The 71,900-nt window shown below is 47.2% G+C and overlaps 1 protein-coding gene across 3 annotated transcripts; it reads left to right on the top strand.

The window, feature by feature from the left end:
- Positions 1-26,199: 26,199 nt before the first annotated feature.
- Positions 26,200-70,145, top strand: LOC134341141 (zinc finger and BTB domain-containing protein 16-like). 3 transcript variants are annotated; one of them, XM_063038922.1, is made up of 7 exons: positions 40,634-41,757; positions 43,822-43,864; positions 47,133-49,906; positions 50,790-50,884; positions 53,238-53,408; positions 58,044-58,211; positions 66,544-70,145. In XM_063038922.1, exons 3-7 carry the CDS (start codon positions 49,329-49,331, stop codon positions 66,771-66,773), a joined length of 1,242 nt encoding a protein of 413 aa, XP_062894992.1. In that variant the 5' UTR covers positions 40,634-41,757; positions 43,822-43,864; positions 47,133-49,328; the 3' UTR covers positions 66,774-70,145. The 3 variants fall into 3 exon arrangements, with proteins under 3 accessions (XP_062894994.1, XP_062894992.1, XP_062894993.1); XM_063038924.1 differs by lacking the exons at positions 40,634-41,757; positions 43,822-43,864 and adding an exon at positions 26,200-26,311 and having other exon boundaries at positions 49,322-49,906; XM_063038923.1 differs by lacking the exons at positions 40,634-41,757; positions 43,822-43,864 and having other exon boundaries at positions 47,061-49,906.
- The last annotated feature ends 1,755 nt before the right edge of the window (positions 70,146-71,900 follow it).

Below are 71,900 nucleotides of genomic sequence, written 5' to 3'. Positions count from 1 at the left end.
ATTTTCAATCTCTCATTGCTACAGTCGGAAGTTCCTACCTGTCTCAAAAGGACAATTATAGCAGTACCCAAGAAGAGCAGGGTGAGTGGCCTTAATGCCTATTGTCTAATAGCACTCAATCTGTGCTTTGAGAGGTTGGTTATGGGTAGAATCAGCTCTTGCCTCAGCAAGGACCTGGACCCACTACAATTTCTACTGCAGTGTCTATTGCCACAATAGTCTACAGTGGACACGATCTCATTGGCTCTCCATGCAGTCTTGGCTCAGCTGGACGACACAAATACCTGTATCAGGATGCTGTTTATTGACTACAGCTCAGCATTTAACATTGTCATTCCTACAGTTCTGATCGACAAGCTACAAAACCTGGGTCTTTGTACCTCTTTCTGCAACTGGATCCTTGACTTCCTAACTGAAAGACCACAATCTGTGTGGATCGGAAATAACATCTCTACCTCACTGACAATCAACACTGTCTACGCTCATGACTGTATAGCTAGGCACAGCTCAAATGTCATCCATAAATTTGCTGACAATACAATCATAGCTGGCAGAATCTCAGATGGTGACAAGAGGGTGTACAGGAGCAAGATATACCAACTAGTTGAGTGGTGTCACAGCAACAACATTGCACTTAAAATTGGTAAGACCAAAGAACTGATTGTGGACTTCAGGAAGGGCAAAATGGAGGAAGACACTCCAAGCCTCTTAGAGGGATCAGAAGTGGAGAGAGTGAACAATTTGAAGTTCTTCGGTGTCAATATCTCTGAGGACCTAACCTGAACCCAACATATCGATGCAGCCATTAATAAGGCAAGACATTTCATTAGGAGTTTGAGAAGATTTAGTATGCCACCAAAAACACTTGCAAACTTCTATGGAAGTACCGTAGAGAGCAATCTAATTGGCTGCATCTCTGTCCAGTATGGTTGGGGGTGGGGTGTGTGGAGTGCTACTGCACAGGATCGGAGTAAGCTGCAGAGAGTTGTAAAATTAGTCAGCTCCATCATGAGCGCTAGCCTCCATATTTTCCAAAAAATCTTCAAGGAGAGGTGCCTCAAAAAGGAAGTGTCCATCATTAAAGACCCCGTGACCCCATCACCCAGGGGATGCCCTCCTCTCATTCTAACCATCAGGAAGAAGGTACATAAGCCTGAAGGCACACACAGCGATTCAGGAACAGCTTCTATTCCTCCACCTCACTACGTATTTAATTTAACTATATCTATATATTTTTGCTGCAATTCAGTTTTATTTCTCTCTATTATGTATTGCATTGTACTGCTGCCACAAAGTTAACAAATTTCACAACATATGCCAGTGATATTATGCCTGATTCTGATTCATTTTCTTGCAGGCTTACTCAATAAACCTATAGCAGAATAACAATCATCGTAGAATCAATGAAAGACAGCATCAGCTTGGATATTCAACCAAAATGCAAAAGACGACAAACTGCAAATACAAAAAGAAAGAAACCTCTAAGGAAGTAGAGGTGCTACAGTGCTTTCTTCATAATTGCACTTGCATGCTAGGCTCAGGACACATCCTCTGAAATGATAACACTGAGGAATTTAAAGTTGCTGATCCTCTCCACCTCTGATCCCCCAATGAGGACTGGCTCGTAGATCGCAGGTTTCCTCCTCCTGAATTCAAAAATCTTTGTCTTGCTGACATTGAATGAGAGGCTGTTGTTGTGGCACCAATCAGCCAGATATTCAATTTCCCTCCTATATGCTAATTAGTCACCATCTTTGATTTGACAGTCAGCAAATTTGAATATGGCACAGGAGATGTACCTAACCACACAATCATAAATATAAAGCAAGTAGAGCAGGGGACTAAGCACACAGCCTTATGATGCACTGGAGATTGTGGAGGAGATGTTGTTGCCAATATGAACTGACAAGTGAGGAAATTGAGGATCCAGTTGCACAAGGAGGTATTGAGACCAAGGTCTTGAAGCTTATTGATTAGTTTTGAGGGGGTGATGGTATTGAATATCGAGCTGTAGTCAATTATATGTATACTGATGTGTACATCGATGGTGTCCACATTTTCAGGGTTGAGTGAAGAGCCGTTGAAGCGGCATCTGCTGTGACCTGTTGTGCTGGTAGGCAAATAGGAGTGGATCCAAGTCGCTTCTGAGAGAGGAGTTGAGATTTTTCATAGAACATAGAAATTTACAGCACATTACAGGCCCTTTGGCCTACACTGTTGTGCCGACCATGCAACCTACTCTAGAAACTTCCTAGAATTCCCTTACTGCATAGCCCTCTGTTTTTCTAAGCTCCATGTACCTATCTAAGAGTCTCTTAAAAGACCCTATTGTATCATCTGTGAACTTTGCAAAAAAAGGCCATCAATTCAGTCGTCCAAGTCATTGACATATAACATAAAAAGAAGCCATCTCAACACAACTAGTCACTGGCACCCAATCAGAAAAGGCTCCCTTTATTCCCACTCTTTGCCTCCTGAATTCAGCCACTGCTTTATCCATGCTAGAATCTTTCCTGTATTTCTATGAGCTTGTTGCTTGTTAGGCAGCCTCATCTATGGCACCTTGTCAAAGGCCTTCTGAAAATCCAAGTACATAACATCAACTGACTCTCTTTTATCTATTCTGTTTGCTATTTCTTCAAAGAATTCCAACAGATTTGTCAGACAAGATTTTCCCTTGAGGAAATCATGCTGACTACAGCTTATTTTATCAAGTGCCTCCATGTACCCCAGAATCACATCCTTAATAATCAACTCCAACATCTTCCCAACCACTGAGGCCAGACTAGCTGGCCTATAGTTTCCTTCCTTCCGCCTCTCTCCCTTCTTGAAAAGTGCAGTGATATTTGCAATTTTCCAGACTTCTGGAACTATTCCAGAATCTAGTGATTCTTGAAAGATCATTACTAATACTTCCATAGTCTCCCTAACCACTCCTTTCAGAATCCTGGGAAGTAAACCATCTGGTCCAGGTGACTTGTCTACCTTCAGATCTTTCAGTTTCCCAAGAATCTTCTCCCTAGTAATGGCAACTTCACACATGTCTGACTCCTCTCTGGAACTTCCAGCACACTGCTAGTGTCTTCCACAGTGAAGACTGTTGCAAAATACATATTTAGCTCACCTGTCATTTCCTTGTCCCCCATTAGCACCTCCCCAGCATCATTTCCAGCAGTCTAATATCCACTCTTGCCTCTCTATTACATTTCAAGTATCCTCTTTAATATTATTGGTTAGCTTACTTTCATATTGCATCTTTACCTTCTTAACGACTCTTTCAATTGCCTTCTGTTGGTTTTTAAAAGCTTCTCAATCCTCTAACTTCCCACTAATTTTTGCTCTATTATACAGCGGCATTAGAAGGTCCGTGATCCCTGAAGAATCCTTCTTAACCCTGCACAAACAGGACCCAAAATGTGATCATATCAGCACACAAATCCCAAAACTAGACAATGAGAACCCAATCACACAAACAACACCAAAAACACCATACTTGCTCAACCATTCTCTGAGAAAAATGATCCAATACCACATGTATTTGTTGGAAAAAGCATGCGAACCTCTGCTTTCAGTAACTGGTGTGACACCCTCCCCCCCTTGTACAGCAAGATCTTCAACCAATTGTTTCCAGTAACTGTTGATCAGTCCTGCACATCGGTTTGCAGGAATTTTAGGTCATTCTTCCTTCCAAAACTGCTTCATCTCTGGGATGTTGGTGGGCTTCCTTGCATGAACTGCTTCCTTCAGGTCCTTCCACAACATTTCTATAGGATTAAGGTCAGGACTTTGACTCGGCCATGCCAAAACACAAATATTCATCATCATCTTTTCAAAGCAGTTCATCACAGCTACTGGACGATAATTATTGAGGCAGGTTACCATGTTCTTAAGCGCCAGTATAATTGAAGCAGGTGGATACCTCAGACTGCTGAAGCGAGAGGTTAAAGATATCGGTGAACATTGCAGTCAGTTGATCAGCGCAGATTATGGAAATTTTGAGCAGCGCAATCAAAATGCTGGAAGAACTCAGCAGGTTAGGCAGTATCTGTAGGAAGAAATAGTTGACATTTTGGGCCAAGACCCTATTGTTGACTGTTTACTTCCCTCCATTGATGTTGCCTGACTTGCTGAGTTCTACCGATATTTTGCGTGTGTTGCTCTGAATTTCCACTATCTGCAGAATCAATACTTTAAGTGTGGTTTAACAAGAGTTTTATAGGCTGCAACATTATCTCATGGCTCTTAAACTTAATTTCCTGACTAATGAAGTCCAAAGCACTATGCACCTTCTTAGCAACTTTAAGGGATCTATAGAAGTGGACCCCAAGATCTCAATCTTCCTTCACACTGCTAAGAATCCTGCCATCAACCCTGTATTCTGCCATCAAATTTGACCTTATGAAAGTGAATTACTCTCTCGAGTTGAACTCTATAAGCACAGGTGCAATGAAAAACTTACTTGCAGTAGTATCACAGGCACATAGCATCAGGTAAGTAGCATTCAGAAGAAAAGCATAAATTATACACAATTACTTTTTAAAAGTCTATTGTAATGCAGATTAGTTCTAGTGTTACTATACTGAGGTAGTGATTAGAATTGTGCTGGTTCATTCAAGAAATGAATGGTTGAAGAGAAGTAGCTGTTCCTGAACCCAGTAGTGGGGGACTTCAGGCTTCTGTACCTTATGCCTGATGGGAGCTACGAGTAGATGGCATAGCCTTGATAGTGGGAATCTTTGACAGTGTATGTCGCCTTCTTGGGGCAGCACCTCCTGTAGATACTACCAATGGTGAGGAGGGACTATAATATATTGGCTGAATCTACTACCCTCTGCCTCTTCCTACATTCCTGTGCGTTCGAATTGGCATACCAGACCATGATGCAACTAGTCTGGACATCTGTAGAAGTTTGTTAGTATTAAAGGGATATGTGGGAGGAAACGGTTAGATTGATCTTGGAGTAGGTTAAAATGTCAGCACAATATCATGGACTGAAAGGTCTGTACTGTTTCAAACTTCCTAAGAAATTAAAGCTAGGTGCACATTATCGGTGTTTGGGTTTTGCATTCTTCTAATGACGATGCCTGAGGTGACAAGTGCATGTAGGGCTGATGCTTATTTAAATGGATTTTATTTCATTTGCATAATCTGGCTGCAGTGAAATTAATGCAAACATTTAGCAAACTGAAATCAAAATAGAAAATAACAGGAATTCTGCAGATGCTGGAAATTCAAGCAACACACATCAAAGTTGCTGGTGAAAGCAGTAGGCCAGGCAGCATCTCTAGGAAGAGGTACAGTCGACGTTTCAGGCCGAGACCCTTTGTCAGGAGGTCCTAACGAAGGGTCTCGGCCTGAAACATCGACTGTACCTCTTCCTAGAGATGCTGCCTGGCCTGCTGCGTTCACCAGCAACTTTGATGTGTGTTGCTCAAAATAGTAAATGCTGGAAACACTCAACAAGTTAGGCACCATCTATGGAGAGAGAGGAACAGTCAATGTTCCAAGCTTTCATTCATCCCTAATGAGAAAGAGATGTGCATTTTAGTTTTTAGTAGGAAGGAGGGTGTGGGTGCAACACGTAGAAAAAATGTCTGCAATGGGGTAATTTGAAATTGGTTCATGGGCAAAGTGACCAGTACATTAAGATTGTGTAAAATCTTTGTCATGTGTAAATGGGACCTGCCTAGCATCACCATCTAGGATATCCAGGTAACTGGGATCAGAAAAACTGAACCAATATGTTATAAAATGTGGGAAAATGTCACAAAATCTCAGCAGGTTGGGCAGCATCTGTGGAGGGAAATGGATAGTCGAAGTCTTGGGTTGGGACCCTTTCCCAGACAGAAGAAGGATTAAGATGAAGGATTGTGACCTAAAATGTTGTCTGTCCCGTCTGGTCGATATATGCTGCCCTACATTCACAGGGAATCTTGTAAATGCCAGCTGTCCTGAATGCCAGGTTATCTTTGACCCACATAAGCTGTGATTTGAGCATCACCGACTTTATCCGCTCAGGGGATCTCCCATCCACTGCTACCAACTTTATAGTTCACACACCTCGCACTTCCTGTTTCTACCTCCTACCCAAGATCCACAAATCTGCCTGTCCTGGCCGACCTATTGTCTCAGCTTACTCCTGCCCCACCAAACTCGTTTCTACATACCTCGACACGGTTTTATCCCCCCTTGTTCAATCCCTTCCTACCTATGTTCATGACACTTCTCACGCTCTTAAACTTTTCGATGATTTTAAGTTCCCTGGCCCCCACTGCTTTATTTTCACCATGGATGTCCAGTCCCTATATACTTCCATCCCCCATCAGGAAGGTCTCAAAGCTCTATGCTTCTTTTTGGATTCCAGACCTAATCAGTTCCCCTCTACCACCACTCTGCTCCGTCTAGCGGAATTAGTCCTTACTCTTAATAATTTCTCCTTTGGCTCCTCCCACTTCCTCCAAACTAAAGGTGTAGCTATGGGCACCTGTATGGGTCCTAGCTCTGCCTGCCTTTTTGTTGGCTTTGTGGAACAATCTATGTTCCGTGCCTATTCTGGTATCTGTCCCCCACTTTTCCTTCGCTACATCGACGACTGCATTGACACTGCCACTGATGTCTACTATAAGCCTACTGACTCTCACAGCTATCTGGACTATTCCTCTTCTCACCCTGTCTCTTGCAAAAACGCCATCCCCTTCTCGCAATTCCTCCATCTCCGCCGCATCTGCTCTCAGGATGAGGCTTTTCATTCTAGGACGAGGGAGATGTCTTCCTTTTTTAAAGAAGGGAGCTTCCCTTCCTCCACTATCAACTCTGCTCTTAAACACATCTCCCCCATTTCACGTACATCTGCTCTCACTCCATCATCCCACCACCCCACTAGGAATAGGGTTCCCCTGGTCCTTACCTACCACCCCACCAGCCTTCGGGTCCAACATACTATTCTCCGTAACTTCCGCCACCTCCAACGGGATCCCACCACTAAGCACATCTTTCCCTCCCCCCCCCTGCATTCCGCAGGGATCACTCCCTATGCGACTCCCTTGTCCATTCGTCCCCCCCTATCCCTCCCCACTGATCTCCCTCCTGGCACTTATCCGTGTAAGCGGAACAAGTGCTACACATGCCCTTACACTTCCTCCCTTACCACCATTCAGGGCCCCAAACAGTCCTTCCAGGTGAGGCAACACTTCACCTGTGAGTCGGCTGGGGTGATATACTGCGTCTGGTGCTCCCGATGTGGCCTTTTATATATTGGCAAGACCCGACGCAGACTGGGAGACCGCTTTGCTGAACACCTACGCTCTGTCCGCCAGAGAAAGCAGGATCTCCCAGTGGCCACACATTTTAATTCCACATCCCATTTCCATTCTGACATGTCTATCCACAGCCTCCTCTACTGTAAAGATGAAGCCACACTCAGGTTGGAGGAACAACACCTTATATTCCGTCTGGGTAGCCTCCAACCTGATGGCATGAACATCGACTTCTCTAACTTCCGCTAATGCACCACCTCCCCCTCGTACCCCATCTGTTACTTATTTTTATACACACATTCTTTCTCTCACTCTCCTTTTTCTCCCTCTGTCCCTGTGAATATACCCCTTGCCCATCCTCTGGGTCCCCCCCCCCACCTTGTCTTTCTTCCCAGACCTCCTGTCCCATGATCCTCTCATATCCCTTTTGCCTCTCACCTGTCCAGCTTTTGGCTCCATCCCTCCCCCTCCTGTCTTCTCCTATCATTTTGCATCTCCCCCTCCCCCTCCAACTTTCAAATCCCTTACTCACTCTTCCTTCAGTTAGTCCTGACGAAGGGTCTCGGCCTGAAACGTCGACTGCACCTCTTCCTACAGATGCTGCCTGGCCTGCTGCGTTCACCAGCAACATTTATGTGTGTTATTTGAGCTTCCTTATGGGTTTCTACTTAGATTAACCGTGCGTAAATATTTTGGACCTGGAGAATCTCCATGAGGAAATAAGACGATTTTGCATGCCATTCCTACAGAATGACTACAAGGTGAAGGGAATCAATCAGGGCCATAAAAGGGCTGACAGAAAAACCGGGAAATCTAACAATGAGGAGGAACGTATCACTACAGCCAGTCTTCCCTATATTTCCAAGGTTTCTGGAAGGATCACTAAGATCCTGTAGAAATGCTGGATTAATACCATACACAAATCCATAAGAAAGCTCAAATCACAGTTTATGTAGGTCCAAGATGACCTGGAACTCAGGACGGCTGGCGTTTACAGGATTCACTGTGAATGTGGAGTAGCGTATATCGACCAGACAGGATGCACAGTGGAAACCTGCATCTAGGAACACAGGAGGTGTATCCATTGGGTTACCTGGAGAAATCGGAGGTAGCAGAACATTGCATTCGCAATGGCTATAGGTTTGACTTTGCACAAAAGTACTGTGCTGCATCAATGGCTTTTGGGACAGCTTGGCCATTGAAATAAAACTAGAAGAACAGAATTTTAATAAAGGCCTCATTCCAAGAACTGGATTTTGATTGTAAACAAGGTGGGGCAGCGGAAACTTGATTGGATGAGGTCTAACCAATCAGGAGGAACAGATGACGGGGATATAAATACCACTGGATTCATCATCCTTGATGAAGATGACAGAGTTTGTCATTGAAACGTCAGTTAAAATTGATACCTGTACCCAGCTGGAAGCCTGAGAAGCGTTTATAAGTCGAAGAAATTTCTTATCACTGACTTAATTGATGAGAAGTCTCTTGTTCTGTGGCAGCAATACAGTACCAAAACATAAAATTACTAAATATTACAAAAATAAGCAAATAGTTCAAAAAGAAGGAATAGTGAGTTAGTGTTCACGGACCATTCAGAAACATGACAGCAGAGGGGAAGAAACTATTCTTGAACCGTTGAGTGTGGGTCATCATGCTCTTGTACTTCCTCCCTGATGATAGTAATTTGAGGGCATGCCCCAGATGGTGAGGATCCTTCGTGATGTGTGCTGCTGCCTTAAGGCACTGTTTACTGAAGATGTTCTCAATGGAGGGAACACTTGTGCTTGTGATAGAAATAGCTGATCCTGCAGCCTCTTGTAATCCTGTTTGTTTGTGGCATCCTGTATAAATCGTTCCACTGCTGATGACCAGTAGGTGGTGGTGGTATGCCACCGGAACTAAGTTGCAGAGAACATTGCTGTAATCAGTTCTGCTTCCCTCCCCTTTAGAATTTTAGTCCTTGAACTGCAGCTGGGTGGTGAACTCCCATGAATGTTGCAGACCCTGAACTACATCATCGTGGTTAATTCCACATGTGAAAAACTCTGTTTCGCATGCTATCCATAGAGATAAAATATTACTGTTACAGAAGAACTGCAGTGCAGGTAGACAATAAGGTGCCAGGTCATTTTAAAGGCATAGAATTTAAAGTTTTAGAATGGATGTCAGGCTGTCCCAAGATTGGATGTCCATATGAGCAGGAGGCGTTAGGGTCAGTCGGTCAGCGAGCTTGGAGTTCGAGGTCATGTCATCAGAATCAGGTTTAATATGTCTGGCATATGTCATGAAATGTGTTGCTTTGAGGCAGAAATACATTGCAATAATACTAGGAAATACATATTAAAAATTAAATAAGCAGTGCAAAGAGAGATTTTTAAAAAAGGGAGCATCTAGTCTGGGGTTGATACCAAAGATTGAACCCCAAAGATCAAACAGACATCCAGGAGTCGAAACCCGATGGCCAAAACTTGGAGACTGGAGACCTGGAGGCCTGTCCTGGAGTTGGAGGACTGTCCATATGTGTGAGTGATGGGGAGGTAAGTGGCTTGTTTTGCTGCTGTTGTTTTGTTGTTTTTAATGTTCTATTTTGTTGTGCTCTGTGTTGTTCTGTCAAGGACTGTGGCATGCCATGTTGGTGCCAGAAGGTGTCGGGACATTTGTGGGCTGCTGCTAGCGCATCCTCAGGTGCGTTGGTTATTAATACAAATGGCACATTTCACTGTACTGTATGTTTCCATGTGATAAATAAGTTATTCTGAATCTGAATCTAGAATTCAGATTTAAAAGATTAGATCAGTAATAGAAGTAATGAGTAAATCCGTAGAGAAGCTCACACACAAACTGCTGGAGGAACTCAGCAGGCCAGGCAGCCTCTATGGAAAAGAGTAAACAGTTGATGTTTCAGGCTGAGACCTTTCATCAAGACTCTTTTCCATACATGCTGCCTGGTCTGCTGAGTTGCTCCAGCATTTTATATGTGTTGCTTGGATTTACGGCATCTGCACATTTTTCTCTTTGAGATCTGTAGAGAATAGTTTGCAACAAGTTGCCACACTCCAGTGCCATTGTTCTCTGACTAATGTTAATTAAAGTTATAGGTACATCAAGTTAGTGCAGGGAGAAACAAAATGCATAATAAAGTTACAGAGAAATTCTGGTCCAGGCAGACAATAAAGTGCAAGGGCCAGAAAGAAGTGGATTACAAGGTCCATCTTATACAATGTTTTAGGTTCCGGCAGAATCCTTTATGTACAGACAGTGTTAATGGAGTCAGTCTCTCGTTCTCGGTGATCTGCCACTTTAATTCTGCTCCCCATTCCCACACCAATGTCTGTCCTCACCCTCTTCACTGTCATGGTGAGACTCAAAAACAGCACCTAGTATCTCTCCCCAATCCTCAGTAATCTACAACCCAAACACTGAGTTCCCCAACTTCTGCTCCCCTCTGCCCCTTTTCTCTCTTCTCCAGGTCAATGCAGTATCTGCAGTCTCGGTATTAAAGGAGGAAATTTTGTGGGAAGTTTTATGGGTGGTAGTATAATGAACTGTTTGGACCTCATTGGGAATCAGATTCAGGTTTAATATCAGTGACATATGTCATGAAATTTGTTGCTTTGTGGCAGCAGTAGGTTGCAACACGTACTAATTCTTTTAAAACTATAAATTACAATAATAAATGTATTTTGAAAAATTATATACCTAGTGCAAGAAGAGAACAAAAAAAAGTTGAGGTAATGTTCATGGGTTCACTGTCCATTCAGAAATCCGGTAGCGGAGGGGAAAAAGCTGTCTTCAGTTTCCTGTACCACCTTCTTGATGGTAGGAATGAGAAGAGGACATGTCCTGGGTGATGGGTCCTTAATGATGGATGCCACCTTTTCAAGGCATCACCTTTTGAAGATGTCCTCAGTGCTGGGGAGACCAGTGCCCATGATGGAGCTAGCTGAGTTTACAACTTACTATAGTTTTTCATAACCCTGTGCGATGGCCCCTCCATCTCAGAAAGTGATGCAACTAGTTAGAATGCTCTCCATAGTACACCTTTGGAAATTTGCAAGAGTCTTTGGTGACAGCTTCCCACACCTTAAGGAACAGAGATTTTTCATGGTACTTGATGTAGTTTTACCTGAAAGAATCCAGATTCCACAAGCTTGAATTGTATTCTCGGGAATGTGAATTTCAGACTGACCCCATCACATCATTGTGTGGTGAATCACAGAACCAAACTCCATCCCGTCACCGTGTGGGAAAATCACAGACACAGACCCCGTCCTGGCACCATGTGGGGAAATCACAGACACAGACCCCGTCCTGTCACCCTGTGGGGGATCACAGACACAGACCCCGTCCCATCACCATGTGGGGGAATCACAGACACAGACCCCGTCCTGTCACCGTGTGGGGGAATCACAGACACAGACCCCGTCCTGGCACCATGTGGGGGAATCACAGACACAGACCCCGTCCCGTCATCGAGTGGAGCATCACAGACACAGACCCCGTCCTGTCACCGTGTGGGGGAATCACAGACACAGACCCCGTCCTGTCACCCTGTGGGGGATCACAGACACATACCCCGTCCCATCACCATGTGGGGGAATCACAGACACAGACCCCGTCCTGGCATCATGTGGGGGAATCACAGACACAGACCCCGTCCCATAACCATGTGGGGGAATCACAGACACAGACCCCGTCCCGTCATCGAGTGGAGCATCACAGACACAGACCCCGTCCTGTCACCCTGTGGGGGATCACAGACACAGACCCCGTCCCATCACCCTGTGGGGGATCACAGACACATACCCCGTCCCATCACCATGTGGGGGAATCACAGACACAGACCCCGTCCCATAACCATGTGGGGGAATCACAGACACAGACCCCGTCCCGTCATCGAGTGGAGCATCACAGACACAGACCCCGTCCTGTCACCCTGTGGGGGATCACAGACACAGACCCCGTCCCATCACCATGTGGGGGAATCACAGACACAGACCCCGTCCTGTCACCGTGTGGGGGAATCACAGACACAGACCCCGTCCCATCACCGTGTGGGGGAATCACAGACACAGACCCCGTCCCGTCATCGAGTGGAGCATCACAGACACAGACCCCGTCCTGTCACCCTGTGGGGGATCACAGACACAGACCCCGTCCCATCACCATGTGGGGGAATCACAGACACAGACCCCGTCCTGTCACCGTGTGGGGGAATCACAGACACAGACCCCGTCCTGTCACCCTGTGGGGGATCACAGACACATACTCCGTCCCATCACCATGTGGGGGAATCACAGACGAAGACCCCGTCCTGTCACCGTGTGGGGGAATCACAGACACAGACCCTGTCCTGTCACCGTGTGGGGGAATCACAGACACAGACCCCGTCCTGTCACCCTGTGGGGGATCACAGACACAGACCCCGTCCCATCACCGTGTGGGGGAATCACAGACACAGACCCCGTCCTGTCACCCTTTGGGGGATCACAGACACATACCCCGTCCCATCACCATGTGGGGGAATCACGGACGAAGACCCCGTCCTGTCACTGTGTGGGGGAATCACAGACACAGACCCCGTCCCGTCATCGAGTGGAGCATCACAGACACAGACCCCGTCCTGTCACCGTGTGGAGGAATCACAGACGAAGACCCCGTCCTGTCACTGTGTGGAGGAATCACAGACGAAGACCCCGTCCTGTCACCGTGTGGAGGAATCACAGACGAAGACCCCGTCCTGTCACCGTGTGGGGGAATCACAGACGAAGACCCCGTCCTGTCACTGTGTGGGGGAATCACAGAAGATCCCATGTGTGGAGTTAGCTGATTGGGTCTGAATTTCTCACACCAGTAAGGAAACTGTGAATAGTTGTTGCGACAGCCCTGCGACCTCAAGCTGCAGAGGATTTGGAACAGAGTGTTTCAGAGAATTGGGTAAACGTGGTTTTGCACCGAGAAAACCCTAACCTTTGAGTTGGTGGAGGTCCTGTGGTCCACGAAGGACGTTTTACAGGCCAGGGCTTACTCAGCATCCTGATCTTCCAGGAACTCTGGCTCACCGAGGTCACACCTTCGTTGCCATCATGATTGCATCATCAGTGGGAAAACAAAACTGGCCAGCTCGTGACCTAGTTTGCCTCCAGGAGATTGTGTGTGATTGGGGGGAGGAGGTGGAGCCGCAGTCTTCTTCCCCTGGAGTCTGATGGCTGAATGTCTGCCCATCCCCACTTCTGGATTTCCAAACCAGGATTCCCCAAGACAGTGATTTTTCATTATAAGAGATGGTGAGGTCCTCTACATCCCTCCCTACCTCTGTAATCCTCCCCTTCACTCCCCTCTGTCTCTATAATACCCTCTGTCCCCTAAACATCTCTGAAATTCCCTCCAGCCCCTACACCCCTCCCATCTCAGTAATGCCTCCAGCTCCTCCCCATCTTTGTGACCCCCCCTCCTCCCCGGCCCTTACACCCCTTCCCAACTCTGCAACAATATCCAGCCCCTACACTCTTCCCTGTCTCTGTTAACCCCCCAGCCCCTATACCCCTCCTCATCTCTGTGACCCCCTCGTCCTTTACACCTCTTCTCGTCTCTGTAACCCCCCTCTGTCCCTTATACTCCTCCCTCTGTAACCCCTACTGGCCCTTACACCCCTACCTGTTTCTGTGTCCCCTACTGGCCCCCCACCCCATCAAATTGAATCACCTCCCATTGGCTGAGCTTCCCCATAAGCTTCCCAGGGGAAGAGCTTTCATCCCCAGAATCTTCATTGCACTTACCCCAACACCGATGTATAATTCAATAATCGGACCACCACTGGAGCACTGGCTGCAGCTCCGGTTGCCATGCTGTAAGAAGGATGTGACTGCACCACAGTGGTTTAAAAGGAAATTCCTCAGAGTGTTGGCTGGATTGGAGGACTTCTGTTATGGGCAGACATTTCTGTGGAGCAGTGGCGGCTCAGGGTGTGGTGTGGGTGGTCAAGGCCCACAAAATTCTGAGAGCGAGAGACAAGGTAGAGAGTAGTGGAGAGACTCTTGATGTGGAGTTCTATCAATTCCTCTCCTGCCACAGATTCTGCTCAAATCAATGAGTTCCTCCAGCAGGTTGTCTGCTATTTAGAAGATTATTATCCCTGTGGCAAAGCTACCTAAAGTCTGTTTATTCGGATTTACATTCAGGTTAATTTATTTATCATGTGTACATTGAAACATGGGGATAAGCTTTGCTTGCATTAACAACCAACACAACTGGGGGAAACCCATGAGTGGCGCCACACATTCCGACGTTTCTTGACATGGATATCCACCTTCTCCCAGGATTGTCACCTTGCCCTAGTGGAAAGGCTCGTGAGTTCCTGAGATCATGACAGCAATGGCATCTGGCACTTAGCTCCTGGTAGGGTCACCCATGGCGGTAAGGTCAAGGGGGAGGTTCCAGACAGAGACAGCGACCCAGCCATGACCCCAATGGTAGATCTGGAAGAAGGTGATGACACACCACAATGGCAGTGAAGGTGGAGGAAGGCTGCAGTAGTGAAGGGTCCATAGTCATCTCGTACTCCATGTCACTGGACCTTAACCCCAATCTCTCTGGGTCCACGTGGTGGCTGCCTGCGCATCAGACTCCCCACGTTAAGACAAAGTCACACACAGTCATTCCCCATTAAGATAATAACCCCTTGGGAGAACATCATTCTCGACTCAAGTAATTGCCATACTAGCTACCCATAAACACCTTGAAAATCAACTTTTTTACTGCAGCAACTCTGTACATTACAAACCAGTGGACCAGATGATGTGAGTTCAGGAGAACGGGAAGAAATTTAAGGGGAATCTGAGGGGGGAGTTTTTTTCCTCTCGGGGGACAGTTGGCATCTGAAGCACACTACATGAGGTGGTGCAGAGACTGCCACAACACTCACAAAGTATCCAAATGGACACTTGAATGGCCAAGGTACAAAGAGAAAGGTACCAAGCAAGTACTAGGAATGGCGTTAGTATGGATGGATTTCGACCAAACCACAGGAAACTGCACAGACTTGTAGACGCAGTTCAGCACATCACGGAAATCACCCTCCCCTCCATGGACTCTGTCTACACCTGTCATTCTCTTGGTCAAGCAGACAGCATAATAAAAGACCCCACTCACCATGAACTTTCTCTCTCTTTCCCTCTTCCATCCGGTAGAAGATACAAAAGCCTGAAAGCATGTCCCACCAGGCTCAAGGAGAGCTTCTATCCCACTATTGAACAGTCCCCTAGTATGGTAAGATGGACTCTTACCTCACAATCTACCTCACGGCCTTGCACCTTGCTGTCTGCCCGCACTGCCCTTTCTCTGTAATGTAACACTTCATTCTGCATTCTGTTATTGCTTCTCCCTGTACTACCTCATTGCACTGATATGATGGTCTGTGTGGATGGCACTGTACCCTGGCACATGTGATAATAGTAAACAAAATCAAATTTGGCAGGGACTAAAGTCCTCTTTACCATGGTGTATAACTTTGACCGTTCTTCCCCAGAGCAGGCTGTTTGCTATTCCCACTACAATAACTCCTTGATGCTTCGGTCCAACTTCCTTGCAATGAAGGTGTTTGCGATCTCATCACTACGGAGCCTTTGCTCACCTTAGCAAGTGTGCTGTCTTGATAGGCAGTTGAACACGGCAAGATCCCATGGCTGGCTGTGTGGTGACCGCTCAGGTAATTTCTCCAGGGACATTGATTGAGGGGGTCACTCGTGGCTAAGTGGCACAGGGTAGAAGTCTTCATTTTGTCTTCATTAGCAAATTTGCAGATGACACAAAGCTGGGTGGCAGTGTGAAATGTGAGGAGGACGTTATGAGAATACAGGGTGACTTGGACAGGTTGGGTGAGTGGGCAGATGCATGGCAGATGCAGTTTAATGTGGATAAATGTGAGGTTATCCACTTTGGTGACAAGAACAGGAAGGCAGATTACTATCCGAATGGTGTCAAGTTAGAAAAAGGGGAAGTACAACGAGATCTCGGTGTCCTTGTTCATCAGTCATTGAAGGTAAGCATGCAGGTACAGCAGGCAGTGAAGAAAGCTAATGGCATGTTGGCCTTCATAACAAGGGGAGTTGAGTATAGGAGCAAAGAGGTCCTTCTGCAGTTGTACAGGGCCCTGGTGAGACCACACCTGGAGTATTGTGTACACTTTTGGTCTCCAAATTTGAGGAAGGACATTCTTGCTATTGAGGGAGTGCAGCGAAGGTTCACGAGGTTAATTCCCGGGATGGCAGGAGCAACTGGACTTGTATACACTGGAATTTAGAAGGATGAGAGGGGATCTGATTGAAACATGTAAGATTATTAAGGGATTGGACGGGCTGGAGGCAGGAAACATGTTCCCGATGTTGGGGGAGTCCAGAACCAGAGGCCACAGTTTAAGAATAAGGAGTAGACAATTTAGAACGGAGTTGAGGAAAAGCTTTTTCACACGGAGGGTTGTGGTTCTGTGGAATGCTGTGCCTCAGAAGGCAGTGGAGGCCAATTCTCTGGATTCTTTCAAGAAAAAGTTAGATAGAGCTCTTAAAGATAGTGGAGTGAAGGGATATGGGGAGAAGGCAGGAACAGGGTACTGATTGTGGATGATCAGCCATGATCACAGTGAATGGCGGTGCTGACTCGAAGGGCCGAATGGCCTACTCCTGCACCTATTGTCTGTCTTCCAGTGAACATAATGAGGTGAACCACAGCCCATCCACAGTGAAGGACCGTGATGTGTGTGGGACCCATCCTCCAGTGAGAGTCAGTGTGTGAGTGAAAGAAAGAGATCTGTTCCCATTGAGAGTGTGTGTGTGGGGGACCTGTCCCCAGTGAGGGTCAGTGTGTGTGTGTGTGAGTGAGAGTGAGAGAGAGAGAGAGAGATCCACCCCTGGTAAAGGGGTGTGTGTGTGTGTGGGACCCATCCCCTAGTGGGGGGTGTGTAAGAGCGAGAGAGAGAGATTCAACACCAGTGAGGGTGTGTGACTTGGGTCTGTCCCCCAGTGAGTGTCTTTGTATGTGTGTGGGGGGGGGTGGGTGTATGTCCTCAGTGAGTGTCTGTATGTGTGTGTGTTGAATGGGGCAGTTTCTCTTTGAGGCTGACACTGACTACTTTCAGTGTGTGTCTGTATATACACATTGCCTGAGGCTGAGTGAGAGAGAGAATCTGGGACTGTCCCTCAGTCACACAATTCAAAGGCACCACAAGGGACAGTTGAGTCACAGTGCTGAGTAAGTGGTCTGATCCCTGGCACATACCCCTTTACCTTTACAGAGAATTAACACGTGCCTCTGTAATCTCTCAGGAAAATGAAACTTAAACTCCCCACGTCTCCTGTTGTTAGACCTCTGACTCTGTCTTCTCTCCTGCTCTGTTACTCTTCTCTCCCTCTCACCTCTCTGCTTTCTGATACTCTGTTTCTCTTCCTTTCACCATATCATTTTCACCCGAATTTCTTCCTTTTTTCTCTCTCCCTCTTGCTCTCTCTTCTCACTTTCTTCCTCTGTCACACTCATGCTCTTTCTCTTCCTCTCTCACAGTCTCGCTCTTTCTCTTCCTCTCACACACTCTCTATTTTCTTCTCTCCTTTCCGTCCTTTCTCTCCCCACCTCTTTCTCATCACTTCTTTTGTACCTTTCTCCCTGTCTCCCCATATTTCTCCTTCTCACCCCTCATCTCTTCTCCTTATGTACCTCCCTCCCCATCTTTCTCCCTATTCCTCTTTCTCATCCCATCATCTTTCCTCTTGCTCTACCTCTTTGTCTGCCACTCTCTCCTTCCCTCCTCTGTCTCCATGCTCTCTCTCCCAATCTCTCTTTCCTCCTCTTATCTCTTTCACTCCTTGTTTTTTTTCGTCTCTCCTCCCTCATCTCTCTTCCCACCCTCGCTCTTTCCCTCTCATACACACACTCTCTCTCCCCATCTCTACATCATATTTCTCTTCCGCTCTTCCTTTCTCACTCTCTCACTCTTTCTGCACCTCCTCCCTCAATCACCTCTTCCCAACTCCCACTCTCTCCCTTTTTCTCAGTATTTGATCCTTCCAAAGGAGAGGTCAGTCAGGACTAGCAGTGAGATTGAAAAAGTTGTCCCTCACGTCCCCTTCAGCCTTTCCCCTCTCACCTCAACCCCGTGCCTTCTAGTTTTAGACTCCTCTACCCTGGGGAAAAAGGCTGTGGCCATCCACCTTTGTGGTTTTATAAACCTCTATAACAGTGGTTCCTTTTTTAAATCCGTGGACCCCAGATTTACCTCTCAGCTTCCTTTGCTCCAGGCTGTCTGGACTCTCATAACTCAGGCCCTCCAGACCTCGTGAATCCTTGCTTCATCCTCTGTAGCTTAATCACAGACTGAGCTGTTAAACTACAGCTTAATTACAAACAGTGGTTTTACATTTTTTAATTGTATTTGTATTTGACAAGGACATTGCCAGGGCCAGAGAATTGGAGTTTTACAGTGGTGTTACTGGAGAGGGTCTGGAGCGAGGGATGGGAAAGACAGAGGGAGAGGACAGGCTAAAGGAGCAGCAGAAAGACACAAGATTTAGATTCATTTATTTATCACATGCACAGTGAGATGTGTGATATGTTAACAGCCAATACCAGGAACTAAAGGGTTAACGTATGAGAGGTGTTTGATAGCTCTGGGCCTGTCATCACTGGAGTTTAGAAGAATGAGGGGGATGTCATTGAAACCTATCGAATATTGAAAGGCCTAGATAGGGCTGATATGGAGAGGATATTTCCTCTAGTGGGGTGTCTAGGACTGGAGGGCCTCAGAATAGAAGGATGTCACTTTGGAATGGAGATGAGGAGTAATTTCTTTAGCTAGAGGGTGGTGATCTGTGGAATTAATTGCCACGGACAGCTGTGGAGGCCAAGTCATTGAGTATATTTAAAATGGAGGTTGATAGGTCCTTGATTAGCAGGGGTGGTAAAGGTTATGGGGAGAAAACAGGAGACTGGGGTTGTGTGATATTAAATTTCCCATGATGGAATGGCGGAGAAGACTCAATAGGGTAAATGGCTTAATTCTGCCACAATGTCTTAAATCTTTACAACCTAAGGATGTGATGGGGGCAGCTTGTAAGTGTTGCCACATATTCCAGCACCAATATAACATGCTCACAATGTTTGGCAGAGCCCCCAACAACTACAGGCTGCAGCAGAGAAAGGGGTGTTGGGAGGCCCAGTGGCTCCGAGATCGGATATAGCATGAAACAAAGAGAAAAGAGCAGCCACAAGCTCAGTGACGCTGTCTCAGTCTCCCGCACTGCCTCTTGTCCCGCTATACAGCTCATTTCATGCTGGCGGGCAGTGGGGTGGGCCGCTATTTCCAGTTGCGTGGGCAGCCAGCCTCCGCTCTCCTGGTACTGTTCTCAAGCCTAGGCTCTCTCATGTAATGAGTAACCCAGTGGAAACAATTGGGAAAATGTCAGAGTTTGCATACGCAAGACAGAGAGAGAGAGAGAAAAAAACACACACACGTATGAACAACACCAGATTCAATTTTCCACTCTCATTCCACGAAAGCAAGATGCCCGATGCGTGAACAGATATTGGCTATGTGAAATAACGTGGCCAATTGATTGAATGTAGAACAACGTTGCATATCCACAGGCTCTTCGGCCCACAATTCTGTACTGAACTAATTAAACTAATGACGTCTAATCCCTTCTACCTGCACTTTGTGAGTACTCTACTTTTCCATGTGCCTGTAAGAGCCTATTAAATAACTCTACCATTATAGAACATAGAACAGTGGGGCCATTCAGCCCATGATATGCTGATCTATATAAACCTGCTACTCTAAAGACTAGCTTCATTTGTCACATGTACAGTACATTGAAATGTGTTGTTTGCATCAACAACACAGTGTGAGGCTGTGCTGAGGGCTGTGCTTCTGGCACCAACACAGCATGCCCACAAATTACAAACCCTAACCTGTACAACTTTGGAATGTGGGGAGGAAACCATACGGTCATGGGGCAAGCAAGTTCCTTACAAACAGTGGCTGGATTTGAAACCTGACCTTCTGATCACTGGCACTGTAAAGCATTATGTTAACCACTACGCTCCCGGGCTGCCTGGAGTTGATCTCCAAGATCATTCTAATATTTCCCTCCTCAGAGCCCATAACCTTCTATTTTCCCTAAATCCATCTAAGAGTCTCTTAGATGTTCCTAATGTATCTGCCTCTACCGTCATCCGCGGCAGTGTGTTCCATGCAATTGCCACTCTACCTACCTTTGACATCCCTCCCTAAACTCCCCTCCACTCATCCTAAAAGGATGCCATTGCTGCCCTGGGGGGAAAAAAGCTGCCTACTCTATCTATGCCTCTTATCATCTTGTACAGCTCTATCAAGTTGCCTCTCATCCTCCTTTGCTTCAGAGAGAAAAGACCTAATTTGCTCAATCTTGACATGCTCTTTAATCTAGGCAGCATCCTGGTAAATCTCCTCTGCACCCTTTCTGAAACTTTCACATCCTTCCTGAATGAACACAATATTCCAATTGTGATCTAACCAGGGTTTTGTAGATCTGAAATATTACCTTGTGGCTCTTGAACTCTATCCCCCGACTAATAGGGCCTTCTTAGCTGCCCTATCAACTTGCACAGCAACTTTGAGAGATCTATGGATGTGTACCTCCAGATCCCTCAGTTCCTCCACACTGCTAAGAATCCTGTCACTAACCCTGTACTCTGCCTTCAAGTGCAACTTCATACTGTCCTGGATTGAACTCCACCTGCCACTTCTCAGCCAAGCTCTGTATTCTATCAATGTCCTGTTGAAGCTGTCGACAACCTTTACACTATACAAAACTCCACCAACTTTCACGTCACCTACAAACTTATTAACCCGCCCTTCAACTTCCTCATCTGTGTCATTTATAAAAATCACAAAGAGCAGAGGTCCCAGAACAGATCCCTGTGGAACACCAGTGGCCTCCGACCTCCAGGCAAAACATGCTCCATCTACAGCCACCCTCTCTTTTTAGTGGCAAGCCAATTCTGAATCCACACAGCCATGGTTCTCATGCATCCTGACTTTTTTTCATCTTTCTGAACTCCGTTGAGTACAGGCACAGAGATATCAAACCTTCCACATGGTCTATATCCCTCCATTCTCTCCATATTCATGTTCTTTTATCATATCTGCCTCCACCACCACCCCTGGGAGGCACATTTCAGGCACCCGCATCTCTCTGTGTAAAAAAAAACTTGCCTTGTACACCTGCTTTGAATTTACCCTCCTCTCACCTTAAATGACTATCCTCCCGTATTAGACATTTTATCCTAGCGAGAAAGATACCAGCTGTCAATGCATCTATGCATCTCATCATCTTATAAGCTTCTATCAGGTCTCCCTTCAGCCACCAGCTGTCCAGATAAAAAAACCATAGTTTGATAGAATCACGCCTTCCACAGAGCTCCCTCCTCACCACCTTTCCCACAGCGAGGTGCTCCCTCCTCACCACCTTTCCCACAGCGAGGTTTTCCCTCCTCACTGCCCCTCCCACCCTCAAACTGATGACTGACTGCCTGTATTCAATCTCCGTAATCGTCCCCATTTCTTTCTCCTGACTCAGCCTGTGCCTCAGATCTATCTTTAGACTTTGGGTTCTCTAGAAACGTGCATGAGGTTATAATTGGTCTGCTGACACAGAAACGAGGAGGAAACATTGTGCAGGGACTCTCCCCCGTCTACCGTGGGGACCCTTCCACTTCCTCTCTGTACCTTGACATTTTCCCAGCAAACAAGTCTCTGACAGGCAGTGAAGTGGTGAGACCAGCAGGATTCACAGTACCTCTGATTCTCAGTGTATGTCTGACCCATCTCCCAATGAGGGTCAGCGCGTGTGTTTGTGTGAGCTGTCCCCTTGTGAGGGTCACTCTGTGTGTGTGTGTGTGTGTGTGTGTGTGAACCACCCCCTTGTGAAGGTCTGTGTGTGTATTTGGGTGTGATCCCTCAGAATCAGTGTTGGATTCTGTGTGTCCCATCACACTGCTGGCTTGTGCCTCATAGAGGTAATGTGGTGGATTTGGGGTGCGTGGACTAACCAGGGAAGTTTGGAGTGTCCCATCACATTCCTGACTTGTAGACAGGGGACTGGCCTTAGGATGTCCCACTCTCTGTGGGACTGCCAGCTCTGACCTATCTCTGTCGTCACAGTGTTTCTGTGACTGGTGCGGGTGAGTTTTTGGTTGGGGATGACTCCTATAATGTGAAGGGTGGTGGACTAGGTGATGGAACCATCAATGAATGCCAGGGTGAAATGGTTAGACCCTGTCCTGTGAGCAATGGTCAGTGTCTGGAGTGAACATTACTCTCCACAGAGCAGCCCATGTTTGGACGTAGTCTGGGCTGCCTCACTGGCTGAGGAGCTGTGGATCACATTGAACCTGGTGCAGTCACCAGCGAACATCTCCAGTCCTGACCTTCTGATGAGAGGAAGGTCTCTGATGAGACAGCTGAAGATGGTTAGGCCCAGAACACTACCCTGAGAAACTCCTGTAAGTGATATTCTGGGTCTGCGATGATTGACCACCCGTCAACCTCTGTGTGAGGGTCAACTCCAACCACTGGGACCTTTCCTCCTCACTGACTGTTGGCCTCAGCTTCACTAGGTCCTGCACTCAGCGACACATTTGCTGAGATGTTGAGGGCAGTTGCTCCCCCCACCCCCTCTCTTCGCTGGAGTCCGGCTCTATGGTCAAGGCAGTAATGGGCTCAGAAGAGAAAGGGTCCCAGTGAGACCTAGACTGGGTGTTAACAGGCAAGTAATTGGTGAGAGCTAGTTGGCTTGGGACACCTTTAGCACCAACTGCCCCCGAACTGCTGTCACTTCTGTAACCAATATAGTGGATGCTTCACAGACCAACTGCCTCTCACCCTCGGCTGAAGAGTGAGCTGGCTCACTCACTGACTGATACCGAAAGTTTACAGACTCATTTACACACTGCGCAAACCCGCCTATGCACCGTACACTCGTCCTGCTGCTGAGGGACCCATCCCCAACCCAAGGGAGCTGATGGGAACTGTCACCGCACATACTGATACCCTCCCCCACCCCCACGTCAATTACCTCAGCATGGGTCCTGCTCACACACACTGCACTTGTTGTCTGTCTCACACACAGAGACAGACACGTGCACACAGACGCTGACCCTCACTGGGAGACAGGCCTCTCTCACTCACACTGCATTGGTTGTCTGTCTCACACACAGAGACAGACACGTGCACACAGACACTGACCCTCACTGGGGAACAGGTCTCCCACACACTGACCCTCACTGCGCTTTGGAGACAGGTCTCCCTCACGCACGCACACACACACACACACTGCTGTGGGTATGTTGAAATTCACTTTATTAGAACGTGTTCATTGGAAGACAATATAGAGAATTCTACCCTGTGCTATTTAGCCTCGAGTGACCCCCTCAGTCAATGTCCCTGGAGAAATTACCTGAGTGGTCACCACAGAGCCAGCCATAGGATCTTGCTGTGTTCAACCACCTACCAAGACTACATGCTTGTCCATTGTTTGATTTGATTTGAACTGACTGGCGTGTGGGATGGACTGCTGTGTGTGTATATATATATATGCACACACACACACATAATACATATACATACATACACACTAACCCACTGACCTTCACTGGGAGAATTCACATACAGACACACTGACCTACTGACATTCACTGAGAGAATTCACATACACATACACACACACACACACACACACATACACACACACACATACATATACACATACACATTGACTCTCAGTGGAGGAAATGTCTTCTGCCCAGTTTAATGTTCCATTTGACAATATTGGCACAGGCATTTGAGGAATCTCTTTGTCCTGTACAATCATAGAATCTGCTGAGTTTGCACAATCTTTATTAAAGCTCATTATGTCTCAATAACTTAGTTAGTACAACATTCATTATTCAAGAGAAATGCCTTTAGGTATAAAGTGCACATGTAATACCCACGAGGGGGAAGGACATGTAACTGCAGTGAGTGTCTTAGACAAGAGGGTGTAGGTGTACGGCGAGTGCAGGAAGTGTAGAGAGCATCTGAGGGGGTGTTTTCCCCTCAGTGGATTGGGGGAGTGTGTTGGAATATGGAACACAGTGCCTGAGGGGGTGGGGGAGGCAGAGACTCTCACCACACTGACGAAATATCCAAGCAAGCACTTGAATGACTAAAGCACAGAGAAGGGGCTGGACTGAGTGCTAGGGAGCAGGCTTGACGCAGGGGCAGAAGGAGCAAGGAGGGCTGAAGGGTCTGTCCTGTGCTGTGTAACTCTGTGAACGTACTGAGGTGGAACATGACGGAGAAAGACAGAGAGATAAGGACCGGCAAATATGATTGTAATATTGTAATATTCACCTGTTACAGTATTAAAGTGGGAGGTTCCGAGCTTCCAGTGCTGGGTCCGGTGGTTGCTGTCCTTGAACTGTTAAACATGCTCTGGATTCATGCACATGTGTGAAATATCTCTCTCTCTCTCTCTCTCTCTCTCTCTCTCTCTCTCTCACACACACACACACACACACACACACACACACACACACACACACACACACACACACACAAACACAGACCACCTCCACCCCACCCCCTCACAGGGAGATGGGTCTCTCTCTCCCTCCCCCTTCTCCCCCCTCTCCCTCTCTCTCTCACACTCACACCTCCTCACAGGGGATAGGTCACTCTCTCTCTCCCCTCTCTCCCTCTCCCTCACCCACTCGCCCTCCCACACTCACTCCCACTCCCACACTCTCTCACACTCTCACTCACTCACACTCACTCACACATACTGTCTCACTCTCTCTCTCTCACTCTCACTCACTCTCTCTCTCCCTCTCTCTCACACTCACTCTCTTTCTAACACTCACTCTCTCTGACACTCACTCTTTCACACTCACTCTCTCACACTCTTTCACACTCACTCTCTCACACTCACTCTTTCATACTCACTCTCTCACACTCACTCTCACTCATTCACACTCTTACTCACACACACTGTCTCACTCTCTCTCCCCTCTCTCTCTCACTCACTCTCACTCATTCTCTCTCACACTATCTCTCACACTCACTGTCTCCCTCTCTCTCTCTCTCATTCACTCTCTCACTCTCGCTCTCTCCCTCTCTCTCTCCCTCACTCTCCCTCTCTCTCTCACTCACTCACTCTCTCTCTCACTCTCTCACTCACACTCTCTCAGTCACTCTCTCACACACACACCCACACCCTCAGAGGGGGATGGGTCTCTCCCTCTCTCTTGCTCACACACACACAAAAATAGACCGTCACTGGGGATGGGACTCTCTCACAGACACACATTGACCTTCACACACAGAGCTGTACTCATACAGTCACAGGGAGAGTCTGCAAACTCCACACACAGCCAGCACCGGAGGTCTCTGGAGCCTTGTGGCAGCTCTGCCCACTGCACCACAAATTTCACATTTATGAACCACCTGCCATTCCTCCTGCCCACAATAACGTGTACGGAATACTCTCTTCCCTCCTACAGCCCCTTGCTCGGCCACAGGGTGCTGGTCCACCTGCCCCGCCATTGCTGAGAGCCAAACTTTGATCTCCTTGTAAATCTGCCTCTGACGATTTACCAGGTCAAATTAATGTGAGTGGTTTCTCTGACCCGATGTCCTGCTATGATCCACCCTCCCTGCCTCCAGCCCATTGAATTCTTCCCTCTGATCCAGGAATAAAATCAAAATATCGGGTGAAATTTACTTAAAAAGGACAAGTGTGGTTTTATTCAAAAAAATATAGTGGGGGGTGAATAAATCATGAGTTGTTGTAATTTCCCTCCTCCTCCAAACAAAAGGATGTAAATTCTTGTGGTTTTTTTGATTGACATTTGCGTAGAGAGCACGAGAGAGAGACGGAGAGAGAGCGAGGAGGGAAGGAAGCAGAATAATGCTTAAAGCAGTATTGAGTAAGCAGGCAGGAGAGATACGCTCAGAAACCCTCACAATCCTCAGGAATTTGAAGTCTGTAAGTACCAAGTCACTCGCTTGTACCAAACATGTGCAGCTATTGGAGGGGGTGGGGTGGGGTTCTAACTGAGCATTACAACTTCTGTGCAAAATTTTCAAGATTTAGAGAGAACAGCAAAATCCTGTCTATGTAATTAAGAATGGGTTGGAGGCTGTGACATTGTGTTATGCTAGGGAAAGACCTGATTTAGTCCAACTCAGGGAGCGATCCAGATCTGAAATTGCCTCCTTTGGGTACCTGACAGTGAAATTGATCGATCTGACAAAAATTTTTTTGGGCGTTGGTATGCTCTGGTGGTCTTTCCTCAACCAGCTGGAAGGACCAGAGCAGCAAAATCAAGGGAGTCACCACCCTCTGGAAGTTGCCCTCCAAGGACACAGCTGGAAATATAATTGTTTGTCCTTCATTATTGCTGGGTCAAAGTCCTTGAACTCTCTTCGAAAAAATACTCTCATCTCCAGGAGGCAGCCATTCACCACCATCTTCTCAAGGGTAACTATGGATGAACGGTTAAGCACGGTTAAGTTAGAGACATACAAAGCTCATGTCCCTTGAATGAACAGAAATGAATCTGTAAATGTTTATCTGTTCCTCTCACTTGTTCTCTCTCTGTCACTGACCATCTCCCTCTTTCCCCTTTCAAACAGTTGATTTTGGGAGAGGATATTTCTTCCTGCTGCATCTTTAAGTAATGAGTTTGTTTAATGGCAGATTTGAGTGTGTGCACTTTCTACAGAGGGCACTCACGATTGATGAAAGGAGAGACAGAGACAGAAAGTGGGAGGAAGAGAGTATGTGGGGGGGGAGAGAGAGAGAGAGAGAGAGAGAGAGAGAGAGAGAGAGAGGGACAGAGGGAAAGAGAGACTGGACAGAGAGAGAAAGAACAACACAAAATGCTGCATCTATGGGAAAAAAAGTACAGTTGACGTTTCCCCCCGACTTTTTTCCATAGATGCTACCTGGCCTGCTGAGTTCCTCCAGCATCTTGTGTGTGTTGCTTGGATTTGCAGCATCCACAGATTTTCTCTTGTTAGAGAGAGAGAGATTGTGAGACTGGGAGATGATGGAATGAGGAGAGAGGGAATAAGAAAAAAGACTAGTATCTGTTTTGCCATATAAAAATCTCAAGGAAAATATGAATGCAACTTATACACAATTTTTAGAAGAAAGACCATAATTAGAACATTAAAAAAAACAAAGTTCATTGTGGTGCAATTTGTTCCTAGTGTTGCTATACTGAGGTAGTGGTTAGAATTGTGCTGGCTGTTTCAAGAATCGAATGGTTGAAATAATCCTGTTGGATTGGGGCTTCAGGTTTCTGTACCTCCTGCCTGATGGGAGCAGCCTGGGTGGTGGGGATCTTTGTTGATAGATGTTGCCTTCTTGAGGCTGTGCATTACTCACTGTAGTTTCTTGCGTTCCTGCACATTCAAATTGCTGTACCAGACCCTGATAAAGGACATCTGTAGAAGTTTGTTGGAGTTTTCGGTGACAAGCTGAACCTCCTTCACCTCCTGAGAAAGTAAAGATGCTGGTGCGTCTTCCTTGTGATTGCATCTGTGTGCTGGGTCCAGCACAGGTCATCCAGTATATTAACACCCAGGAATTTAAAGCTGATAACCGTCTCCACCACTGACCCCGCCGTCCCACCAACCGAGTGTAGACTGGCGCATGTTTGCCCTCCTTCTCCTTCTTGAAGTCACTGATCAGCTCTTTAGTTTCACTGGGACTGAGCGCGAGCATGACACCACTCAGTCAGGTGTCCTACCTCATTCCTGCACTGGGATTTGATTCAGAGGTTTAGTGGGTCTATATAGATCCCCAGGAATGGGTTACAGGTTGAGATCTAATCCAGAAATTCAAGTGGTTTATATAAAGTTTGGACACCCCGGTCAAAATTTCTGTTATTGTGAATAGCTAAGCGAGTAAAAGATGACCTGATTTCCAAAAGCCATAAAGTTAAAGATGACACAGTTCTTTAATATTTGAAGCAAGATTACTTTTTTACATCTTTTACAGTTTCAAAATAACAAAAAAGGAAAAGGGCCTGAAACAAAAGTTTGGGCACCCTGCACGGCCAGTACTTAGTAACACCCTCTTTGGCAAGTGTCACAGCTTGTAAACACTTTCTGTAGTCAGCTAAGAGTCTTTCAATTCTTGTTTGGGGGATTTTCGCCCATTCTTCCTTGCAAAAGGCTTCTAGTTCTGTGAGGTTCTTGGGCCATCTTGCATGCACTGCTCTTTTGAGGTCTATCCACAGATTTTCGATGATGTTTAGGTCGGGGGTCTGTGAGGGCCATGGCAAAACCTTCAGCTTGCGTCTCTTGAGGTAGTCCATTGTGAATTTTGAGGGGTGTTTAGGATCATTATCCTGCTGTAGAAGCCATCCTCTTTTCACCTACAGCTTTTTCACAGACGGTGTGATGTTTGCTTCCAGAATTTGGTGGTATTTAATTGAGTTCATTCTTCCCTCTACCAGTGAAATGTTCCCCGTGACACCGGCTGCAACACAAGCCCAAAGCATGAGCGATCCACCCCCGTGCGTAACAGTTGGAGAGGAGTCCTTTTCATGAAATTCTGCACCCTTTTTTCTCCAAACATACCTTTACTCATTGTGGCCAAAACGTTCTATTTTAACTTCATCAGTCCACAGGACTTGTTTCCAAAATGCATCAGGCTTGTTTAGATGTTCCTTTGCAAACTTCTGATGCTGAATTTTGTGGTGAGGACACAGGAAAGGCTTTCTTCTGATGACTCTTCCATGAAGGTCATATTTGTGCAGGTGTCGCTGGACAGTAGAACAGTGCACCACCACTCCAGAGTCTGCTAAATCTTCCTGAAGGTCTTTTGCAGTCAAACGGGGGTTTTGATTTGCCTTTCTGGCAATCCTACGAGCAGTTCTCTCAGAAAGTATTCTTGGTCTTCCAGACCTCAACTTGACCTCCACCGTTCCTGTTGACTGCCATTTCTCAATTACATTACGAACTGAGGAAACGGCTACGTGAAAACGCTTTGCTATCTTCTTATAGCCTTCTCCTGCTTTGTGGGCATCATTTATTTTAATTTTCAGAGTGCTAGGCAGCTGCTTAGGGAACACCATGGCTGCTGATTGTTGGGACAAGGTTTGAGGAGTCAGGGTATTTATAAAGCTTTGAAATTTGCATCACCTGGCCTTTCCTAACGATGACTGTGAACAAGCCATAGCCCTAACAAGCTAATTAAGGTCTGAGACCTTGGTAAAAGTTATCTGAGAGCTCAAATCTCTTGGGGTGCCCAAACTTTTGCATGGTGTTCCTTTCCTTTTTTTCACTCTAAAATTGTACAAAACAAAAATAATACACTAAATGCTTAAAATATTGAAAAGAATGTTTCATCTTTAACTTTATGACTGTTGGAGATCAGTTCATCTTCTACTCACTTAACTATTCAAACAGAAATTTTGACCAGGGGTGCCCAAACTTTTGCATGCCACTGTATTGAGTAACAGATCCCCGAGAATGGGTTACAATCTGGGTTCTAATCCAAGGATTCAGGGGGTTTATATATAGAATAATAGATCCTTGGGAGTGGGTAACAGGCTGGGATGTAATCCAGGTGTTTGCGGGAGGAGGTGGGGTAGCAGATCCCCGAGTGGGTTACAGGCTGGGATCTAATCCAGAGGTTCAGGGGTTCATACAGATGATGACTGGGTCTCCGGAACGCGCTGAAGGTTGAGCTCAGGCAGTTTGCACAGTCATTCAGTGACATTTCTGGTGGTTTTCCAGTTGTTGTTGTGAGGTTGCTCTGAAGGTCTAACAGTTCTGATCTCGGAGGCGTTGATTGTTATTTCACACTCATATCTGTTGAGGTTATGGTCCGCGTACTGTACTAGTCTCCCGCTTTCTGTGCTGCGCTCTGAGTCGATTAACCCATTAAACCCCAAGCTTTTGAGAAATATCAGCGGCATCCTGCAGTCAATCGCCGCATAGCTGTGGGTGATGCAATGTCTGTCATGAGTGTGTCATGCTGAACTGGCAGCCAGTTCTTCTGTCTCATTTGCTCCCTCCTATTATTTCCCTCTTCCCTTCATATCTCTCTGTTCATTTCTTTCTGCCTCTTTCTCCGCTCATCTCCCTCTTCCACTTCTCTCTCTTTTTTATTGCTCATTGTCCCAGAGTCAGCTCTAATGGCGCAAAAAGGTTTCAAAATCCCTTTCCCCCACTCTTTCCACTCGCTGTATGTCTTTCACGCTTATGCTCTCCCTCTGTCCCAGAATCAGCTCTAATGGGCACAAATTTTCACATCCTTCACTCTCTCCCTCTGTTCCAGAATCAGCTCTAATGGGCACAAATTTTCACATCCTTCACTCTCTCTCTCTGTCCCAGAATCAGCTCTAATGGGCACTGATTTCCATATCCCTCTCCCTACTTCTTTCTCTCCTTTATCTCTACCTTCTCTTTATCCATTTCTCTTTGACATTCTCTCTCTCTCCATTTCTGCTTGACTCTCTCCTTCCCACTATTCTCCTGTGGGAAAATTACTGGAGGGGAAGAGACAGGATCTGCTTGCATTTGGAAGGGCAGGGACCGATTAGCATGGGTTTGCATGGGTTTGTGTGTGGGAAAATGTGTCAAGAATTTGATTGAGTTTTTTGAAGAGGTGGCCAAGGGGATTGATGAGGGCCTGGTAGTAGATGCAGCCTACATGGACTTTAGCAAGGTCTTTGACAAGGTCCTACATAGTTGGCTGGTCTGGTAGATCAGATCACATTATATCTAAGGTGAGAATGAAAATGGGTTTAGAGACAGAAGATGTCAGTAGACGGTTGTCTTTCAGATTGGAGGCCTGTGGTGTGTTGTGGGTCCACTGTTATTTATCATCGATATTAACAATTTGGTTGTTGGTGTACTGATGACACCAGAGTTGGTCGTGCGGTGGGTGGAGAAGAAGGTTGTGTAAGGCTACGGAGGATTAAGATCAATTGGCTGAGTGGACCAGTGTGAGGTGTTGTATTTTGGCACGCTTTAAGGTAGGACTTACACTGCGAATGACATGGTCCTTGGGAGTGTTGTAGAACAGATAGAGCAGGAGTACATGTACAAGGTTCCCTGAAAGTGGTGACACAGGTAGATAAGTTGGTGAAAAAGGCATTTAGCATGCTGGCCTTCATCATTCAGGGCACTGAGTACAGAACTTAGGACGTTATGTTACAGATGTACAAGATGTTGGTGAGACCACATTTTATTGTGTGTAGTTCTAATCGCCTAGTTGTAGGAAAGATGTCATGAAGCTGGAGAGGGTGCAGGAGACATTCGCGAGGATGTTACCGGGTCTGGAGGGATTGAATTACCAGGAGAGACTGGACAGGCTGGGACTGTTTCCTTGGAGTGAAGGAGGCCGAGGGGTGACCTTATAGAGGTTTATAAAATCATGAGGGGCAAAGATAAGGTGGATGGTCACAGACTTTCCCCAGGTTAGGGGAGTCTAAAACTAGAAGGCACTGTTTACGGTGAGAGAGGGGAGATATTTAAAGGTGACCTGAAGAGCAGGTTTTTCACACAGAATTGGCCTGTATATGGAATGAGTTTCCCGAGGAACTGATAGAGGCAATTATATTTACAATGTTTAAGAGACAGTTGCATTCTGTTTAGAGGGATATGGGCCAAACAGGGAAATGTGATTAATACAGGTAGGTTGCTTGCTCAGCATGGGCAAGATGGGCCGAAAGGCCTGTTTCAATACTGTATGACTGTGTGCACTTCCTCCAGTTTGTCTATCTCTATCTTTTTCTATTCTCTTATCACTTCTCTTCCTCTCCCTCTATGAATCTGTCATTCTTTAGTCCAGTCTCCTCACCTTCCTTTCTCTGCCTCTTTCCCTCTGTCTGTCTCCCTCTCCGCCTGTCTGCCTGTACCTCTTCCACTGGCCCCGTCACTCCCAATCTCTCGCCTTCAAACTCTGAGTCATCCTTTCCCAGTACCATTGGAAGGAGATGGCAGAAAGCACGCAAGTTAAATCTACATTCAGAGCGTGGGAATCACAGAAAGAGTTTATTAAATTTGCAAATGAAAACTACAACAAAGGGAAGATGCCTAATTCAGCACTTCTTACTGGATTCTAATTATAGATGGCGAAGCACTGTCCCATCACACACACACACCCGGGGTCAGACTCAATGTCCCATCACACACTCCTGGGTCAGACACAGATTGAAGCTCCCTCTACACTGTCCCATCACACACAACCTCCCAGGAGAGAGACAAGGCATGTTACAAACAGAACAAAGTTCCCTCTACACTGTTGCAGCACAGGAAAAGATTAACAAAACCATATTCAAACAAACAAAAAAGGTTAGAGTCAGCGTAATCCTCGCCCTGTTCCACGCGGGTGTGAGGAGATTTGATGTTCAGCACTGATTAATGTTTTCTCCCTGATGTCGAGTGTGTTAAACCTGGACTGCTGCCGTTTATAGACAGAGCCAATTCATTCCTGCGTCGGCCTCCACAGTGTCGATTTCCTATTCTTCAAGTCATTCCCTTTGAGTTGAAGATGACTGCCAAACCCCTTGTGGCACATCTGTCCATAACCTTCCTGGTTCCAACTCTCCACTCCTTCTTCCCCACCACCTCTGAGAAGGAGCTCTATAGGCTGTCTCTGTGAGGCGAAAGAGACTTGCGTGCTGGCACATCTGTTCCTAAAATTTCTCTTCTGTCTGCCTCTCCCCCCACCCCCTCAAATCCCACCACCAGAAAAGTGCTGCATATGCTAATACCTGTGACATCTCTGGAGATGCTTTTGCACCGGTGTGGCAGGAGCCTCTGCACAGAATGACCCCACAATTGGCCAGGCCCATAGGCCAAGGGCGGAGATGGGCGCCCCTCTCCCCCAGACATCTGAGCTGATCACTGTATGGTTGCAAACATGAGAAAATCTGCAGATGCTGGAAATCCAAAGCACCACACAAACTCTGCAGGGCAGGCAGCAACTATGGAAAAGAGCAGATAGTCAATGTTACAGGCCAAGACCCTACATCAGGATTAGAAAGGAAGAGACTCGGGCCAAAACGTCAACTGTTTACTCTTTTCCATAGCTGCCGCCTGGCCTGCTGAGCTCCTACGGCGATTTGTGTGTGTTGCTGTGTATTTTTGGAGCCCTCCTGGAGCTGGTGCCCAACACCTCCCAACCTGGTGGGGGGCGCAGAGAGAGGGTGATAGCTGGGGTTGACTGGGTGGGTTGTGGCTGGGGTTGGAGGAAGGGGATTGTCAGAGTGGAGTCCCCCCTGCCCCCGCACATTAACCGCTAACACTGCGCCTTGGGCGCTTTCCCCTCGAAGAGACCCAAGCAGGCCATCTCCAAACCGTTTTGCCACAGCCCGCAGTAGATCGGCCATTTGGGGCACTGAGTCTCACCCGCTCCTCCCACTCCCCCCCAAAAAAAACCCCGTCCCGCCATTGCCAACGAGTCACCGTCCCAGCTCTTTGGTCGGGATGTGCTGACAGACTTCTTCCGAAAACATTACCTAGCCCGGTGCAAGCAATAACAGGAAACGCATCGACTGTATATCAACGGCCTACACATTTGCCACAGCTTCTGATATTAGTCATGATTGTGTGGGTAGTATCCCTCTCTCCATCTCTCTACCCCTCTCGTGAGCCACCACCCATGCTGGCCCTCCCTCCCCCCCTCTCTCTGCTGCACCCTCCATCAACGTTTCCTTCTCGCCTTCCCAGTGAAGCATTACTCGTAGAACAGGAACATGCCCTTTAGCTCGCCATAGAACAGCATGGCCCACCATGTGCCAAACCAATTAAACGCCTAGCTAAATGTATCACTTCTACCTTCACAATGTCCATACCCCTCCATTCATGTGCCTATCTAAGAGCCTATTAAACACCTCTATTGAATTTGCCTCCACTCCCACCCACTCCAGACACACACCGCTCTTTGTGTAAAAAACTTGCTCCAAACTTACCCCCTCTTACCTTAAATGCATTCTCTCTTGTATGAGACGTTACATCTCTGGTAGAAAGATACTGGCTGTCTGCTCTGTCTATACCTCTCATAATATTGTAAGCCTTTATCTGGTCTACCCTCAGCCTCCTCTGCTCCAGAGAAAAGAACCCAAGTCTGTCCAACCTCTCCTTATAGCTCATGCCCTCTAACCCAGGCGGCATCATGGTGAACACCTTCTACACCCTCTTGAATTCCTCCACATCCTTCTAGTAATGGGCGACCAGAACTGAACGCAATACCCCAGAAGCACCTAAGTTACATCACTTCCTGGCCCTTGGCCTCGATGCCTCGACTAATAAAGGCATGTCTATCTTGACTCAACTAACTAATCCCAACTGGTGTAATGTAAGGTTTCAACCTGAAACATTGGCATGACCTATTCTCTCAGATGCTGCTCAGCTCCTCCAGCAGACTGTGTGGCTCCAGATGTGGCATCTGCAGTCTCTTGTGTGAATGTGTGGTGAATCTCTTCCACACTCTCTCCCAAGCGCCATTACCTCTCCTTCCACAACTGCTCGAATATAAAAGCAAGGATGTACTGTTGAGGCCTTATAAGACATTGAACAGACCACTTTTGGAATATTGTGAGCAATTCTGGGCCCTGTATCTAAAGAAAGATGTGCTGAGAGAGGGTCCAGAGGAGGTTCACCAGAATGATACCGGGAATAAAAGGATATACATTTCATTTATCTGGGCCTCTACTTGCTAGAGTTCACAACAATGAGGGTGGATCTCATTATAACCATCTGAATACTGAAAGGCCTAGATAGAGTGGATGTGGAGAGAGTGTTCCCTATAGTATACAAGGGCACGGCCTCAGAATAAAGGGATGTCCTTTGGGACAGAGATAAGGAGGAATCTCTTTAGCCAGATGGTGGTAAATCTGTGGAATTGATTGCCACAGATGGCCGTGGAGGGCAAGTCCCACTGGGTATATTTAAGGGAGATTGATGGGCTCTTGATTAGTAAGGGGGATAAGGGTTTTGAGGAGAATGGGGTTAAAAAAAATCAACCATAAATGGTGGAACCCACTTGATGAGCTAAATGACCTAGTTCTGCTCCTGTATCTTGTGGTCTTCTAACCATCTCTTCTGCACCATCTCCAAAGCTCCCACGTCCTCACCTTGTAGTTAATACTCTCCAAACCAGTCTAACACAGATGGACATTCAGCCATCTACTCTGAGCTAGCTCACAGGAGCAATTCCATTAATCCCATTCTACCCCCCTCTATTCACATGCACCCCTGCAACCCATGCTCTCCTGCACATGCCCAGCAACTGTTGTTTGATTCTTTGCCCTTTTATTCCAATACACCCTCTGTTCTTTGCTAGGATAGCCCAGTGGAGTGGAGGCTGGAGAGGCTACATCACAGCTCCAATAACCTGGGTTCCATCCCAGTCTGCAGCACTGTCTTTGTGGAGTTCACATGTTCTCTGTGTGTACGGCCTTTCGGCCCACAGTGGCCATTCTGACCATTGATCAGTCATTGATACTGATCCTGTTACATACCACCCCCTCCACACTCTACATTCTCATCAACTCCCCCTGGGTTCTACCCCTCACCCCCTCAACACACACGCCAGGTTTGCCACAGGGTAGTGAATCTGTGGTATTCATGACCATATTTAAAGCAGCTGATAGGCTCTTGCTTAGTAAGGGTGTCAAAGGTTACAGGGGAAAGATTGGAGAATGGGTTTGAGATGGTTAATAAATCAGCTATGTTCGAATGGTGGAACAGACTCGATGGGCCAAATGGCTCTCATATCATATGGTGTTGAGAGGCAGTAGCTCCACCCGCTACCCCACTCCGGTGACCTTAATAATATTAAACTCCCCTGCATGACTTCACATGACTGTCTGTCTCAGTTTCATACAAGCCTGGAAGCAAAGAACATAAAATAAAACTGCGAAGTAAAATTTAATCGGGCGGCACCTACAGAGAGAAACTGTGTTAATGTTTCAGAATCAAGTTTATTATTAGTGAGATGTTGTGAAGTTTGTTGTTTTGTGGCAGCAGGACATAATTTTACTATTACAATCAGTAAACAGTGCCAAAGATGAATGGCGAGACTGTATTCAGGGGTTCATGGACTGTTAGAGATCTGATGACTGAGGGGAAGAAGCTGTTCCTGGAACATTGAGTGTGGATCTTAAGGTTCCCAGATGGCAGTAATGAAAAGAGGATGTGACCTGGGTGGTGAGGGTGGATTATTCTGTCCTCTCGCCCATACTGACTGCCTGCCCCCGCCACCCTACACCCTTGAGCAAAAAGGTTACCGATAGCACAAGGTTGCAGGGATCTTGCTTTGATGGAACTGGAGGGCGCGGCCCCACAGTGTGTCCCCAGCACGGAACCGATGTGGTCGCTCGCGGGGCCTGTGTGTGGTGGACAAAGTGTGTGGTGGCAATTAAAGGTTATTATGCAAAGGGCTGTGGTCCTGGTTAACAACAATCCCTGGTGGTTCTTTAATATTTGCATTTATAATAGTGCTGATGCACAAGTGTCAAACCAACAGAGTGATCAATGCTACACTGTTATTTGCAGTTTGTAGTCGCCTCGGTACACACCAACACCTCCGGAGATAAGAACCGCACCCTGAAATCGTCAGTTGCATTGTACAGTGTAAATCACCATCAGGAGTTGGGTATTTTGCAGCTGTAACCCACTATTGGGTGGGGGGGGGGTTATTCTATATATAAACCCTCAAACCCCTGGATTAGATCCCAGCCTATAACACACTCCTGTGGGGTCTGTTGTTCTACATATAAACCCCCTGAACCCCTGGATTAGACTCCAGCCTATAGCCCACTACCAGGGACCTGTTATTCTGTATTAAAAACCCCCAAACCCCTGGATTAGATCCCAGCCTGTAACCCACTCCTGGGGGTCTGTTGCTCTCTGTGTAAACCCACCAAACCCTTGGATTAGCTCCCAACCTGTAACCTACATCTGGGGTCTGTTATTCTATATATAAACAACCCAAATGCTCAGATTAGATCCTAGCCTGCATCTGCTATTCTATATACATTCTATCTGCCTATAACAGGTATTTATGGAACTTCCTCAGAAGATTTCATTTTTTTATTTTTTTACAACATTGAATCACAGTGGATTTAATTTGGCTTTTTTGAGACTGATCAACAAAAAAAAGACTATTTTGTGTCAAAGTGAAAACACAGCTCTACAAACTGATCTAAATTAATTACAAATATAAAACAAAATAATTGATTGCATAAGTATTCACCCCCTTCAAGTCAGTATTTAGTAGATGCACCTTTGGTAGCAACTACAGCCTTGAGTCTGTATGGAGAAGTCTCTATCAGCTTTGCACATCTGGAGACTGCAATTTTTTCCCACTCTTCTTTACAAAACTGCTCAGGCTCTGTCAGAGTGCATGGGGATTGTGAGTGAACAGCCCTTTTCAAGTCCAGCCACAAATTCTCAATTGGATTAAGGTCTGGACTCTGACTTGGCCACTCCAGGATATTAACTTTGTTGTTTTTCAGCCATTCCTGTGTAGGTTTGGCTTTATGCTCGGGGTCATTGTCTTGATGGGAAACAAATCTTCTCCCAAGCCGCAGTTCTCTTGAAGACTGCATCAAGTTTTCCTCTAGGATTTTCCTGCAGTCATTTTACCCTTTACCTTCACAAGCCATCCAGGGCCTGCTGCAGTGAAGCATCCTCACAGTATGATGCAGTCACCACCATGCTTAACGGTAGGAATGGGGTGTGTTTTTGATTATGCCAAACATAGCATTTAGTCTGATGGCCAAAAAGCTTGATATTGGTTTCATCAAACCATAGAACCTTCTTCCAGCTGACTTCAGAGTCTCCCATATGCCTTTTAGCAGACTCTAGCCGAGACTTCATGTGAGTTTTTTTTTCAACAGTGACGTTCTCTTTGCCATCTCCCATAGAGCTGTGACTGGTGAAGCACCCAGGCAACAGTTGTTGTGTGCGCAGTCTCTCCCATCTCAGCCACTGAAGCTTGTAACTCCTCCAGAGTTGTCATAGGTCTCTTGGTGGCCTCCCTTCTTGCTCGATAACTCAGTTTTTGAGGATAGCCAGCTTCGGGCAGATTTACAGCTGTGCCATATTCTTTCAATTTCTTGATGATTGACTTAACTGTACTCCAAGTGATATTCTATGACTTGGAGATTTTCTTGTATCCATCCCATGACTTCTGCTTTTTGCAGAGTTGTTTGGAGTGTTCTTTTGTCTTCATGGTGTAGTTTTTGCCAGGATGCTGACTCACCAGCAGTTGGACCTTCCAGATATAGGTGTATTTTCACTACAATCAGTTGAAATACCTTGACTACACACAGGTCTCCAAAAACAGATCATCATTTAACTAATTATTTGACTTCTAAAACCAATTGGCTGCACCAGTGATGATTTGATGCGTCATATTAAATCATCATGCAGCAGAAGATGTATTCAGAGATGGGGTTCAAGTAGCTCCACAAGCTTAGAGTAACATATGTGAGAAAAAGGAAAGAAATCACATGGGCACCATATGGGTTAGCGGAGATTACAGACATAGGGAGGATTGTCAGGGTTGGAAGTGGGTTACAGAGATGGGGAGGATTGTCAGGGTTGGAGGGGGTTACAGAGATGGGGAGGATTGTCAGGGTTGGAGGGGGGTTACAGAGATAGGGAGGATTGTCAGGGTTGGAAGGGGTTACAGAGATGGGGAGATTGTCAGGGTTGGAGGGGGTTACAGAGATGGGGAGGATTGTCAGGGTTGGAGGGGGGTTACAGAGATGGGGAGGATTGTCAGGGTTGGAGGGGGTTACAGAGATGGGGACGATTGTCAGGGTTGGAGGGGGTTACAGAGATGGGGACAATTGTCAGGGGTTACAGAGATGGGGAGGATTGTCAGGGTTGGAGGGGGTTACAGAGTTGGGGAGATTGTCAGGGTTGGAGGGAGTTACAGAGATGGGGAGGATTGTCAGGGTTGGAGGGGGTTACAGAGATGGGGAGGATTGTCAGGGTTGGAGGGGGGTTACAGAGATGGGGATGATTGTCAGGGTTGGAGGGGGTTACAGAGATGGGGACAATTGTCAGGGGTTACAGAGATGGGGAGGATTGTCAGGGTTGGAGGGGGTTACAGAGATGGGGAGATTGTCAGGGTTGGAGGGGGTTACAGAGATGGGGAGGATTGTCAGGGTTGGAGGGGGGTTACAGAGATGGGGAGGATTGTCAGGGTTGGAGGGGGTTACAGAGATGGGGAGGATTGTCAGGGTTGGAGGGGGTTACAGAGATGGGGAGGATTGTCAGGGTTGGAGGGGGTTACAGAGATGGGGAGGATTGTCAGGGTTGGGGGGGTTACAGAAATGGGGAGGATTGTCAGGGTTGGAGGGGGGGTTACAGAAATGGGGAGGATTGTCAGGGTTGGAGGGGGTTACAGAGATGGGGACGATTGTCAGGGTTGGAGGGGGTTACAGAGATGGGGACAATTGTCAGGGGTTACAGAGATGGGGAGGATTGTCAGGGTTGGAGGGGGTTACAGAGATGGGGAGATTGTCAGGGTTGGAGGGAGTTACAGAGATGGGGAGGATTGTCAGGGTTGGAGGGGGTTACAGAGATGGGGAGGATTGTCAGGGTTGGAGGGGGGTTACAGAGATGGGGATGATTGTCAGGGTTGGAGGGGGTTACAGAGATGGGGACAATTGTCAGGGGTTACAGAGATGGGGAGGATTGTCAGGGTTGGAGGGGGTTACAGAGATGGGGAGATTGTCAGGGTTGGAGGGGGTTACAGAGATGGGGAGGATTGTCAGGGTTGGAGGGGGGTTACAGAGATGGGGAGGATTGTCAGGGTTGGAGGGGGTTACAGAGATGGGGAGGATTGTCAGGGTTGGAGGGGGTTACAGAGATGGGGAGGATTGTCAGGGTTGGAGGGGGTTACAGAGATGGGGAGGATTGTCAGGGTTGGGGGGGTTACAGAAATGGGGAGGATTGTCAGGGTTGGAGGGGGGGTTACAGAAATGGGGAGGATTGTCAGGGTTGGATGTGCTTACAGAGATAGGGAGGATTGTCAGGGTTGGAGGGGGTTACAGAGATAGGGAAAGGTGTGACCCAGATTGGGAGAGCTAGGTTTGCCAAGCATTTTAAAATGGCAATGATACCTTGTGAGGAGACACTAGAGACTGCAGATGCTGGAATCCAGAGCAAAATATTAACTGCTGGTGGAACTCAGCAGGTCAGGCAGTATCTCCTCATAATCGAAAAGCCTCAAGCCCTTGTTGGATCTGGTGATATTCATCAAGTTCTTCAGAAGTCAAGAATGAGACATTAAACTCAGTGGGTACAGCTATTTTAAGTGTTACAAGAAGACAGCGCGAAGAAGTCTCGGTCATCTCCACCCAGAGATGCAGTACATTCCATAGATAAGATAACCTATGAATCAGCCAGGTTCAATAGGACAACAGGTGCAGAAAACCGTCTAGAACAAAATACAGAATCAGCTATACAGTACGACAATAGCTCAAAATTTACTGAACAATTACAGGTATAGAAGTGATTATATAAAATAAGCAAGCATAAAGTAACAAACTACAAAAAAAAGTTCTTTACTTTATTCCTACAAGGGAGAGGACATTGTTGGTGTGTTCTGGTGCAGTATCTGAACCCAAAACATCAGTATTCCTTCCTTATATGCCCGCAGTTGCAGCCCGCCCTCCAGCAGTTTGTTACAATCTGATTTTGAAGCAGCTACATTTTGTATGCAGTTGGGATGCTGAGATGTCGAGGGATCTTGCCTTGGTGTCCTGCTAAATTATTCACAACAGGCTGGTACATCAGTCCAGCAGGTAATGAGCAAGACTAACAGATTGTTGTTTATTGCAAGGAGGTGTGAATAGAAAGGGTGGGGAGGGGAACAGTTACGTTTTTCCCCTACTAGTGTGACCACTACAAGATGTTTTGGTGGAGGCAGATATGATAGAGACTTTTAAGAGGCTTTAACCACATCTTGGAATATTTGGTTGTCCCATTACAGGAAGGATATGGAAGCTTTAGAGATTTACCAGGGTGATCCCTGGATTAGAGAACATGTCTTATGAGGAGAGGTTCAACAAGCTCGGGCTTTTTTCTCTGGAGTGGCGGAGGATGAGAGGTGACTTGCTAGAGATGTGTAAGATGATATGAGGTAAAGGTAGAATTGACAGTCAGAAGCATTTTCCCAGTGTGGAAATGACTAATGCGAGAGGGCATAATGTCAAGGTGACTAGAGGAAAGTGAAGGGAGTAACGACAGTGCAGGTTTTAGCGCAACACTTTTACAGCTCGGGGCGACAAGAGTTCAGAGTTCAATTCCAGTACAATCTGTTAGAAGTTTGTACGTCCTTCCCATGAGCATGTAGGTTTCCTCACACAGTCCAAAGACGTACTGGTCAGTGGGTTGATCGGACATTGTAAATTGTTCTGTGATCAGGTTGGGGTTAAATAGGTGGGTTGCTGAATTGTTCTGTGATCAGGTTGGGGTTAAATAGGTGGGTTGCTGAATTGTTCTGTGATCAGGTTGGGGTTAAATAGGTGGGTTGCTGAATTGTTCTGTGATTAGGTTGGGGTTAAATAGGTGGGTTGCTGAATTGTTCTGTGATCAGGTTGGGGTTAAATAGGTGGGTTGCTGAATTGTTCTGTGATTAGGTTGGGGTTAAATAGGTGGGTTGCTGAATTGTTCTGTGATCAGGTTGGGGTTAAATAGGTGGGTTGCTGAATTGTTCTGTGATTAGGTTGGGGTTAAATAGGTGGGTTGCTGAATTGTTCTGTGATCAGGTTGGGGTTAAATAGGTGGGTTGCTGAATTGTTCTGTGATCAGGTTGGGGTTAAATAGGTGGGTTGCTGAATTGTTCTGTGATCAGGTTGGGGTTAAATAGGTGGGTTGCTGAATTGTTCTGTGATTAGGTTGGGGTTAAATAGGTGGGTTGCTGAATTGTTCTGTGATCAGGTTGGGGTTAAATAGGTGGGTTGCTGAATTGTTCTGTGATCAGGTTGGGGTTAAATAGGTGGGTTGCTGAATTGTTCTGTGATTAGGTTGGGGTTAAATAGGTGGGTTGCTGAATTGTTCTGTGATCAGGTTGGGGTTAAATAGGTGGGTTGCTGAATTGTTCTGTGATCAGGTTGGGGTTAAATAGGTGGGTTGCTGAATTGTTCTGTGATCAGGTTGGGGTTAAATAGGTGGGTTGCTGAATTGTTCTGTGATTAGGTTGGGGTTAAATAGGTGGGTTGCTGAATTGTTCTGTGATCAGGTTGGGGTTAAATAGGTGGGTTGCTGAATTGTTCTGTGATCAGGTTGGGGTTAAATAGGTGGGTTGCTGAATTGTTCTGTGATCAGGTTGGGGTTAAATAGGTGGGTTGCTGAATTGTTCTGTGATCAGGTTGGGGTTAAATAGGTGGGTTGCTGAATTGTTCTGTGATCAGGTTGGGGTTAAATAGGTGGGTTGCTGAATTGTTCTGTGATCAGGTTGGGGTTAAATAGGTGGGTTGCTGAATTGTTCTGTGATTAGGTTGGGGTTAAATAGGTGGGTTGCTGAATTGTTCTGTGATCAGGTTGGGGTTAAATAGGTGGGTTGCTGAATTGTTCTGTGATCAGGTTGGGGTTAAATAGGTGGGTTGCTGAATTGTTCTGTGATTAGGTTGGGGTTAAATAGGTGGGTTGCTGAATTGTTCTGTGATTAGGTTGGGGTTAAATAGGTGGGTTGCTGAATTGTTCTGTGATCAGGTTGGGGTTAAATAGGTGGGTTGCTGAATTGTTCTGTGATCAGGTTGGGGTTAAATAGGTGGGTTGCTGAATTGTTCTGTGATCAGGTTGGGGTTAAATAGGTGGGTTGCTGAATTGTTCTGTGATCAGGTTGGGGTTAAATAGGTGGGTTGCTGAATTGTTCTGTGATCAGGTTGGGGTTAAATAGGTGGGTTGCTGAATTGTTCTGTGATCAGGTTGGGGTTAAATAGGTGGGTTGCTGAATTGTTCTGTGATTAGGTTGGGGTTAAATAGGTGGGTTGCTGAATTGTTCTGTGATCAGGTTGGGGTTAAATAGGTGGGTTGCTGAATTGTTCTGTGATCAGGTTGGGGTTAAATAGGTGGGTTGCTGAATTGTTCTGTGATTAGGTTGGGGTTAAATAGGTGGGTTGCTGAATTGTTCTGTGATTAGGTTGGGGTTAAATAGGTGGGTTGCTGAATTGTTCTGTGATCAGGTTGGGGTTAAATAGGTGGGTTGCTGAATTGTTCTGTGATCAGGTTGGGGTTAAATAGGTGGGTTGCTGAATTGTTCTGTGATCAGGTTGGGGTTAAATAGGTGGGTTGCTGAATTGTTCTGTGATCAGGTTGGGGTTAAATAGGTGGGTTGCTGAATTGTTCTGTGATCAGGTTGGGGTTAAATAGGTGGGTTGCTGAATTGTTCTGTGATCAGGTTGGGGTTAAATAGGTGGGTTGCTGAATTGTTCTGTGATCAGGTTGGGGTTAAATAGGTGGGTTGCTGAATTGTTCTGTGATCAGGTTGGGGTTAAATAGGTGGGTTGCTGAATTGTTCTGTGATTAGGTTGGGGTTAAATAGGTGGGTTGCTGAATTGTTCTGTGATCAGGTTGGGGTTAAATAGGTGGGTTGCTGAATTGTTCTGTGATCAGGTTGGGGTTAAATAGGTGGGTTGCTGAATTGTTCTGTGATCAGGTTGGGGTTAAATAGGTGGGTTGCTGAATTGTTCTGTGATCAGGTTGGGGTTAAATAGGTGGGTTGCTGAATTGTTCTGTGATCAGGTTGGGGTTAAATAGGTGGGTTGCTGAATTGTTCTGTGATCAGGTTGGGGTTAAATAGGTGGGTTGCTGAATTGTTCTGTGATCAGGTTGGGGTTAAATAGGTGGGTTGCTGAATTGTTCTGTGATCAGGTTGGGGTTAAATAGGTGGGTTGCTGAATTGTTCTGTGATCAGGTTGGGGTTAAATAGGTGGGTTGCTGAATTGTTCTGTGATCAGGTTGGGGTTAAATAGGTGGGTTGCTGAATTGTTCTGTGATCAGGTTGGGGTTAAATAGGTGGGTTGCTGAATTGTTCTGTGATCAGGTTGGGGTTAAATAGGTGGGTTGCTGAATTGTTCTGTGATCAGGTTGGGGTTAAATAGGTGGGTTGCTGAATTGTTCTGTGATCAGGTTGGGGTTAAATAGGTGGGTTGCTGAATTGTTCTGTGATCAGGTTGGGGTTAAATAGGTGGGTTGCTGAATTGTTCTGTGATCAGGTTGGGGTTAAATAGGTGGGTTGCTGAATTGTTCTGTGATCAGGTTGGGGTTAAATAGGTGGGTTGCTGAATTGTTCTGTGATCAGGTTGGGGTTAAATAGGTGGGTTGCTGAATTGTTCTGTGATCAGGTTGGGGTTAAATAGGTGGGTTGCTGAATTGTTCTGTGATCAGGTTGGGGTTAAATAGGTGGGTTGCTGAATTGTTCTGTGATCAGGTTGGGGTTAAATAGGTGGGTTGCTGAATTGTTCTGTGATCAGGTTGGGGTTAAATAGGTGGGTTGCTGAATTGTTCTGTGATCAGGTTGGGGTTAAATAGGTGGGTTGCTGAATTGTTCTGTGATCAGGTTGGGGTTAAATAGGTGGGTTGCTGAATTGTTCTGTGATCAGGTTGGGGTTAAATAGGTGGGTTGCTGAATTGTTCTGTGATCAGGTTGGGGTTAAATAGGTGGGTTGCTGAATTGTTCTGTGATCAGGTTGGGGTTAAATAGGTGGGTTGCTGAATTGTTCTGTGATCAGGTTGGGGTTAAATAGGTGGGTTGCTGAATTGTTCTGTGATCAGGTTGGGGTTAAATAGGTGGGTTGCTGAATTGTTCTGTGATCAGGTTGGGGTTAAATAGGTGGGTTGCTGAATTGTTCTGTGATCAGGTTGGGGTTAAATAGGTGGGTTGCTGAATTGTTCTGTGATCAGGTTGGGGTTAAATAGGTGGGTTGCTGAATTGTTCTGTGATCAGGTTGGGGTTAAATAGGTGGGTTGCTGAATTGTTCTGTGATCAGGTTGGGGTTAAATAGGTGGGTTGCTGAATTGTTCTGTGATCAGGTTGGGGTTAAATAGGTGGGTTGCTGAATTGTTCTGTGATCAGGTTGGGGTTAAATAGGTGGGTTGCTGAATTGTTCTGTGATCAGGTTGGGGTTAAATAGGTGGGTTGCTGAATTGTTCTGTGATCAGGTTGGGGTTAAATAGGTGGGTTGCTGAATTGTTCTGTGATCAGGTTGGGGTTAAATAGGTGGGTTGCTGAATTGTTCTGTGATCAGGTTGGGGTTAAATAGGTGGGTTGCTGAATTGTTCTGTGATCAGGTTGGGGTTAAATAGGTGGGTTGCTGAATTGTTCTGTGATCAGGTTGGGGTTAAATAGGTGGGTTGCTGAATTGTTCTGTGATCAGGTTGGGGTTAAATAGGTGGGTTGCTGAATTGTTCTGTGATCAGGTTGGGGTTAAATAGGTGGGTTGCTGAATTGTTCTGTGATCAGGTTGGGGTTAAATAGGTGGGTTGCTGAATTGTTCTGTGATCAGGTTGGGGTTAAATAGGTGGGTTGCTGAATTGTTCTGTGATCAGGTTGGGGTTAAATAGGTGGGTTGCTGAATTGTTCTGTGATCAGGTTGGGGTTAAATAGGTGGGTTGCTGAATTGTTCTGTGATCAGGTTGGGGTTAAATAGGTGGGTTGCTGAATTGTTCTGTGATCAGGTTGGGGTTAAATAGGTGGGTTGCTGAATTGTTCTGTGATCAGGTTGGGGTTAAATAGGTGGGTTGCTGAATTGTTCTGTGATCAGGTTGGGGTTAAATAGGTGGGTTGCTGAATTGTTCTGTGATCAGGTTGGGGTTAAATAGGTGGGTTGCTGAATTGTTCTGTGATCAGGTGGGGGTTAAATAGGTGGGTTGCTGAATTGTTCTGTGATCAGGTGGGGGTTAAATAGGTGGGTTGCTGAATTGTTCTGTGATCAGGTTGGGGTTAAATAGGTGGGTTGCTGAATTGTTCTGTGATCAGGTTGGGGTTAAATAGGTGGGTTGCTGAATTGTTCTGTGATCAGGTTGGGGTTAAATAGGTGGGTTGCTGAATTGTTCTGTGATCAGGTTGGGGTTAAATAGGTGGGTTGCTGAATTGTTCTGTGATCAGGTTGGGGTTAAATAGGTGGGTTGCTGAATTGTTCTGTGATCAGGTTGGGGTTAAATAGGTGGGTTGCTGAATTGTTCTGTGATCAGGTTGGGGTTAAATAGGTGGGTTGCTGAATTGTTCTGTGATCAGGTTGGGGTTAAATAGGTGGGTTGCTGAATTGTTCTGTGATCAGGTTGGGGTTAAATAGGTGGGTTGCTGAATTGTTCTGTGATCAGGTTGGGGTTAAATAGGTGGGTTGCTGAATTGTTCTGTGATCAGGTTGGGGTTAAATAGGTGGGTTGCTGAATTGTTCTGTGATCAGGTTGGGGTTAAATAGGTGGGTTGCTGAATTGTTCTGTGATCAGGTTGGGGTTAAATAGGTGGGTTGCTGAATTGTTCTGTGATCAGGTTGGGGTTAAATAGGTGGGTTGCTGAATTGTTCTGTGATCAGGTTGGGGTTAAATAGGTGGGTTGCTGAATTGTTCTGTGATCAGGTTGGGGTTAAATAGGTGGGTTGCTGAATTGTTCTGTGATCAGGTTGGGGTTAAATAGGTGGGTTGCTGAATTGTTCTGTGATCAGGTTGGGGTTAAATAGGTGGGTTGCTGAATTGTTCTGTGATCAGGTTGGGGTTAAATAGGTGGGTTGCTGAATTGTTCTGTGATCAGGTTGGGGTTAAATAGGTGGGTTGCTGAATTGTTCTGTGATCAGGTTGGGGTTAAATAGGTGGGTTGCTGGGCGGCACTCATTGGACTGCAAGGGCCTGTCTGTGCTGGATCTCTAAATAAACGGGCACGTCAGAGGTAGGTTTTTATTAAACAGAGAGTGGGGGGTGAGTGGGATGTCCTACCAGGCGTTGTGCTAAAGGCAGATACGTTAGGGACATTTAAGAGACTTTTAAATAGGGACATGAATGAAAGGAAAATCAAAGTTCAAGATACATATATTATCAAAGTTTGTATACAGTATACAAGTTTGAGATTTTTCTTCTTGTAGGCAACCACAAAACAAGAAACACATAGAACTCATTTAAAGAAAAACCCACACAAGACCATCAAACTCCCAAAGTGCAAACAAAACCCAAATCGTGCCAACAATAAAAAGTAACCATTAACTGCAGAGACCCCAAAATTGAATCCTCAGTGCTGTGCTGATGGCCACAGGGTTAGTTCACTGTGGAAGCACTCAGATGAAATCATGAAAATTGTAAAAAAAAAAGTATACAAAAAAACACAAGGAACATGAATTGCAGAGATCCGGAAACAAGTTCACAACCGTGGAGCGCTCAGTCGAGCCTGTCCAGTAGCCCAATGGTTGCAGGAACCTAAGGCTCCTGCACCTTCTGCCCACCAGTAGCAGTGAGGGAGACCAGTCAGATGGTGCTGAACACATTTCGGGTCAGCGATGCCTCTGCCTCCACAGATGCTGCTCGACTGACTGAGCTCCTCCACTGGTTTGTTTTTTGTCTTCAGATCCTGAGGAGTGGGTGCAAACAGCATATGCTGCTGCTTCTGAGATGGGGGTGGGGTGGGGAGGGGGTTGTCACCGTTCAAAAATCAGGAATTGCTAATTGAAGGCAATTATGTCATAACTTTTTATTTACATACGGCGTGGAATAGGCCCTTCTGGCCCAGCGAGCTGCATCACCCAGTAGCCCAATGATCTGAACCCGAGTCTAATCACCGGACATTTACAAAGACCAATAAATCTACCAATGGGAGGAAACCAGAGCACCCAGAGAAAAGCCATGAGCACTCAGGAAGGAACAACGGAATCAGGTTTATTATAACACCGTAAGATACAGGAGCAGAAGTGGGCCATTCAGCCCATCATGTCTGCTCCGCCATTCCATCATGGGCTGATCCAATTCTTCCACTCATCCCCACTCCCCTGCCTTCTCCTCATACCCTTTATCACTGTCATGTGTCATGAAATTTGTTTCTGAATACGCAAACTTGCTTATAGAGAATTCCAGAACTGGACTCCGAACTTTGACCGCCTGAGCATTAATAGTGTCATGTTATCAGTTTTATAAAACTGATTAGACAGCATACGGAATATTGCATTCCTTCATGGCAGGAAGTATATGGAGATTTTGGAAAGGATTATTCCCCTTAGACATTTCATCTTTCACCCGTATCCTACCTGTGACCTCTAGTTCTAATCTCACCCAACCCAAGGGGATAAAAACCTACCTTATTGACATCTCTATAAAATCTCCCCTCATTCTCTTGCGCTCCAGGGAATAAAGTTCCACCATATTCAACATCTCTAACTCCCAGCAACATTGTAAATTTTCCCTGCATTGTTAGGTTAATTAGCTTGGCACAACATCGTGCACCACAAGGCCTGTTCATCTCCTGTACTGTTCTATCAGAGGCAGGAACCAGAGGAGAGGTGATTATACCTCATGCAGGGGATGAGGTTTATACACCTAGTGAGTGTACAGAATAGGAAAGAGGGGTTATAACCCCAGTGAGGGTACAGGTGTAACCCAAGTTAGAATGCAGTGATCAAGTGAGGTGATTATATCCAAAGTAGGGTAGGGGGGGGGGGAAGGAGGGTTATATTCTATATGATATGAACTCATAGACCTAGCTACAGTATGGAGCAGAAGGGGAGCAGGATTGTACTCCACTTTGCAGGTAGAGAGGCCACAGAAAGGTTATACCCACAGTGAGGAAATAGGGGCAGGGAAGTAGGTTTATACTCCCAGTAAGAGTATAGGGAGCGGACTAAGTGTTTCCAAGATGGGGGGCAGGGGTTGATTAAAGTCAGTGGGTATAAAGGGACAGGAGGACAGGATTTTTTCCTCAGTGAAATAGGGGCGGGGGGTTTATACCCTAATGTAGATAATATTACATAGATAGTTACTTCCCACTTTTAACCCGCATTCCCCCTCTTTCTGTCCGCAGAGTTCCGATGCCCGAGGGGGCCACCGGCCCGGGGCCCAAGCCTGTCAGCATGTCTAGGATCCGCCTACGGGACGCGGGCTACCCGGATCAGCTGCTGGGCAGGGCGCAGCGGCTCCGGCAGCGGGCTAGTCTGTGCGACGTAGTGATCCACGCCGGCGGCCAGGAGTTCGCCGCCCACCGTCTGGTGCTGGCCTGCGCCAGCCGCACACTGGAGCGCCTCTTCCAGTCGCCTGGTCCCCGCTACACGCTCGACTCGCTGGCCGGCCGCACCTTTGCCCACATCCTCGATTATTCGTACACCGGCGCGCTGGATGCACGGACCGATGAGCTGGGCGAGCTGCTGCGGGCCGCCGGGCTGCTGGCCATGGACGGTCTGCGCCAGCGCCTGCTGGAGGCAGCCGCAGGCCTCCAGCTCTCGGTCGCAGCCGAACCCCCACTGCCCCGCGGCAGTGTCATCACCTCTCCAAGCGGTCGACCGCTACCCGTGGTTACCACCGTCCCACTCGGACGTCACTGGCCAGCACTGGCACCGGAGGACCAGGCCACCGGATTGCCTGGCGGAGCGATGCCGGAGTCCAACCCGAGGTGAGAGAGCAGGGGGCGGGCGAGGCGGATGGCGATAGGTCCGTGCGTCGTTTGTGTCATCAGTGGGTAGAGCATAGCTGGAGAGGGCGGAGCGTAGGGGGTAACAGAGATGGGGACAGAAACAGGGCCCGAGTGGAGTGTGTCAGCAAGACTAGTAGGGGGCTAGGGCTGGAAGGGTCAGAGAGACTGGAAGAGATGAAAGGACCCCAGAGATTACCGAGACGGGAGAGATCAAGGAAACAGGGTAGGCTGTAGGAGCAGGAGTTGGCCACAGAGATGGGGAAAGGTGTACAAACAGGAGAGATCATGGAGACGGTCTGAGGTGTAGGGACCTGAGATATAATGGGGAGAGCTGAGAGATCACGCAGACGGGGGTGGGTGGGGGAGGGGTTGTAGGGACCTGAGAGATAACGGAGATGGGGAGAGGTATAGGGACCTGAGAGATAACGCAGACGGGGAGGGGTATAGGGACCTGAAAGATAACGCAGACGGGGAGGGGTATAGGGACCTGAGAGATAACGGAGATGGGGAGGGGTATAGGGACCTGAGAGATAACGCAGACGGGGAGGGGTATAGGGACCTGAAAGATAACGCAGACGGGGAGGGGTGTAGGGACCTGAGAGATCACACAGACGGGAGACACAGAGAAGCGGGTAGGAATCTGAGGGAGTCGCGGACAAGAAGCAATTTGAGATAAATCCCTATTGTCCTTTACTCAGTGACTCCCTCCAGCCCCTACACCCCACCCCACCTCTGTAACCCACAGCCCTCCCTATTTCAATTAACACATATCTCCCCTGCTCTGTTCCCAACCCTCTGAGATTGATTGTTTTCAGTACTGGTGCTTTCTTGCCTTTAAGCCGCGTGCCCTGTTATTTTGCAGACCATTGGAGCCGGTGAAATCCTACCCCTGCGACGTATGTGGGAAGGGGTTTCTAGATAGTCTGCGCCTCCGAATGCATCTATTGGCACACGCAGGTACTGGGTCTGTTCACCAAAGGGGCTTCAGCGTGCGGGTGGTATGTGGGGCAAGGAAGGAGCTGGGCGATAAGTAAGTTAACCACGTGGTGGCTTCTCGCAAAGATCACTTAGCTGTGGTTTGGAGGATTTGAAGATTCTACACTTCAAGTTGAAAAGTGAAATAAAACCTTTAACTGCTTGCGTGCCTTTATTCTACCTCGTGTGTGTGTGTGTGTGTGTCTGTCTGTCTCTGTCCCTCTTTCTTTCTCGTCTCCCTTCTCTGCCTTTGCTCTGTGTATGTCCCTCTCTGCCACTCTCCCCACACCCCTCCCCTACCCCCCTCTCCACCCCTCCTCTACCGTTTCTCCTCCACCCTCTTCCCCTTACACCTCTTCTCACCCCTCACCCCTCCAACCCTCTGCACCCTCCCTCGTCCCTCCCACCATCTCAGTTTCCTGACTGACTGGTAATCTGCTGTAGACATCACGCGTGCAGTGTTGTGTGCGGTTTACATGAAAGAACATACAGTACTGACGCCCATCCTGCCGGCGGTCTTGTATCCAGCCCCGTGCACTGCTGAGGTCACAGAACAGGGATCCAGGCTGGGTAGAAAGTTTCACTTTGGGGAGGGGATAGGGGGCAGGATGGGGTGGGAATGGAGGGGGGAGGTGGGCTGGAAAGCACCTCGTGTCAGCAGTTGTGCTCATCTCCTCAGCCAAACCGCCTTCTCCTGCTGCCACCCCACTCCATCTCCCCCCGCCGCACCTTCTCCCCATCCACGATCTCTGCCCACCACAACTCCTCCAAAAATCACGTCATTCTACCTGTCTCTCACACCCTCCCCCCACCCCCGTGCTCCTCACTGTCTCTCCATTCCTCCCCCACCCCCCGGCAGCCGGCAGTGCCGTGTGACAGGTTGCCCACTTTGTCTGCGATAACGATCTGTATTATTTCGCTTTTCCTGTTTTGCAAACACCTCAAGCAATTGGTTGAATGTATAACATCACCGATCAAAACTCTGATAGGGACCGTAAGAACAGCGTATGTGTCAAATGTTTCTCATCACAGCCTGGGTCCTGCTCTCATCTCTGTAATAGTTCCGAGCAGAGAACCACAGGTCAGTGGATTTTTATCCAGGGTGGAAATGGCTAATATGGGGGGGGGGCATCATTTTATATTAATTGGGGGAAAGTATAGCAGGGATGTCAAAGAGAGATTTTTCAACACACATTGGGTGTATGGAACATTCTGCCAGGGGTGAATACACAGGCAGATACATTAGGGATATTTAAAAGACTCTTCAATAAGCACATAGGTGAAAGAAAAATGGATGACTATGAGAGTTAAGCAACACACGTCAGAGTTGCTGGTGAACGCAGCAGGCCAGGCAGCATCTCTAGGAAGAGGTACAGTCGACGTTTCAGGCCGAGGCCCTTCGTCAGGACTAACTGAAGGAAGAGTTAGTAAGAGATTTGAAAGTGGGAGTGGGAGGGGAGGATCCAAAATGATAGGAGAAGACAGGAGGGGGAGGGATGGAGCCAGGAGCTGGACAGGTGATTGGCAAAGGGGATATGAGAGGATCATGAGACAGGAGGCCCAGGGAGAAGGAAAAGGGGGAGGGGGGAAAACCCAGAGGATGGGCAAGGGTATAGTGAGAGGGACAGAGGGAGAAAAAGAATGTGTGTATATAAATAAATAACGGATGGGGTACGAGGGGGAGGTGGGGCATTAGTGGTAGTTAGAGAAGATTGTTCAGAGTTGTTAAACGGTCAGAACAACATTGTGGGCTGTGTTATGTTCCATTTAGCATTCATTCCCCGCCCCCCCAGTATTTTGCTCAGTGTCTGAACCTTCCCAAACAATCCAGTGGTGCATAGCTCTGGGTTTGCGTGATGGGACAGTGTGGAGTGAACTTCACTCTATGTCTGACTCCAGGAGTGTGTGATGGGATGGTGTCGAATGAACTTCACCCTGTGTCTGATTGCAGGAGTGTGTGATTTGATGGTGTGGAGGGAGCTTCACTGTGTGTCTGACTCCAGGAGTGTGTGATATCACAGTGTGGAGGGAGATTCACTCTGTGTCTGACCCCAGGAGTGTCTGATGGGACAGTGTGGAGGGAGCTTCACTCTGTGTCTGACCTCAGGAGTGTGTGATGGGGCAGTGTGGAGGGAGCTTCACTCTGTGTCTGAGCCCGGGAGTGTGTGATGGGACAGTGTGGAGGGAGATTCACTCTGTGTCTGACCACGGGAGTGTGTGATGGGGCAGTGTGGAGGGAGATTCACTCTGTGTCTGACCCCGGGAGTGTGTGATGGGACAGTGTGGAGGGAGCTTCACTCTGTGTCTCACAGTCTTTTCTTTTGCTTTCTCACAGGGAATGAGCAGGTGCCCCTGTGCTTGCTGTACCACAAAGGTTTGGAGACGCAGTCTGCCACACTGCAGCCCCTGGGCACTCATAGTGAGGCCAGCACCTACACTTGTAGTGAATGTAACCGCCCCTTCCCCAGCCCCACAGCATTGAAACATCACTTAAAGTCACATACAGGTAAGAAATATTCTCTTTCAGAAAAATACTCTTGTGGCCTCTTTATTAGGTGCACCTGTACACCTGCTCGTTAATGCAAATATCTAATCATCCAATCATGTGGCAGCAACTCCATGCCTGAAAACATGCCCACTTGGTCAAGAGGTTCAGTTGCTCAGACTAAACATCTGAATGGGGAAGAAATGTGATCTAAGTGACTTTGACTGTGGAATGATTGTTGGTCCAAGACACTGTGGTTTGAGTATCTCAGAAACTGCTGATCTCCTCGGACTTTCATGCACAACAGTCTCTAGAGAGAATGGTGTAATAGCGGTGTGCAGAAAAGCATCTTTGGATGCTCAACCCGTCAAACCTTGAGGTGGATGGGCTACAGCAGTGGATGACCACAGGTACAGGAGGTAACTAATAAAGTGACCCCTGAGAGTATACTCCATCATAAAACAGTAAGTTCTTGGTTATCCAGAATATTCACGTAACTTTGCAAAGGTTATGGAGACACGAGAGGCTGCAGAAGGTGCAACCTCGACGCCAAACAAGGAACTCAGCATGTTGGGCACTTCTGTGGGAGGATAGGAATTGTTGATTGTTTGGGTTGAAAGCCACCTCGTGACCAAGACCAGAATGTCTTCTCAGCACTCCCTCCCTCCTCTCTATAACGGCACTCTCAACCTTGAAGTCGGGTAAATTGGTGTGATGGTACGAACATCAGTTTCTTTAACTTCCTGTAATTTCTCCCCTCTCCCATTTCTCTCTGTTTCCACTCCCCATCTGTTTTCCCTCTTATCCCTTCTCTTGTCCTCAACTGCCCATCACCTCCCTCTGATGCCCTTCTCCTTCCCTTTCTCCCATGATCTAGTCTCCTCTCCTATCAGATTCCTTCTTCTTCGGCCCTTTACCTCTTCCACCTCTCACCTCCCAGTTTCTCCCATCATCCCCACCCACCTTACCCCCTCACCTGGTCTCAGCTGTGACCTACCAGCTTGTACTCCTTCCCCTCTCCTCACCTCCTTATTCTGGGTTCTTCGCCCTTTTTCAATCCTGAGGAAGGATCTTGGCCTGAAATGTGGACTGTTTATACCCCTTCACAGATGGTGCCAGACCTGCTGAGTTCCTCCAGCATTTTGTGTGTGTTTTCACACGTACTGAGGTACATGCTTTGCCACTTGGACAGCTCATTTCATTGCAACGGTGCTTCGTGGCAGTGAGGTGATACAAAGGGGAAAACAAAATAACCAAACATAAAGTATTACAATTATGGGGAAAGTGCAGGCGGGCAATAAGGTGCAAGGAGCACAACAAGGTAGGTTGTGAGGTCAAGAATTTTCCTTACTTACTAGGAAACCATTCAATAGTCACATAGCAACAGGATAGAAGCTGTCCTTGAGCCTGGTGGTACGTGCCTTCAGGCTTTTGTATCTGGTGCGAAAGGGGAGAAGAGAGGATGTCTAGGGTGGGGTCCTTGGCTGCTTTACCAAGGCAGTTTTCATTTCACCTATGCGTATGACAACGAACTCACCTTTGACCCAATCCTGTCTGCCAGCCCATTCTCTACACAGTCTGCTGTCTTGGTTTATTGCTGTCACTTCGTTTTGCATACTGTTCATATAGATCCATTCAGTGCATCAGTGCTCTGAGGTAGTACAAGGGAAAAGCAAAAACAGTAAACGTTTCTGCCACCCACCTACCCTCCCTCTTACCCATCATCTGCCAGCTTACTCTCCTCCTCTTCCCCCACCTTTTTCATTCTGGCTTCTGACCCCCTTGCTTTTCTGGCCTGTCAAAGAGCCAAGCCCCAAAACATAAATTCTTTGTTCCTTTCCGTAGATGCTGCCTGACTTGCTGAGTTCTTCCAGCATTGTGTGTGTGTGTGGTACAGGAAGGATGTGGAGGCTTTGGAGAGCGTGCAGAAGATGTTCACCTGGATTAGAGTGTATGGCCTATAAGGAGTGGTCAAACAAATTTGAGATTGTTTTTTCCAGAGGCTGAGGGGAGAACTGATAGAAGTTTATAAGATTTTGTGAGGAAGAAATAGAGTAGACAACTGGTATCCATTTCACTAGGGTTGTAATGTCAAAAACCAGAGGGCACAGGATTAATGAGAGAAGGGGAAAGTTCAAGGGAGATGTTTAGGGAAGAGTTTTTTTACACAGAGATTGGTGAATGCCTGGAATGTGCTGCCGGGGTCATGGTGGAGGCAGATTCAACAGAGATGTTTTAAAGATAGACACATGGATACATAGTGAATGGATGGATGTGGACACTGTGTAGGAAGAAGGGATTGGTTTGATATGGCATTGTGTTCAGCACGGTGAATTAAATTGGTTTATTATTGCAACATGTACCGAGGTCGAATGAAAAAGATTTGTTTAGCAAGCTGTCTGTGTAGATCCTTTGAGGTAATATGAGGGAAAAGCAATTAACAGAAAATGTTTTAAATGTGAGACTTCTGCTATCACCCAGTGCAGCACCAGTAACAGTAATACTGTTATATGTTTAACTATGTCACTTATACACTTTATGTCAACTTGTACATCTATAAAACACCTTTTTTTTTGCTAATATTATTTTATGTATTAATGTACTGTGTTGTGCACCTTGGTTCCGGGGAATGTTGTTTTGTTTAACTGTATAAATGTGTACTGTTGAATGACAATAAACTTGAACTTGAAATTCCTATCCTCCAGCGGACTGTGACTCAAAAGTCAATCAAATTAGCAATTCGATAAATTTTCTTCCAGAACTTGCATGTGAAGAGTCAGTTCTAGTTCATCCAAAAGATCAAATTTTTTGTTTAAATTTAATTGTCATCCAATTCTACACAGCTAAACGAAACATTGTTCCTCTGGGGTCAAGGGGCACAACATAAGCCATATGGACACACAGCTGATGCGGTGTCCCAGAGCGCGTACGGTACACACAGTGACACAGTACGTATGGTCACATACATTCACACACAGCATATACAGTCACAAATAGTATTAGCACAAGTCCCTGGGTGGCGTGGCCTGAAGATAGACAGGTTGACATTAATTGCAAGATGCACGTTTATGTATGACAGTATAATGTCATTGGCAGTATTAAAATAAAACTAGCAGTCATGTAAATGTATGAAACAACACCAATATACCATTAGACCATAGACCATATGACATAGGGGCAGAATTAGGCCATTCAGCCCATTCAGCCTGCTCCATCATTCCATCATGACTGTTCCCGGAACCCATTCAACCCCAGTAATAATTGAGAAGTGACCAGTGCAGGATGAGAGTGTGTCTGTGAGTTGGGGTTGGAGGGTGCTACAGGGCATTCTGACAGGGTATACATGTGAGCTGGTTGGCAGCAGGGCGCTAACAAGTCTAACAGCTTAGGTCTAATTTAGGGCAGTACAATTGCAGGCTGATTAACAGCAATAAAGTTCTGTTGTAAGTTGGCATATTGACAAGAGCACAGTCATTGATTTGACTTATCTTGTTGTATTTTATAGTGATAGAGTTTTGCCTTAAAATACATAAATGTATTATAACAGCAAGATGGTTCAGAAAGATGAATGGGGAAGAAATCTCATTGACACCACCCGCATATTGAAAGGCCTGGACAGAGCAGAAATGGAGAGGATGTTTCCTATAGTTGGAGAGTGTGGGATCTGAGCACACAGCCTCAGAATATAAGGAAGTCCCTTTAGAACTGAGATGAGGGAGAATTTCTTTAGCCAGAGGGTGGTGAATCTGTGGAATTTAATGCCTCAGAGGGAGGTACAGCCAAGTCATTGGGTGCATTAAAGGAAGAAGATGATGGATTAATTATTGAATGATGGAGCATACTCGATGGGCCAAATGTCCTAATTCAGCTCCTGTATTTTATGGAGGCACAAGGCAGTGCAGATGCTGGAATCTGGAGCAATGTACAAAGTTCTTGAGGAACACAGTGGGTCAGGCATCCTCTGTGAACAATTGACATTTCAGGATGACATCCTTCATTGGGCTGGAGAGAGTCAGTGCAGGACAGCCAGTGTAAAAAGATGGAGAAATGGGGGGAGCAAGAGCTGGCAAGGGAGGGGGGATCCCACAGTAGAGTAAGTTAAAGCGGAGTTGATTGTCACACACGAGTCCACGTATGCACAGGTGCAATGAAAAACTTACTTGCTGTAGCAACACAGGCCAGAGCGCCAGATAAGCAGAATTCACAAGAAAAATAACTTTTATAAGAAACAACACAATTAGAACAAAGAAACAGCCCACTGTAATGCTAAGGGGTCATATGGTTGGCTTCTTTCTCAAGACAGCGGGAAACGCCGACAGAGTTCTCCACCCTCCCCCACCCTCTTCCCCCTACCCTCTCCCTGCTTCCACCCTCTCCCCTTTCTCACCCTCTCCCACGCTCTCCACCCTCACCACCCTTCTCCCTCCCCACTCCCTCCCTCCATATACTACCCTGAGATTCATTCTCTTGAATGAAGAATGAAGAACAATAGAATGAAGAAATACAACAGAATCAATGAAAAACTACACACAAAGACTGACAAACAACCAATGTGCAAAAAAATGAGAAATAGTGCAAATACAACAATAATAATAGTAACAAACAAGTAATTAAATAAATAATACCAAGAAACTCTTGCCTCACTCTCTCCCTCAGGAGACCCTCCACAGGTCTGCGCCTGCTGCCCCCATCGCTTCCACCACGGGGAGCCGCCCGGCGGGAATCGGCGGACTCAGCAGAGCGAGAAACCCTTCCGGTGCAGCCACTGTCACAAGCGGTTCAGCCTAAAGCACCAGCTGGAGACGCACCTCAGGATCCACACTGGTGAGGGAGGACGGGGGGGGTGGGGAGTTGCTCTTTTACATGCCACATGGGTGCCGGTACCCCAGATACAGTGGACGAGATTTATCCCGTTGTGGGATTGGTGGTGTTATTTTGCTGTGTACCTAGGTACAGTGGGCAAGGAGGATTTATCACTGGACTCCTACCATTTCTTTGGCCGAGAGGTGTCTGTGTCCCATGTAATTTATGAAGCGTGAGAAGCTGTGGATCCAGATTAAAGATTAGCTTCATTTGTCATAAATACCTCAAAACATTGAAAAATACAGTGAAATGCGTCATTTTGCCACAAGTTGCACCATGATTCTGGTGCCAACACAGCCAACCCTCAACTCAGTATTCCTAACTGGTACGTCTTTGGGATGTGAGGGGAAACTGGAGCATCGGCAGGAAACCCACGCTGTCACGGGGAGGACATACAACTCCTCACGGACGGTGGCAGGAAAGGAAAGGAAGCGTTAGGCTATGCTAACTGCTATGCTGCCGTGCCATGGCTCCTCAAGTTCTATCTGTGCTTCAGCTATGCGCTCCTGACCTTCAGTGTGGGGGACGGGACGGTGAATCACTCAGTGCTTTGCTCCTACTTCTGGACGGAGTGGTCATTCACGGGTCTATGTGGTGGGCGTTCACAGGTTCTGCCTGATTGACACCTCCCAGGGTACATCCTTGCCCGCATTAGGTTCAGTGAGTTGTGGGCCTGCTATGTTGGTGCCAGATGCATGGAGGCACTGGTGGGCTGCCCAGTACGTCCTCGGACTGTGATGATCATCAACACCAACAATGCGTTTCAATGACAAGGGAAAATCTGCAGATGCTGGAAATCCAAGCAACACACACAAAATGTCAGAGGATCTCAGCAGGCCAGACAGCATCTATGAAAAAGAGTACAAGCTGAGTCCCGCTGAAGGATTTTGGCCCGAAATGTTGACTGTACTCTTCTCCATCGATGCTGCCTGGTCTGCCGAGTTCCTCCAGCATTTTGCGTGTGTTGCAATGCATTTCACTGAATGGTAGGAACCCTGCTGTGCGTCAGCATTGCCACCTAGTGGTAGCTGCTGGAGAACCAAGTCTCCTCCACATTCAGAGTACACTCCAGGCCCTCACGCTGTCCACCAGTCCCAGAACACCTTCAGCCAGCCAGCAGATATTGCACAGTCCTTCTCCAGCCATGCCTGGACTCACACATATCCATGGGGCCTGACTTCAGACCTTGAGGGATACCGGGGAATGAACTACAGAGACATTTGTATTATCATTAGCCATGGGTGAGGTGATGGACGACCAGAGGGTTACTAATGTTATGCCTTTGTTTAAGAATAAAGGCACCATGGTAGCATAGTGGTTAGCGCGACGGGCTGTCAGAGTTCAGAGTTCAGTTCCGATGTCATCTTTAAGAGTCTATACATCCTCCCCGTGGAATGTGTGGGTCTCCTCTGAGTGCTCTGGTTTTCTCCCACAGTTCAAAGACATTCTGGTTAGTAGGTTAATTGGGCATTGTAAATTGTCCCATGATTAGGCTAGGGTTCATCAGGGGATGCTGGATGGTGTGGTTCAAAGGGCCTGTTCCATGCTGGGTCTTAATAAATAAAAGAAGGACTGCAAGACCAGCCAGGAACTACAAGGCAGTGTGAGTAATACGCATTGTGGGAAAGTTACTTGAAGGGATTCTGAGAGACAGGGACTGATTCGGGACAATCAGCATAAGTTTGTGTACTGGAAGTTGTGTCTCAAGAATTTGAGTTTTGTTTTAGAACATATAGAACATAGAACATACAATAGTACGGCACAGTACAGGCCCTTCGGCCCACGATGTTGTGCCGACCCTCAAACCCTGCGTCCCATACAACCCCCCACCTTAAATTCCTCCATATACCTGTCTAGTAGTCTCTTAAACTTCACGAGTGTATCTGCCTCCACCACTGACTCAGGCAGTGCATTTCACGCACCAACCACTCTCTGAGTAAAAAACCTTCCTCTAATATCCCCCTTGAACTTCCCACCCCTTACCTTAAAGCCATGTCCTCTTGTATTGAGCAGTGGTGCCCTGGGGAAGAGGCTCTGGCTATCCACTCTATCTATTCCTCTTAATATCCTCTTTAAAAAGACATGACTAAGAGGACTGATGAAGGCAGGACTGTGGACACTGTCTACTTGGATTTCTGCAAAGCTTTTGACAAGGTCCCACAGGGTAGGCTAGTCTTCAAGGTGGGATCACATGGGATCCAGGGTGAACTGGCCAATTAGATACAGAATGGTCTTGGTGGTGGGGGGGGGGCGGTCAGAGGATGCTACATACAGTAGAACCTAGAACAGTATATCACAGTACAGGCACTTCGGCCCACGATGTTATCCTACTCCAAGATCAATCTAACCCTTCCCTCCAACATAGTCCTCCATTTTTCATTTATCGACAGTGTAAAGTTTAGTGATAGTGAGGAGTTTTTCCACTCTTGAGGCTTGAGCAGGGATTGATGTTGGGACTGCTGTCATCTGGATTAATGATTTGGATGTGAAAGTAGGTGCCATTGTTCGTAAGCTTGTGGATGACACCAGAATTGATGGTGTGATGAACGGTGAGGAATGTTGTCTGAGGTTACAACCAGACCTCGATCAGCTGGGGAAGTGGGCCAAAGATTGGTCGGTGGAATTTAACTCAGACAAATGTGAGGGGTTGTATTTTGTGAAGTTAAACCGGGTCAGGACTTGCACAGTGAGCTGCAGAGCCCTGGGAACAGAGGGACCCAGGGGTTCAGGTACGTGGTTCCTTGAAAGTGGTGATGCAGGTGGGCAAAGTGGTGAGAAAGGAGTTTGGCACATGGGCCTTCATCAGTGAAGGCACTGAGTACAGAATCTTGTCACCTTACAGCTGTACAAGATGTTGTACTTGGAATATCGCGTGCAGTTCTGGTCACCCAGCTCTAGGAAGGATGACATTAATCTGGAGAGGGTACAGGAAAGATTCACGAGGATGTTACCAGAACTGGAGGAGAGACTGGACAAGCTGAGACAGTTTTCCTAGGAGTGAAGGTGACCTTAGAGAGCTTTATAAATCCATGAGGGGTACAAATAGAGTGGATGGTCACAGTCTTTTGTCTCCCAGTTTAGGGTAAAGATTTAAAAGCTGGCCTCAGGCAACTTCTTCGCCCAGAGGCAGTGGGTTGTGAAACGAGCTGCCAGAGGATGTGGTAGAGGCAGGTACCATTGCAAGACATCTTAACATTTAATATTAATAATATTTTACATTTTGTATTGTAACATAGTTTTGTACTGGAAAACTGCTGCAAAACATGTCAGTAATAACAAGCCTGATTATGATGTTATATGTTAGGAAAGATTTAGAAGACCATGGGTCAAGTGAAGACAAAGTGGACCAACTCAGATAACTCAAAGTCCTGATGAGGGGTCTTGGACTCCTGAATGGCTACCTTAGCCAGGTCCAGCATACACCCGCGATTCTGCAGACGTTGGAAATCTTCAGCAACACATACAAAACACAAACACGTGGAGGAACTCATCAAGTCAGTCAGCATCTCTGGAGGGGAATAAACACAGAAATGTAGAAAACCTACAGCACAATACAGGCTCTTTGGCCCACATGTCCTTACTTAGAAATTACCTAGGGTTATCCATAGCCCTCTATTTTTCTAATTTTCTATTTTTCTAAGCTCCATGTACCTATCCAGGAGTCTCCCTCATCCGCCTCCACCATCGTCACTGGCAGCCCATTCCACGCACTCACCACTCTCTGCATAAAAAACTTACCCCTGACATCTCCTCTGTACCTAATTCCAAGCACCTTAAAACTGTGCCCTCTTGTGCTAGCCATTTCACCCCGGGAAAAAGCCTCCGACTATCCACACGATCAATGCCTCTAATCATCTTGTACATTTCTATCAGGTCACCTCTCATCCTCTGTCACTCCAAGGAGAGAAGGCTGAGTTCACTCAACCTTTTCTCATATGGTATGCTCCCAAATCCAGGCAACATCCTTATAAACACAAACATGAGGAAATCTGCAGATGCTGGAGTTTCAAGCAACCCACATAAAAATGCTGGTGAACGCAGCAGCCCAGGCTTGGCCCGAAACGTCGACTGTACCTCTTCCTATAGATGCTGCCTGGCCTGCTGCGTTCAACAACATTTTTATGTGTGTTGCTTGAACATCCTTATAAATCTCCTCTGCACCCTTTCTATGGTTTCCACATCCTTCCTGTGATGAGGCAACCAGAACTGAGCACAGTACTCCAAGTGAGGTCTAAACAGGGTCCTATATAGCTGCAACATTACCTCTTGACTCTTAAACTCAATCCCACAATTGATGGCCTTCTTAACCACAGAGTCAACCTGCGCAGCAGCTTTGAGTGTCCTATGGACTTGGACCCCAAGATCCCTCTGATCCTCCACACTGCAAAGAGTCTTACCATTAATATTATATTCTGCCATCATATTTGACCTACCAAAATGAACCACCTCAAACTTATCTGGGTTGATCTCCATCTGCCACTTCTCAGCCCAGTTTTGCATCCTATCAGTGTCCCGGTGTAACCTCTGACAGCCCTCTACGCTATCCACAACACCTGCAACCTTTGTGTCATCAGCAAATTTACTAACCGATCCCTCCACTTCCTCATCCAGATCATTTATAAAAATCACGAAGAGAAGGGGTCCCAGAACATATCCGAGTCACACCACTGGTCACCGACCTCCAAGCAGAATATGACCCGTCTACAACCACTCTTTACCTTCTGTGGGCAAGCCATTTCTGGATCCATAAAGCAATGTCCCTTTGGATCCCATGCCTCCTTACTTTCTCAATAAGCCTTGCAAAGAGTACCTTATCAAATGCCTTGCTAAAATCCATATACAGTACATCTACTGCTCTTCCTTCATCAATGTGTTTCATCACATCCTGAAAAAATTCAATCAGGCTCGTAAGGTACGACCTGCCTTTGACAAAGCCATGCTGACTATTCCTAATCATATTATGCCTCAAAACAATTGACAATTTTAGCCAAGACCCTTCATCAGGACCGTAGAGTCTATTTCTGCCTCTCATAATCTTATAAACTCCTATCAGGTCTTCACTTAGCCTCAGCTGTTCCAGAGAAAACAACCCAAGTTTGTCCAACTTTTCCCTTACAGCTCACACTCTCTAATCCAGCCAGCACCCTGGAGAGCCTCTTCTGCACTTTCTCCAAAGTCTCGACATCCTTGGAGTGACCAAAACTACTCATCAATTGCAGCCTAAACCAGCGTTTTATACAGCTGCACCGTGACTTCCTATTTAACATAGAAACATAGAAAATAGGTGCAGGAGTAGGCCATTCGGCCCTTCGAGCCTGCATCGCCATTTATTATGATCATGGCTGATCATCCAACTCAGAACCCCGCCCCAGCCTTCCCTCCATACCCCCAGATCCCCGTAGCCACAAGGGCCATATCTAACTCCCTCTTAAATATAGCCAATGAACTGGCCTCAACTGTTTCCTGTGGCAGAGAATTCCACAGATTCACCACTCTCTGTGTGAAGAAGTTTTTCCTAATCTCGGTCCTAAAAGGCTTCCCCTTTATCCTCAAACTGTGACCCCTCGTTCTGGACTTACCCAACATCGGGAACAATCTTCCTGCATCTAGCCTGTCCAATCCCTTTAGGATTTTATATGTTTCAATCAGATCCCCCCTCAATCTTCTAAATTCCAACGAGTACAAGCCCAGTTCATCTAGTCTTTCTTCATATGAAAGTCCTGCCATCCCAGGAATTAATCTGGTGAAACTTCTTTGTACTCCCTCTATGGCAAGGATGTCTTTCCTCAGATTAGGGGACCAAAACTGCACACAATACTCCAGGTGTGGTCTCACCAAGGCTTTGTACAACTGCAGTAGTACCTCCCTGCTCCTGTACTCGAATCCTCTTGCTATAAGTGCCAGCATACCATTCGCCTTTTTCACCGCCTGCTGTACCTGCATGCCCACTTTCAATGACTGGTGTATAATGACACCCAGGTCTCGTTGCACCTCCCCTTTTCCTAATCGGCCACCATTCAGATAATAATCTGTTTTCCTATTTTTGCCACCAAAGTGGATAACTTCACATTTATCCACATTAAATTGCATCTGCCATGAATTTGCCCACTCCCCCAACCTATCCAAGTCACTCTGCATCCTCTTAGCATCCTCCTCACAGCTAACACTGCCACCCAGCTTCGTGTCATCCGCAAACTTGGAGATGCTGCATTTAATTTCCTCATCCAAGTCATTAATATATATTGTAAACAACTGGGGTCCCAGCACTGAGCCTTGCGGTACCCCACTAGTCACCGCCTGCCATTCTGAAAAGGTCCCGTTTATTCCCACGCTTTGCTTCCTGTCTGCTAACCAATTCTCCATCCACATCAATACCTTACCCCCAATACCATGTGCTTTAAGTTTGCACACTAATCTCCTGTGTGGGACCTTGTCAAAAGCCTTTTGAAAATCCAAAGATACCACATACACTGGTTCTCCCCTATCCACTCTACTAGTTACATCCTCAAAAAATTCTATGAGATTCGTCAGACATGATTTTCCTTTCACAAATCCATGCTGACTTTGTCCGATGATTTCACCGCTTTCCAAATGTGCTGTTATCACATCTTTGATAACTGACTCCAGCAGTTTCCCCACCACCGACGTTAGGCTAACCGGTCTATAATTCCCCGGTTTCTCTCTCCCTCCTTTTTTAAAAAGTGGGGTTACATTAGCCACCCTCCAATCCTCAGGAACTAGTCCAGAATCTAACGAGTTTTGAAAAATTATCACTAATGCATCCACTATTTCTTGGGCTACTTCCTTAAGCACTCTAGGATGCAGACCATCTGGCCCTGGGGATTTATCTGCCTTTAATCCCTTCAATTTACCTAACACCACTTCCCTACTAACATGTATTTCGCTCAGTTCCTCCATCTCACTGGATCCTCTGTCCCCTACTATGTCCTCCTTAGTGAAGACAGAACCAAAGTAATTATTCAATTGGTCTGCCATGTCCTTGCTCCCCATAATCAATTCACCTGTTTCTGTCTGTAGGGGACCTACATTTGTCTTTACCAGTCTTTTCCTTTTTACATATCTATAAAAGCTTTTACAGTCAGTTTTTATGTTCCCTGCCTGTTTTCTCTCATAATCTTTTTTCCCCTTCCTAATTAAGCCCTTTGTCCTCCTCTGCTGAACTCTGAATTTCTCCCAGTCCTCAGGTGAGCCACTTTTTCTGGCTAATTTGTATGCTTCTTCTTTGGAATTGATACTATCCCTAATTTCTCTTGTCAGCCACGGGTGCACTACCTTCCTTGATTTATTCTTTTGCCAAACTGGGATGAACAATTGTTGTAGTTCATCCATGCAACCTTTAAATGCTTGCCATTGCATATCCACCGTCAATCCTTTAAGTGTCATTTGCCAGTCTATCTTAGCTAATTCACGTCTCATACCTTCAAAGTTACCCCTCTTTAAGTTCAGAACCTTTGTTTCTGAATTAACTATGTCACTCTCCATCTTAATGAAGAATTCCACCATATTATGGTCACTCTTACCCAAGGGGCCTCTCACGACAAGATTGCTAATTAACCCTTCCTCATTGCTCAAAACCCAGTCCAGAATAGCCTGCTGTCTAGTTGGTTCCTCGACATGTTGGTTCAAAAAACCATCCCGCAAACATTCCAAGAAATCCTCTTCCTCAGCACCTTTACCAATTTGGTTCACCCAATCTACATGTAGATTGAAGTCACCCATTATAACCGCTGTTCCTTTATTGCACACATTTCTAATTTCCTGTTTAATACCATCTCCGACCTCACTACTACTGTTAGGTGGCCTGTACACAACTCCCACCAGCGTCTTCTGCCCCTTAGTGTTACGCAGCTCTACCCATATCGATTCCACATCTTCCCAGCTTATTTCAACCCCGTTTACTCTGTCTATGCTTCTTGTAAGCCTCATTGGGTCACCCCTCAGCCTCCAGCACTCCAGTGAACTGTTTATTCCCTTCCATAGGTGTTGTCTTTCGTGCTGAGTTTCTCCAGCATTTTGTGCGTGTTACTGTGCATTTCCAGCAACAGCAGCATCTCGTGTGTTTCTAACTTGGGCAGGCACTTTGTTTGACATGGAAGAGATGGGCTGAAGGGCTGTATAGTATGATACATGCCAGTGATGAGAACTGGAAGTTGACCCGAGAACCCAGAGGTTCTCCGATGCCTAACCCCAGGAGTGAGTGAGTGAGTGTGTGTGTGTGTGTGTGTGTGTGTGTGTGAGGGAGAGTGTAACTATCCTGTCTTTTACCACCCAGGTGAGAAGCCTTTTGAGTGTAAGCTATGCCGCCAGCGCTCTCGTGACTATTCGGCCATGATCAAGCACCTGAGGACCCACAACGGCGCCCTGCCCTACCAGTGCACCATCTGCCGCCTGTACTGTTCTAGCCTCGCCTCCATGCAGAAGCACATCAAGTCACACAAGCCCGAGGAGGTGCCCCCAGAGTGGAGGCTGGAGGAGACCTACCTGTATGCCTGCTACATATGACTGGGCCGCAGAGGTTCCCCGACAACCCTTCACATTAAAATGTGGGACTATTTCTCGGCTAACTCTCTGAGTGGACTTCAGCACAAGAGGACCCACAACCTTTTGTCATGGTCTGGTCCATGAAGTCCGCATTCCGGTTCACGGTCCGGTTTGTGGACTCAGGACTCCGGGTCTTCCAGCTGTCCCTTGTTTTGGCTGAGTTAATCATAGGCACCTGATTCCCATCTTGTGGCTTGGAATATAAGTGGCCTTGGAGTCAAGTGTGGGCTGCTGGTTTGTCTTGTCAAGATCCTCTGGGAGCAACCTGCTGATGGAAGGCTAGAGTGGCCACTTGCCATCTTTAGGCCACGTTGGGGAACAATCCCATCATGGAGCCTTGCTGTCAGTAATCTGAGCTGTCTTTGTGGTATGGATTCAGCTGTTTCCTGGGCCAGTTGAGTGCCGTCAGCCACTCCGAGCTTGGTAGGGATCCGGCTATTTCCGTAGCCAGCCGAGGTCGCTGGCCGTAACTGCAACTCGGAGAAACCCCGAAACAGAGATGGAACTGTCTGTCATTCTTCGATGTTTGTCTCTTCTTGACCTCACCTCCGTGGGGTAAGTCAGGCGTTCTGCCATTGCCCTGCGGGGTGGGGGGATCTGTCTTGTCCTTGCCTCTGTGGGGTAAGTCAGGCCGTTCTGCCTTTGCCCTGCAGGGGGCTCTGTCTTGTCTTGTCCTTGCCTCCGTGGAGTAAGTCAGGCCGTTCTGCCGTTGCCCTGTGGGGGGACCGTCTTGTCTTGTCTTTGCCTCTGTTGGGTGAGTCAGGCCATTCTGCTGTTACCCGACGGAGTGACCTTTCCCACCTTGGTGTGGAGAAGAAGTTGAGTCCTGGCTTGTCTAAGTATAAGTCCCAGCTCCATGTCTATGTACTGTCCTATCTCATGTTGGTGTCCCGGCTTTTCGAAGGATAAGTCCCGGCTCTATGTTGATGTTCAGTTCCCAGTCTGTCTCCGAACTCCAGCCTCCGAGTTATCAGCCACCGCATTCCAAGACCCAAGACCTGAGCCTGCAGCCTCAAGACCCAAGACTCCAACCTGCAGCCTCAAGACCCAGGACCCCAGCCTGCAGCCTCAAGACCCAGGACCCCAGCCTGCAGCCTCAAGACCCAAGACTCCAGCCTGCAGCCTCAAGACCCAGGACCCCAGCCTGCAGCCTCAAGACCCAGGACCCCAGCCTGCAGCCTCAAGACCCAAGACTCCAGCCTGCAGCCTCAAGACCCAGGACCCCAGCCTGTCTGCAAGCTCGAGCCTCAGGACCCCAGCCTGTCTCCAAGACTCAAGACCCCAGCCTCAAGACTCAAGACTCAAGATTCAAGCCTCAAGACCCCAGCCACGTCCTGTAGTCATGTCATATCCTTGCCAGGTTCTGGGTCCATGTCCAGTCTCTGGCTCGGAGCCCAAGCCCAGGCTTCTAGTGCATAGTTCCTTGTCCAAGTTCCCTGTCTTGTCCATGTCCTAGCCCAAGTCTGCGTTCTTGTCCACGCTCCTTGTCTGTATCCTGTCATGTCTCTACTCTAGTCAAGTCCTGTTCCTCGTACTTCAGTGTCTGTGTTTTGCATTTGGGTCCGCTACCAGCGGCCCCATTGTGACACCTTTCTCTTCCTCTCCTCCGGTCCCTCCATCTCTTCCCCACCCCATCAGCAGACCAACGCACACCCCGGAGGATAGCTCTTTCCCCCACATCCCCGCACCAGTTCTGTCAATCTCAGCCGGCCCAGTGAGTCTCTGCTGAGGGACTGTCAGGTTCTTATCCTCCCTTCTGAGCACCAGCAGCTCCAAAATTTGCAGAATGGCTTCTCCAGAGGGGGTTTCTAGCAAGCTGGTCAAATAATGGGTGTTGTTGTTCAGAGACTCCACCTGTCTCCTAATGCCTTCCCCCTCAGACCTCCCCTTTCCCCACTCCTCCCCACTCAGGGCAGATAGACAACCCACCCTTGTTCCTCTTTCTCTGACCCTCATGACTGTTCCAACTGACCACTGCTGAATTTCTACCTCATTCCCATTCCCCTGAACATCCATCCAGCTTCCAAATGAACTCAGTGATGGACCCTCTGTGGGGGAGAGAATTCCAGACTCCCCTCCCCCAAACTCCTTAACCCTCTGGGTGAGGAAATATCTTCCCATCTCATGATTTTTCTTATTCCCCATTCTGGTTCCCCTCTCACACCTTCTCTTCTCCTCACCTACCCATCATCTCCCTCTGGTGCCCTTTCTTCCATGATCCACTGTCTTCTCCTATCAGATTCCTTCTTTGCCTCTTCCACCTATCACCTCCCAGATTCTTAATACATTCCCTTCCCTCACTCACCCTCACATAGTGTCACCTATCACCCTCCATCTTGTACTCCTTCCCCTCCTTTCACCTTCTTAATCTGGCATTTTTCTCCTCCCTTTCCAGTCCTGATGAAGCGTTTTGGGCCCGAAAGGGCGACTATTCATTTTCAGATGCTGCTTGACTTGCTGAGTTCCTCCAATGTGTTGCTTAAGATTTCAAGCATCTGCAGAACCTCTTCAGTTTCTGCCTTCCTATCCCTGACCCTTATACTCAGACTCCCTTGCCCCCCCATGCCCTTATCCTGGGAGGGGGTTGAGATAGATGGGAAACAACCTCCCTGGTGGGACTTTAAGCCCCACTTAAAACACATCCCCTAAGCTCAGCGTGGGCTCCCCTCCAGGGTATGGATTCCCTGTCAATCTCACGAGAGTTTGGGAGACAGGAGGGATGGATCATTTGGCTGGTGGGGTGTATGGGGGTTCCTTCTACCCAGGAGGGGATGGGACATTTCCACCTGCATCCTCTTCCCAACCCCTCTTCTCTCCCCTCAAACCACAGCAGGTTGTAGGCACAGAAGAGCCAGGTGCACCCTACAGCTCCCTCCCCTCTCAGTCCCCAGGTCAATGAGGCCGCTCTTCCCTTCACCTGCTTACTCTCCCACATCAATTATGTGGCTCTCTTTCACACACCCTTTGAGTTTCAAGTTTTTGCCAAGGACTCATGTTCCCAGGGTCTCAATGCCATGAAAATCAGTAGCACAGTATGTTATAAACATAAGCTAAATTATTCAAAACTCCCAGGAACCACAAACACAAAGAAAACCCCATGAGATTAGTAACATACATGAAATGCTCGAGGAACATAGCACCTGTGGAGGAGACTAAACAGTTTGATGTACAAAATTAGTGCTAGTGGAGGGAAATAGAGTATGATGATGGATGTCACCTTCGTGAGTCCCTGCCTCTTGTAGATGTTCCTGGTTGGTGGGGAGAGATGTATCCATGATGGAACTGGCTCACTCCCACTGCTTTCTACGGCTTCCTGTTCACATCCGGTATGCAGGCAGCTCGAGAGGGTGGGGGGGAGGGGGCAACACCAAAGGATCTCAAAACCCTTCAGAGGGGGCAGAGTTTGGGTCAAATTGAGAGTGAATCTTGACAATTTGATGGGAAGACTTGGTTCTGCAACTCCAGCTGTTGGTGGGAAAGGGAAGGTAGAAGGAGGAACTGCCTTGTGCTACCGGGAATGCCCGCAACCAGTCTCTCCTCCCAATCCTCTCAAACTACAGCTCAGTTGAGTATCCTGTAGGTTCAGCACCCTACAGTGATGGTGCATAGGTGGGCAGAGGGTGGCTGGAGACGTTCCTGATGGGTCTGCACCCTCGGTGAGGGTGGTTGGATAGGAGGAAGCCAGCTGGAGATGTTGCCGATGGTTCTGCAGCCAAGGTGAAGATGGAGAGTGGCTGGAGATGTTCCTGGTGGTTGTACTGTGGCCACTCTTACTGCTTCATTCCAAGGCCTCAAAGAGTTGTCGCTGCACTCAAGGAGACCATCTCAAACTGATGTAGCATCAAATCCCTGTTTGCTGCTGTCCGTTTTTTTTGGGGGGGGGGTTAGGAGATGTAATTAAAGTATATATTTTCTATTTAGATGGAGTTTGTGTTCATGTCTTCACTGATCTGATAAATACATTTGTATCATATCAACATCTGCCAGCTTCATTCTGTGTCTGACCCCAGGAGTGTGTGATGGGTTGGTGTGGTGGGAGCTACACTCTGAGTCTGACCCCGCGAGTGTGTGATGGGACAGTGTGGAGGGAGTTTCACTCTGTGTCTGACCCTGGGAGAGTGTGAGGGGACAGTGTGGAGGGAGCTTCACTCTGTGTCTGACCCTGGGAGAGTGTGAGGGGACAGTGTGGAGGGGGCTTCACTCTGTGTCTGACCCTGGCAGAGTGTGAGGGGACAGTGTGGAGGGGGCTTCACTCTGTGTCTGACCCTGGCAGAGTGTGAGGGGACAGTGTGGAGGGAGCTTCACTCTGTGTCTGACCCTGGGAGAGTGTGAGGGGACAGTGTGGAGGGAGCTTCACTCTGTGTCTGACCCTGGGAGAGTGTGAGGGGACAGTGTGGAGGGGGCTTCACTCTGTGTCTGACCCTGGCAGAGTGTGAGGGGACAGTGTGGAGGGAGCTTCACTCTGTGTCTGACCCTGGGAGAGTGTGAGGGGACAGTGTGGAGGGAGCTTCACTCTGTGTCTGACCCCGGGAGTGTGTGATGGGGCAGTGTGGAGGGAGCTTCACTCTGTGTCTGACCCCGGGAGAGTGTGAGGGGACAGTGTGGAAGGAGCTTCACTCTGTGTCTGACCCCGGGAGAGTGTGATGGGGCAGTGTGGAGGGAGCTTCACTTTGTGTCTGACCCTGGGAGAGTGTGATGGGACAGTGTGGAGGGAGCTTCACTCTGTGTCTGACTCTGGGAGAGTGTGAGGGGACAGTGTGGAGGGAGCTTCACTCTGTGTCTGACCCTGGGAGAGTGTAATGGGACAGTGTGGAGGGAGCTTCACTCTGTGTCTGACCCCGGGAGAGTGTGAGGGAACGGTGTGGAAGGAGCTTCACTCTGTGTCTGACCCTGGGAGAGTGTGAGGGGACAGTGTGGAGGGAGCTTCACTCTGTGTCTGACCCCAGGAGAGTGTGATGGGAGCTTCAATCTGTCTGACCTGGGAGTGTGTGATGGGATGGAGTGGAGGGAGCTTCACTTTGTCTGATCCTCTTTTTTTATAAATTATCTTTATTACAAATACAATACCACAAATATATACAAAATAGT

This window comes from Mobula hypostoma (genome assembly GCF_963921235.1).
Source record: "Mobula hypostoma chromosome 8 unlocalized genomic scaffold, sMobHyp1.1 SUPER_8_unloc_1, whole genome shotgun sequence".
Classification (NCBI taxonomy): Eukaryota; Metazoa; Chordata; class Chondrichthyes; order Myliobatiformes; family Myliobatidae; genus Mobula; species Mobula hypostoma.
This window is presented reverse-complemented; position numbering and strand designations above follow the sequence as displayed.

Bases quoted from the DNA above. Each gene is read 5' to 3' on its own strand.
- LOC134341141 (XM_063038924.1), top strand. From the start codon at position 49,329: ATGCCCGAGGGGGCCACCGGCCCGGGGCCCAAGCCTGTCAGCATGTCT. The intron at 50,885-53,237 runs GTACTGGGTCTG...GCTTTCTCACAG, and splicing joins GCATCTATTGGCACACGCAG to GGAATGAGCAGGTGCCCCTG. The intron at 58,212-66,543 runs GTGAGGGAGGAC...TTTACCACCCAG, and splicing joins GCACCTCAGGATCCACACTG to GTGAGAAGCCTTTTGAGTGT.